Below are 68,013 nucleotides of genomic sequence, written 5' to 3'. Positions count from 1 at the left end.
TCTCGTCTTCAAGCTCAATAAGCTTTTTCTCAAAATGTTGCTTCAAGACAACGTTGTCGGGTCTTGCAAACGCTTTCATTTCCGCCTGAATGACAAAAAAAACATGTTAACCAATTTAATTCTCACATCCGGTACCTCTTTCAGTTCAAGTCGTTTATCAAGCTCTTCGAGTTCCTTGTCCAGACAGTCCTGCCGCATAGTATGCTCCAGCTCTTTTGCAGCAACTACATCCACGTCCACGTCTCCTTCTCCTTCTCCTTCTTCTTCCACGTCCCCTTCTCCTTCAGGCGAAAGATCGGTAGCGTTGCTAGACTTCACACTTAGCAATTCCAGCTCCAGTTCTTGAATCCTTTTCAAGTAGTTTTTGACCAGATCTTCGCTCTGCTGAGAACAATCGGTTAGAAAACAAACTGAGACTTTACAGACACAAACCTCGATATCGTTCTCTCCACACTCCGAAAGCGCCACGCCACTACGTAATTTTTGAAACTTGAGCTGCAACTTATCGCGTTCCACCTACACTTAAGTTTAGATTCAGAAAGTTCACTCAGTCCAACAGTAAAATACCTGTGCACTAACGACTTGCTCGGAAAGTAAAGCACAGCTTTCAGCCGACTGTTGCAGTTCACGCCGTAGTTCCAGGTTGTTGCTTTCTAGCCATGTCACTTTCTGCTTAAGAATCTGTGCTTCCGAGGATCAGAATTAACGAATTACAGGAAAATAATTACCTGAATTTCCTCAGGTATGGTTGCTGCTTGAGCGCATAAAAGTTCCGCTTGTAGTACTTCCAACTGCTGTCTCATTCTCTGCATCTCCGCAACTACTGGATCACGGTTCACCTGCACACCAAAGCATACCATCAACAACGGGCAGAAGAATTGATTAGCCAGCCTACCATTGGTTTGTTTTGAATGTTGCGTGCCCGATTAGCATATTTCAGGGTATTCAGTGTTTCTTCGGCATTCGAATCCGCAGGACTAACACAAGCTAATACAGAATGGATGTGAAGTCTCTGAAAACTGTATTGAGCAGACTTACCAATCATTGTTGTGCGACTATTACCACCTAAAGAATCCTGCATGCGAAATAATAAACAACCATAAACTCAGCCATCACTAAGGCTTACCTGCAAAAGGCGTGTCAATTTGCTATCCCTGTAAGGTACGTGGCCACCTTCTTTGCGTTTTTTGTCATCTCCTAAAGCACTAATCACATTTCCAAGAGCCAAAAGTCCTCGATTGATATGTACACCTGCATTGGTGCTATTTTAGTGGTAACAAGAATAACAGGCACTCACCTTCTTTGAAACGATTCCCATCTGCTTTAGTTCTCTTGGCGCGCTCAGAACCAGCAAGATCTACTAAGTGGAGCTTCGCACAGAGAAAGTCTTCTCCGGTGTCCTCCGGCAATGATGAAGTATCAGCATTCAGAAAGGAATCCCATTTTCGACGTTGTTCGACGTTGATAGTAAAGATTGCGTGAGAGCGACTGCGGTAAACTTTGTTAGCTACCACAGAAAGACGAAAATTCTTGTCAAACGCACCTTGATTGCGCATTCATGTTGGTGCTTCCTGTTGCTCGGCAAAGAGATCCCTGTTCTAAGCAGGCGGCCATCTCTGGTAAAGTACGTACTTCAGTTTCTGTTACGCCGGCAAGCATGATCCCTCCGCTCCCGGTCTCCCGAATCTGGATGGGAGGCTTTCCAGGCACAACTCTCAAGAGTCCGCCGTTGGCAGTATCAGTTTTCATTGTAGAAGGTGGATTTGGGTCAAGAAGATCATGGACCTCCTCCTTCAAGATCTGCATTCACTGCCAAACTTCAGAAAAGAAAGAAGAAATGAACCAACCATAAGAGCTTGCCCGGTTACCTCAATAAAAGAGACTCGGACTTGGAAGTCTGCCTTGTGCTTCAAAGCATTAATTTTGCTAAAGAGTGTATTCATGACTTGTGGGATAACACCCTCACTGCTACCGCCAACTGTGTAACCAGTACCCATAGTGTAAGTTTTGCCGGATCCTGTCTATAAATTGAGCTCCAAGTGAGTGCCAAACGAGAAGAAAACAAACTTCTTACCTGTCCATAAGCAAGGACAGTGGCATTGTAGCCTTGGAACAATCCCTCGACAAGAGGTCTCACGCATTGATCGAAAATAGACGATGGCGAGGAGCCACCGCCTCCATAGACATGATCAAACGTGAAAGAATGCGATCCCAGCTGCACCTGCGCACCACAGAAGCTCGTAATTGACCTAAATCCATACCCCGATCGATGTACCGGGAGAAGCGAAATCTCGCCGGCTCGCGAGAGGAATTTTGGGAGATTTTACCTGCGGCTCGCCGGGAACAACCGAAACGCATTCCTTGCATCCCTGAATCCGTTCCTGCGCGATGAGAGGCCTGATGTGAACGGCGACCTGGACAGCCTGCAATGCATCTTTCTCGACCTCCGAGACTCCGCCGCTCTCCATTCCGCGATATTTCAGCAGCGATGCATCAAATCGCGAGGGCGGCGCAGCGATCGCGAGCTCGGCGCCTAGAAAAACCTAGCTGCGGGTGTGGCGCATCCAAGAAAGCTTCCTTCCCTGGCGCCTAGCCTAGCGTCCTTCTCTACCGGCCGCTGCCGGTTTAGGGCAAACTTGTATTTTGAATTTTGGGGGCACGCCGGAAAGATGTGCCGACCGGCGAACGTGGCACGTCAGAAAACTCAACGGCTAGTAGGGCCAACGGCATATTCGCCAGAATGGTATATACGTTTATCCTCCCAGGGAAAACTTATGGGTTTTAACTCGGCCTTGGAGTGCCAGAGCTAATATATCCAGTTCTTCCACGAACCATAGCTCTTTGATATCAGCCTGGAATTGGAACAATAAATCTTTATCCTGGAAGTAATAGTGATTTGATCACCTCGAAGTTTTGCAGCGCTTTGTTCAGATCCATGACTAGTTGCTCCAGCAGCTCGGTGGTCATCCGATTATCTTTTTTCTGCATGGATAATAGCTTAGAAAACTCGAGCGATTGATCGATCGATCGATCTAACAAACCTCCACAGTTTCGTTTGCTGTCGGTGGTAAAATTCTCGCGAAGGAAGAATGGAGTATGAGCTGGTCATACTGCAAAACCGAGCTTAAAAGAGAGACCATAGAATGGATGAAGGGCTACAACTCTTACCAGTTGTTTCTTTGGTGCATTTGGGAGCTTGTTCTTCAAACGTTCCCGTATAACGAGTGGATCTGTCCCTTCCAAAACCTGGAAACTAAAGTAAGATTTAACGACTTTTCCAATCATGGACGTCAAACCTGCCAGCAGCCGATCAGAGCTCCTGTACAAGTCAATACAACACGCTCCAGTTGAATACGTAAAGGAGAGCACGATCTTGCAACTTGGTCCACAGCTTCCAGCTCCCTTGCGATCTAAACAATAAAAAAACACCAACACGTAAAGCACACATCTCGAAATGCTTACCTCGGACTTGGATGCCGGCACCGGCTCCAGATGATGCGAGGCGTGGTAAAGGCTAAAGTGATACATCTCGGGATTCTGGTACCAGATAGCTGCATCAATGAAACATCAATCACGGCATAGTAAACGATGAACGTGACTTGCCTGAAGAATGCGAGCCGAGTGTCTCTGTGATGATCTCCCTACAAACAAAGAAACGTATCAACTTCAGAGCCCGCAACTAGAACTCGTCACACGAACGATATCACTCGCGAGAATTTCTGCGGCAAGTAGAGCACCGCGGCTCGAACAGGTGGCTCTGCGAGCTTGAATTGCAACAAGTGTTTAGAATGGCATGGAATGAACTGAAGAAGGAAAAATGTAGGTACCTTGTGGATGGGATGAATCTTTCCATTGTCGAAAGAGAAGATATCACTGATCTGGAGAACAGAAAAATGTTCCAAGGAGTTCCCTTTTGAAACGAAAGACTCAAAACTTACCTTGAGAGATTGCGTGGTTTCTCCACCGGCAAGGAATGCCCGACCTTCGTCAGCCATTTTCTGATAGATTGTCGAGCGCTGCGAATTATAGGATGCTGACAGGAAGAATTTAGAGATCATACATTTTCCACCGAATCTAATCTAAACACTCACCCATGTGTAACTCGTGAGGCTGCCACCGGCGGAGCGCGAGCAATCCGACTACTAGGAGAAGGAATGCCAGCCCCAAAATCTTGCTAAACCTGAGACTCCTGCGTCCCTGGCGCATGCTCCGCTAGAGCCCTAAAAAGCAATCCAGTGAAGAAACGGGCCTTAAAGATAGGGCGAAATTTAGGGCTAAGCAGAGCATCATGGAGGAGCCATTGCTGAGGAGCAACCACGGACGCGCGGCGGAGGAGGTGGATTCCATTTCACGGTGAGCCGACCTGATCGATCGCATTGGGAATTCCAGCTGATTTAGTGTGATTGCCGTTGGTCGATTGGGATGGACCGATGATCAGGCAGCGCGGCATGGTCTCTTGCGGCGATGGCTGCGGCCTATCGGACCCGGAGGACCTGGCCAAGCGGCGCGCGACGACGAGGAAGCTGGTGATCGCGATTGGGCTCTGTATCGTCTTCATGATTCTGGAGGTAGGGGGAGGGATTATAGCCGGGAGCTTGGCGATCCTCACGGACGCGGCTCATCTCCTCTCGGATGTGGCCTCGTTCGCGATCTCGCTCTTCGCGATCTACGCCTCGGGCTGGGACGCGACCCCCAAGCAATCCTATGGCTTCCACCGGGTGGAGATCCTGGGGGCGCTGGTTTCAATTCACATCATCTGGCTCATCACTGGGATCCTCGTCTACGAGGCGGTCTCGCGCTTCTTCCACGACAGCCAGCCAGTGAATGGGGGGCTCATGTTCATCATCGCAACGCTTGGCTTGCTCGTCAACATTGGAATGATGCTGATCCTGGGAGATCATGGTGGACACGGCCATAGCCACGGTCACAGCCATAGCCACGGCCACGGCCACAGCCACAGTGGAGGAGGACACTCCCGCCAATCCCACTCTCACACTCACAGTGGAGGATGCACTACTGTCGGTGACAAGGACAAAGATCCTAATCACGCTGACAGCGATCACGACCACCAGCAGCACGATCACGAAGAACACGGCCGAGATCACGACCACCAGGAACAAGATCACGGCCACCAAGAGCACGGCCACCAGGGACAGGAACAGCACGATCACCATGGGAGAAAAAGTGATTCTTTTCTGATACGTGTCGACTCGGATCACGGCCCCAACCGTATCAAGCTCGACAAAGATCTGGACGAGCTCCGTGACCACGGTACGAGCAAGAACAGCAAGACCAGCAGCATCAACGTGAGGGGCGCTTACTTGCACGTCTTGGGCGATCTGATCCAGAGCATCGGAGTGATGATCGCGGGGGCGATCATCTGGTACAAGCCCGAGTGGAAGGTGGTGGATCTGGTGTGCACGCTGCTCTTCTCGGTACTGGTGCTGCTCACCACCGTCAACATGTGGACGGAGATCTCGGACGTGCTCATGGAGAGCACGCCGCGGGAGATCGACGCGACGAGGCTGGAGGAGGGGCTGCGGCGGATTGGCAGCGTCCAGGCGGTGCATGAGCTCCACATCTGGGCGATCACGCTCGGCAAAGTTCTGCTGGCGTGCCATGTCAAGATCGAGCGCGATGCGGACGCGGACGAGGTGCTGCGCAACGTGATCGAATACTGCGAGCGCGATTTTAAGATCACGCATGTTACCATCCAGATCGAGCGCGACTGATCATCGTCTTCTCATACCCAATTGATCCGATTGGATCATATATCATTGACGCTACTGCCACAAACACAAACACTGTCCTCTAGAAAATAACCATGGCCAGCGAATAATCGAGTTTTTAGCAACCTTATGACCATTTGCCATTAGGGTTTTGGGCTTTACTATTAGGGTTTTTGGGCTCTTCCCTAAAACCCTAGGGAGGAATGAGCGTTCTTCGTGGTGCTCGGCACTTGGCTCTCCGGACCGACGAGCAATGGAGGAGCGCGCTTCTCACAGGTTGGTCCTTGGCATTCCACACATCCTCCCAGGTAAATGCGGCAGAGGCAGCGGCGAAGAAGGCGGGAAAACCAGACAAAGCATCGCCAGCGAGTGACAAGGCCAAATCCGAGAAGCCAGAAGCAGCAGCAGCAGCGGCGGCGGCGGGCAAATCCGAGAAGCCGGAAGCAGCTGCCGCCGCAGCCCAAGAGCGCGTTCCATCCGAGAGAGTGATGAAGCTCGTCAACGAGCTCGTGGAGCTCTCGGTGGTCGACTTCGCGGATCTCACGGAGCAGCTCAAGAAGCGCCTCGGGCTTGATCACGCCAACATCTCGGTGCCGATGATGATGCCCGCGGGGATGGTGATGCCGGCGGGGATGATGGCTCCTGGCGGAGCTGGAAGTGGCGGCGCCGCTGCCGATGCGTCCGCCGCCGCCGCGGCACCCGAGAAGCCAGTGGAGAAGATGGTGTTTGATATCAAGCTGGAGAAGTATGAGGCCGCGGACAAGATCAAGGTGATCAAGGAGGTGAGATCGGTGACGGAGCTGGGGCTCAAGGAGGCCAAGGAGCTCGTGGAGAAGCTCCCGGCGATGGTGAAGAAGAGCGTCACGAAAGAGGAGGCCGAGAAGATCATTAACAAGTTGAAGGCTGTGGGAGGGACCGCCGTCATGGAGTGAAACTGATCGAAGGAATTGGAAGAAGAAACGGAGCTACTCGCAACTAACAAGTGATCTTGAGGTTGGTTCTTTCGATTTCGTTTCTAGTCTGTTCTTTGCATTCATTTTTGTTTAGATCCGTTTCAAGATGCTTGGATGAGATGACCAAGTTTTTGGATCAAAGTTTGTGGACGACATGGTTGTGTTGTTTAAATCCCCCAAGCTTCCAGTCATTCTGTGTTGTAAACAAACAACCAGCGGAGCTTCAAAGCTCCTTGAAAAACTCGAAGTGATGAGCAAACTATGTATAAGAACTTCGATTGAACTTGACAAGATCAGTGTTTGTGTTTTGTGATCTTTGTCCACTCCATCGTATCTGGATAGAACGGCATTGTGTTTAAAAGATCCCAAGCTTCTCTTAAATCCCCCGCTCTAGAAAGGATATCAATCGCTGTTGAGTAGTGCTGCTTGGTTGGTTCCAGCCCAAAGTCACTTCTCAGTGAAGCAAACCATCTCGAGAAATTGGCTAAGTTTCCTTCATGGCTACACAAGTTTAGCTTGCAGAGAAGCGTGACCTCGTCCGGCATTTCCATCAGGATCATCTTGTGAAACACTTCATTTCGAACCTCAGAGTCGATCTTCCAACACAAGCCGGCTAGAACCAAGTTCCAGCTTGTAACATCTCTCACTGGAAGGCGATCAAACAAACGAGCTGCCGTGATCACTTGACCCCTCCGGATATAAGCTGATACAACCGAGTTCCAGGTAACTTGGTCTCTTTGTTTCATGCGATGGAACTTCTGGACTCCCTCCACAAAATCTCCGTCTTGGAGACAAACTGAAAGATGAGCATTGCAGAAAACAAGATCATTGTGATCATGTAAATGCCAAGCAATCTTTTCATTTGCATTGTCGTCTAAAAAGACTACATCCGAAGCATTGCCAAAAATTTGCCTGGCTTCCTCAAAATGCCCAGATTGAGCATATGCGGAACCCATGCAAGTCCACAGCACAGGATTAAACTCGCGGGCCTCTTCAAAAACATACTTTGCTTCTTCCAGCCTCCCGGCGTGGGAAAATCCCAGAACCATGACAACCAGCGATTGGAAATCATGGTATTTCATTCCATCAAAAAATCTCTTCGCTTGCTCGATCTTTCCTCCAGACACATATGCATCCAGCATCACATTCTCACTGCAAAGATTTCTCTCCGGAAATCGATTGAAAAGACTCTCAGCATCGGCCAAACAGGGTGAGCAGCTTAGCATCGTCGTCAGCGAAACAATGTCGTGCTCTTTCATCCCATGAAATATCGCCTTTGCATCTTCCGTGTACCCGTTTCGGGCATAACACGCCAGCATGGCATTCCACGTCACAATGCCTCTCACGGGCATCGTGTCAAAGACCTGCTTAGCAAGCAAGACATGCCCCGTTTGGGCATATCCAGTCAGCATCGCCGTGCATGCGACGGCATTCCACAGTGGCAGGCTTTTAAAAATGGCTTGAGCCTTTCCAATATGGCCACATTTTGTGTATCCAGTTATCATAGTTGCGCCGGAGACGAGATTCCAAGCCTCCATTATCAAGAACACCTCTTGAACGCTTTCAAGATCTCCACTCTTTGCATAAGCTGAAAGAAGCACATTCCACGACACTAGATTCCACTCTGGCATTTGATCAAAAAATAGTTTTGCATGATCTAAACTACAAAATCGTGTGTACATTGTGAGCAGTGTCGAGTAACAGACGATGTTTCGCGATTGCATGAAATCAAACACATTCTTTGCCTTTCTTAAATCCCCGTTCTGGGCATATGCTGCAAGAAGAGAACTCCAAGCTACCAGGTTCCACTCTGGCATTGATTCAAACGTCAGTTTTGCCGCGCAGATCACGCTAAAGGTAGAATAGACATTGATAAGAGCAGACCAAGAAACTAGATCATGTTCAGGCATGGAATAGAACGTCTCAATGGCATTGTCTATATGCCCACATTGGGCATAAGCAGTCATCAAGATGGTCCAGGCCAGTGTGCTCTTGTGGGAGAGAGAATCAAACACCTTTTTTGCCTGGATGGGATCCCCAGCTTTCGCAAAGCCTGACAACAACAAGATTGGGCTCCTTCCGTGTAGTTCCAATCGATCTGGGCGATTTGGAAATGCGAAGAAATTCCCCCCTGATATCAAATTCATGCGTTTCCTGTGGATTCGAGCATGGATCCCGGGCGATCAAAGGATGAACGACAAAGGAATCGGAATCTTTCGTGTCCATTTACTCCGGCTCCACGCTTTGGGCTCCACTCTTTGGGGTTTGGGCGTTGGCGTATCTTCTCATGGAACACGGCACCCCCAATTTTAGCTCTTGTCTAGAGGACACCAAATGCCCGTGACGTGATACACGAACAGATCAATCAATCACTCGACCGCGAAAACGAAAACTCTGGCCTGGTTAGACAGTGAATGGAGAAAGGGAAACAAAATTCACACGCGGTTTTGAAACGTTTTTGGATCCAATCCAAGAATTATAGCGCGAGTTGACAAATTAAATGCCGCTACAGAGGCTGCTCCACCGAAAGATTCATCAATGTTCATACACATGGTCTTTTAAAGTGTGCTGCGGGCGGATCCAACGGTGCCGCTTGCGCCACGCGGAAGAACCGATTGCGCTGGTTTTAATCTAATTTAGGGCCTTTTTTTCTAGGGCTCCTGGATATTCTCCATTGCGCGCACTGGAGCTTGTGGCTATGGCGCTGCGCCTGGAGAACGTCGGGGGAGCGCCGCTTAGCGTCCACCACGCTGGCATCGGCGGATTATCAAAGCGTCGGGTGATGAAATCGCCGTCGGCGGAGGAATCGCCAGCTACAGCGATCCAAGAGAGGTCTGTGAAGAAGCCCTCTCCCGATCAAAATGCCTTCGATTCGGGGCATGCGGTGACAGAAGCAGCGCCAGTGCTATCGTCGCTCGGGAGTCCGCCGGTTGTGGAGCCCGACATGCCCTTCAATCCCTTCCTCAACGCAGTGCCGGGTATTTCCAATCCCTACGAGCTCTTCAAGGCGATCGTCATGCTCCCGGTCGCGATCTTGCGGATGATCGCATTCACAGTGATTCTCCTGCTGGGTCTTGTCCTCACCAAGATCGCGCTCATCGGCGCCAGGGACGTGCTCACCAGGCCCTTTCCTGCATGGAGGAGGTCTCTGCTGTGGCCAGTGAGGATTCTCGCGAGGGTGCTTCTCTTCGTGTGTGGATTCCACTGGATCACCATCAAAGGCAAGCCGGCTCCTCGCGAGAGAGCTCCGATTCTGGTCTCCAACCACGTCACGTTCGTGGACCCCGTTTTCATCTTCTACAAGCATTTGCCCGTGATCGTGACGGCGGAGGAGAATCTCAAGTACCCGGTCATGGGCGCGATCATCAGTGCCATGCAAGTCATCGCCATCAACCGGGGCTCGCCAGACTCGCGCAGGAACGCGGCCGGGGAGATCAAGCGGCGAGCTATGTGTAACGACTGGAGCACCGTGATGATCTTCCCAGAGGCGACCACCACTAATGGTAAGTCGCTGGTTTCTTTCAAGACTGGAGCGTTTACGCCCGGCTACCCGGTCCAACCGATGGTGGTACGCTATCCTCAAGTTCACATGGATCCATCGTGGGTAGCACAGGGCCCGTCTATATACTTCCTCATCTTCAAGCTTATGATCCAGTTCCACAACTACATGGTGGTGGAGTACCTCCCGGTGATCGAGCCGAGCTGGAAGGAGCAGTGCAACCCGAGGCTCTTCACGGAGAGAACCCGGATGACAATGGCCAGCATTCTCAACGTGATGGTGTCGGAGCACAGTTATGAGGACCTGAGCCTGGTGTCGGACGCACAGAAGGCCAAAGACTACTCCACCATTCCGGTGATCGAGTTTGGCAGGTTTGAGAGGCTCTACAGGCTGACGATGAAGGAGGCCAAGGCTTACTACGCCAAGTTCAAGCTCTTGGATCCGGCCGCGACCAACAGGGTGACTTACGAGACATTTGTCAAGGTGCTGGCGCTGCCCGATTGCCAGCCGGTCCAGCAAGTGTTCTCGCTGTTTGACGGCTTAGGGAGGGGCTACTTCAACTTCCGGCAGTATGTCAACGGGCTGGCATTCATATCAAGGTTTGAAAAGCTCCGTGAGACAATCGACGCGGCGTACGGGCTCTGCGACCAGGACAACGATGGCATCTTGAGCTTTGAGGACGTTTTCAGCAGCCTTAAGGACTTGATTCCGAGCATCAGTGGGAGGCAAATACAGGAGGTGTGGAAGAAGCTGAGCAAAGGAATGGAGCGGGTGAGCCGTGACGAATTTGTAGAGGCTCTCCAACGTGATCCCGAGTACCTGGCGGTGTTTCTCGCTGCAAGGACGGATCTACTTACTCCGAAGTCCGCCGCCGCCGCCTCCTCCTCCGCTGCCTCTACACTTCCTGATGGCTTCGTGAACGGGTCACTCCGCTCAAGCTGATTTGCCTCGATCATCAGTCGGGGGTGTACATACGTAGGTGGAAGGAGGACATACAACATACACGCGTCAGATTAACAAACGCAATCACGTAGCGAGGTACGTGGTTCCTAAGCGCGTCTAAGTATCGGTTTTTGTTGATTCTGTCCAGCGTAAAAATTTCTACATAGGTAGGGAGACGCGCGAATAAAAAGCGCGACTTCGCTGTAAGCTTCCTACTTGCTAGAAATCGAGACAAGTTCTTCCCTTGGTTACGTTAGATCCCATCGCTTACGCACGACGGGTCACTGTTGTAGCTGCTCATCGCTCGGGGTACGTTGCCTGCTTGAGCAGTGGTGGTAGCAGTAGTAGCAGTAGTAGTGGTAGCAGCAGTGGGGGTAGCAGTAGTGATCGCAGGGACGTCGCCGCAGGGCCGGTGATCATCCGAGGAGCTGCTAGCTTGCTTTTGCTGCTGGTGGAGTGGAATGGAGTTTAGCCACTCCATATGTTCTTGGTTCATCTGGAGGATCTCGGACGAGGAGAGGATTCGTATCGACTTGACGCAGCCGATGAATTCACTGCAGCGATGTCAACGTTAGCAACGCCTCAAGAGTGAAAGGAAGGAAGAACTTACTCCCAAGGATCATCGCCCAGTAGCAGCATGTCATTCTCGTTGTCGATGAAGACGAGCTGCCAGCCCGACTTGTGATCGTGCTCCAGGCCGAACATTCGCGTGAGCTCGTTGCGAAGCTCGTGGTAGTTTTTGAAGCGGGTGATGTCGAGCGATCTCCCGACCGATCCGACCTTGTGGACCTGCAAGCAAGTGTTACTCGATCGATCGTCCCATCGAAGAGTTTCAAGTGGAAGGAGGCAAACCTTGGTGAAAGTTCTCACTGGCGGGGGATAGACTTGTTGCGGCCAGCTTGGTTGGGGGACTCCATTCTCTTCGGCGGCATGGAGGAGAGCTATGTCGGGTTGAGCTCCGGAGAAATCCTTTGGCTTGGAGAAAGGCGGGGGAGCGTAAGATGGCGGGACTTGGCCATCTATGTTGACGCCAAAGAGGACGTGACTTCTGGGATCGTTGTCTTGATCCAGAGCTTGCTGCGATGACGACGGCGGTAGAAGCGATGCATCCACCGGAATGCTCGCGTCACCTTCTCGCAGGGATGGCATCCAGTTGGTCTGGTGATCCAAACTCGAGCAAGTCAACATCCCTGCTTGCTGCTGATGGTGTTGCTGCTTTGGGAGTGATGCTGGAGCCGAGCCCTGGAGCATCGAAGTATACGAGACGCCGTCCTCGATGATGAGGGGCGGGTATGAGTTGCTGTTTCGATTCACCTCTTGATCCGGAGGGGTCTTGAGAGCAGCTGGGATGTATGGAGCATGCATGCTGGCTGCTTCCGGGACGTTTGGAGGCAGGTGCATCATCTGCTGGGCCTGTTGCTGCTGCTGCTGGAGTAGCGGTGGTATCGACTGGTTGAATTGCATCGGCTGGAAGGCTTGCGGACTTTGCATGAGCTGCTTTGGAGTAGCATCAATGGTCCTCATTTCTTGGAGGATGGAGCTGTAGTAACCAGGTTGGATGACAGGAGGCGGTGGAGTTACTGCCGCGGAGCCCCCGGCTTTTTGCTGGAGTTGGAGCCAGTGATCCATCCCACTGAGCCCAGGAAAGTTCATATTTTGCATGCTAAACTTGCCTTCTTCTCCTCTGGCCCAGATCGAGGGAGCCTTCATCTGGAGCTCCTCCTCTGCGAGAGAGAGAGAGTGTTAAGCACACCGGAGAAAGCTCTCACTTACCAGTACCTCTCGGACGCTTGGACCTCAACAAAAACGAAGAGTTGCAGAGAAGAAAAGGTACTGTCAGTGGCTCAATCTCCCATGCTGACACTCTGCGTTGCTTCTGTCCAGCGGTAGATTCGTCCCAGCCGACCTGAGAGGACAAAGAAAAGTGAGAAGACTCATCTTGCTTCGGTAAAGCTCTCACCTTGAGAGATCTCCAGTGGGAGTTTGGCCATCTTACGGGATCCAAATCTCCTATACCAGTGATTGTTCCCATGTACCTATGGATCAAACGGGTAAATAGATCTATACTTCTGTTTATCTACTGTTGCTACCTCCTTGTGCTTGAGTCCTCGGTTTCCATCTCCATTCTAAATCGCATTCCTACAGTCAGTTGCGGAGGATGCAGTGCTTTCTGATACTTCGCCAGTGGAATGACAAACTCCGAGGGGCTCGCCCTGCGAAGAACGCCTCAGCCAGCTCCAAAACAGGAAGAGAATAAAGCTACCTCGGATTATAGAAGATCGTGAAGCGGCTGTTGGTGGATGCTGCGTGAGCAGCCGCGGCAAGAACACCGATGAGCATGCTGTCGCTCGACAAGAGAGATGTCGGGAGATTCGTTTGCTGCCGGTTTGCCCGTCGAATTCCCAGCATGTGTTGTCCCTGCTCGTCCCTGCAAGAAAATCTCAAGCTCTATAAAATGGAACGAGTTTTTTCTACCTCAAGAACAGCACCGTGTCGCCAGCTTGAAGCCGCTTAGCGCTGACGAAAACGCTCCACCCGGTCGTGAGCAAGTGCCTTCGAGGCTGGCCTGCGCGTAAAAGTTGGAACTTTGCAATTCTACGTGTGTGATAGGCACATACCTCGATAGATATGGCGGAAATGCCACTCGTTGTTGTGTAAGTCTCTGGCAACGAGCTCTTGAGCTGGAGGTGTCTTGGTAAAATCCTGGACAGGAAGAATCCCATTGATCAGATGATACGAGAAGCTTAAAACTTCTTACAAGAGGGGGGAAAACTTTCTCCGCTGCTCTGCGGGGAATGGAAAAACCACCGTGAGTGCTCGTATCACTCGCTGTTAACGTCTTGGAGAAAGAAACGATGGTTTGCTTCGTCTGGATTCCAAAGTCCGGCAAAAGAAACGGGTCCTTCAGCAGCTGCAAGACGAAAACCAAGAGTTTTCACGCAATTATCGGAAGAACTGGGTGCGATTACCGCAGTCTGTGAGAAGGGCTGCAGCGTCATCTGCGCGAAAACCTCGTCGTTTTCTTGATCGGCCTACACGGAAAAGTCTCACAAGTCAGTGTTTTTCTCAAGTCTGAATTCTCGTTGTCTGCCTTACATGGAGAGTGATGTTGTGAAGAATACAAAAGAGCTGAGGTGGGAGATTCGGATAGCTGGGAACTTCGAAATCAGCCTCCTTGTGCGTGGAAGCTATCACCTGGTACGAGAAAAGAAAAAGGTTTTTTTTTGTCTTTTGAGAGTTCCTACGTATGTTGATTGATACTCACTTGTTCGCTGTGACCTTGTGGGAAGTAGACAACTTGGCTACCAATCGCTGGTAAAGTGATGAGAGGTCCCGCGCATTCAAGCCACAATGCCTGGTTTATAGCCTTCTTGTCACCTCCTGTCAGAGAAGAAACATGAGACATAGGGCCTGAAACTTCGCTCCGGACAAGACAACAAAGTTGACTTTGATCGAGCTTCGATCACTCTCGTGGAAACCATGTCGCCTAAACTTCTATCCATCTCTCGGATCACTCACGAAAAAACGCTCTCCAAGTCCAAGGGCATTCGAAACAAGCAAAGAGAAAAGAGGGAAGCTTACCTTCCATCTCGGTGTTCATCCTCGTCCTAGTGCTAGCCGCCCCTCCTCAGATGCAAAGAGTCTTCCACCGACGCCATTGTCACACGCAAAAGCCCCCGTTCTTCCTTCACTCCTCTCCAGGGAAGAAACGAAACCACTGTTCACAAACCCCTGCTACAACCCCACAAGAGAAAAAAATTCCACTCCCAGCCTCCGGGAATGCCACAGACAGCGAGAACAGCAAACCCACCAGCAGCACTTGCGAGACAAAGAGTAAAACAAAGAACCCACAAACACTAGGACGAATGAGAGAGTGAGTGAGAACTCCCAATAGTTGCCTTGCCGATCCAAATGCCGGCACAAACACCACACAGCGATCTCCCAAATCCAAACAAGGCAGCGCGCAAGCAAAAAGGAGCAAACAAAAGCCCAGTTAGCAGCAGACCAGCGCAGTGTTACCCTACACAACAGCAGCCGCCACACAGGAGCAAAAAAGAGGGAGAAAACAAATAAATGCTGCCGGCCATTTGGATATGGGCACGTGGCATATTGCCTGACGTGGCAGTGACGGGGCCGGTGACGTGGGCATGGATTGGCTTAACTAACGGGCAGGGGGTTTTGGTTTGGCGGAGTGGATTTGGGGGCAAACGATGTCAGCGGGGGGACAAGGGGGACAGGCAGGCAGGGGGTGCTGTCGGCTCCTTGTCCCCCCGTGCTTCTCTCGATCCAACTAAAATAAAAATCATCGCTACTTGGAAATACTCTACTTGGACTGTCGGCTGCTCCTCACATTCATGAGAACGGATATTGCAAATCTTTCGAGATTTGAGGGATTGACTGAGGACGCGGCGTTTGATCGGGCAGGGCTCGATCTGATCCATGGCTTTTTTTTTTGGATCGATGCGCTTGCACGAGAAACCAGGAACATTTTGGGGGAACTACAAAAAAATGGATGGCGCCAGCGTGTGAATCGATCGATGCCGAGGAAAGGGAAGTAAGTCGTATCTTATTATTCCATCGATGGGATTTCCGGACAGGAAAACTGGCGTTCGATCTTCGAGGAGGTGAAGAGTTTCATGGTTTTTCACATGATCCGGCCCTGACAGGAAGCATAAAAAACGATCACGACACAAAACAACATCACAACATCACGATCACCCAGACGATGAGGCGGTTTAGAAGCGGCGTGCTGCTTCGATTCACCCCTGATCCGGAGGGGTCTTGAGAGGATGCTCGCTGCTTCCGGGACGTTTGGAAGCAAGTCGATAATCTGCTGGACCTGTTGTTGCTGCTGCTGGAGTAGCGGTGGCATCGACTGATTGAATTGCCTCGGCATCCCGAGCCCAGGAAAGTTCATATTTAAACTTGCCTTCTTCTTCTCTTTCATCTGCCTCTGCGAGATAGCACCAGTATTCCTAGTATTCCTCCTCTAGGAGCACCTCGAAGCGGCTGTTAGTCGACGCTGCGAGAGCAGCGGCGGCAAGAACACCGACGAGCGTGCTGTCGCTCGGAAATTCGTTTGCTGCCGGTTTGCACGTCGAATTCCCAGCATGTGTTGTCCATGCTCGTCCTGCAAGAAAATCTCAAGCTCCAGCCTGGAGGGCACTTGCTAACGACCGAATGGAGCGTCTTTGTCAGTTTTAAGCGGCTTCAAGCTGGCGACACTGTGCTGTTCTTGAGGTGAAAAATACTCTTTCCATTTTGTAGCCTGCGGGTAAAAGCTGGAACTTTGCATTTTGCTGTGTGACGGGCACATACCTCGATAGATATGGCGGAAACGCCACTCGATGTTGTGTAAGTCTCTGGCAACGAGCTCTTGAGCTGGAGGTGTCTGGGTAAAATCCTGGACACGAGAAATCTCGTTCATCAGATGAAACGAAGAAAAACAAAAGAAACTTTTCTTACAAGAGGGGGCGGGGGGGGGGAACTTTCTCCGCTGCTCTGCAAGGAATGGCAAAACCACCATGAGTGCTCGTATCACTCACTGTTAGTGTCCTGGAGAAAGAAACAATGGTTTGCTTCGTTTGGATTCCAAAGTCCGGCAAAAGAAACGGGTCCTGCAAGAAGAAAACCAAGAGTTTCATCGGAAGCGATTACCGCAGTCTGTGAGAAGGGCTGCAGCGTCATCTGCGCGAATACCTCGTCGTTTTCTTGATCGGCCTACACACAAGTCAGTTTTTTCTGAAGTTTGCGTTCTCGTTGTCTGCCTTACATGGAGGTGGGAGATTGGGATATCGAAATCAGCCTCCTTCTGCGTGGAAGCTACCACCTGGTACGAGAAAAAAAAAGGTTTTTTTCGTTTTCTGAGAGTTCCTACGTATGTTGACTTGTTCGGTGTAACCTTGTGGGAAGTAGACAACTTGGCTACCAATCGCTGGCAAAGTGATGAGAGGTCCCGGGCATTCAAGCCACAATGCCTGGTTTATAGCTTTCTTGTCACCTCCTGCCAGGGAAGAAACATGAGACATAGGGCCTGAAACTTCGCCCCGGACAATCGATCGCTCTCGCGGAAAGGATCACTCACGTAAAAACGCTCTCCAAGTCCACCAAAGGGGCACTGCGAGTGTCGAAGCTTACCTTCCATCTCGGCGTTCATCCTCGTCGTGCTGCTAGCCCCCCCCTCCTCAGATGCAAAGAGTCTTCCACGACCCCTTCTTCCCTTCTCTCCAGGGAAGAAACGAAACCACTGTTCACAAACCCCTGCTACAATCCCACAAGAGAATAAAATTCGACTCCCAGCCTCCGGGAATGCCAGCAGCGCTCACGAGACAAAGAGTAGACTGAGAGTTGCCTTACCGATCCAAATGCCGGCATCATACCAAATCTGGATTTTCAAGCTGAAATCACAATGTAAGCTATATTTGCCAAATTCTGTTTGCTCCCCAGCGACAGCCATTCGATGGCCGAGATTCAAGTCTCAACGTGGGTCTGGCCAATTTGATCTTCAAGCTTGGGGATGCCGATGTGCCACCGGGCTTGAGAGAAGCCGTGGATGCCACGCTCGAGTTGCGGAGGGTCATCTCCTCCTTCAGGTACAGTTGCTTGCGGTGTGTGGAGGGTGGAGCTCTGTTCAAGACAATCGAAGTGTGGTACGTGGAGAAATACGTACCTAGTTTCAACCTGGAGGAGTACCCCAAGGTACGCACTGTGTTTTTTCTTGCTGTAGAGTTTAACTTGCTGCTATAGAGCCGAACCCATATGCACGGTACAAAGTTCAACATCCAAAGGCCGTGGAGGGGTGGTGGTCCTCAAAGCTGGATTTCTTGCTTAATGACATCCCGCGCTGCAAGCCATCGGAGTTGAAACTGCTGACAAAAACCACTGTAAGTGCAAGGGATCTGGAGCAGCTCCTGGTAGATCTGAGTGACGGGGGAAGGCTTGCTTCTCTTATTACGTTATCTTACGCACGAGGATAACGTCTACATTGCCGTGTTAGACGCGCAGCTGTGGTTGAGCAACTCGGAGCTTCCTGTCGAACTTGTCGAGAGAAGTGGATCTTGTGAGCCTTCAGCATTCTCGATTCTTTTTGGTTGCTCATGTAATTTTCACAGACAAGGTGATCCGCAAGGGGGCCGCTCCAGCCATGCGGCAGCTGCATGGCCACCCTCCCTCCACCTTGCACGTCCTGCGGAGGCAGTGCAGCGGGCAACCACTTGGGCGTGCTCAGCCACTCGGAGATGAAGGTGCATTACGTGACGCCAATGGATCTTGAGCCAGAGAGCCGCAGCTGTTACATGGCGAGGATGTCGAGATTGGGGGAGTGCTTCGTGGGCTCGCACAAGAGTTCACCGGAAAAGGAGGCAGCAAGCCTGGCACGCATTGACGATGAGGACGAAGAGGAGGTCAAGGCAGACTTCCTCAAGTACAAGAAGCAGAGTGAAACATCTTTCATATTCAAGCTCCTGGCTCGCCGCATATACGACATCCATGTCTAGTCGGCCGGATGCAACCTTATTTCATGCTTGTGTGGTTTTTGTTGGAATCAAAAGAATAGTCCTCCAAAGATTGACCAGGAACTCTGCCAAAAAAATAAACAAAGACAAGCAATCAATGAAACTTACTTGCTTGGATCATCATGATATTAAGCTTGCCCAGCTCTTTCTGGAGAATATGGATCAAACAAAACCAGTGTATTGAGGAAGAAAAGCTGCACCAATGTTGTCCAAAGAAATATTCACTTGTTGTTAGAACAAGAAACAATGATAAACAGACTGAAGCACCTGCATTGATCTTCCTTCTGCCCTGGACAAGCACATACGATCGAACGCAACTCTTAGCAGCAAATCTGAGCAGCAAATGCCTTGCATCGGCATTTTCTAACATTCTACTGTGTCTAGTGCTGTTCACTCGGACGTAAGGCAGATATAGATGCTGTTTTTTCCACAAAGTTGGCGACCACTCTTTCTTTGTCTCAGCAGACAGAGCTGCCATCCCTCAGCAGTTGAAGTAGTCTCGGAGGCACCTTGTTCCCTTGAAGTCTACAGCAAGGAGCAGGAGGGAGTGGCGTGCCTATTCAAGCTTGGGGCTACAGTTGTGCTGCCGGGCTTGAGAGGAGCCGTGGATGCCATGCTCGATGCGGAGCATCTCAGTTGCTTGCAGTGTGTGGAGGGGCATGGAAACTACGTGGAATAAAAGTACGTGGAGGTGGCATATTTGTGGGTGCCTCCTACGGAGATGGCAGCGCCACCTCCGCCCCCTCCTCTTCCTCTTCGTCCTCCAGCACCGCCTTCCTTTGATCCAGTAGTGACTGTCTAAACTCACAGCTTCCGAATTCTCAATTTGGAAGAGGAAAATCAAGTATTACCTTGATGAACATGGACTGGGCGAATGATATTGAACCAGACCCTGCTGCTGGGCTGCATTGAATAGGAAGGCTTTAGGGAAATTTTTCCAAGCTTTGGATGCACACAACCTGCGCAATGTTTCCAGATGTACAAAAGAGATTTTCCTCCAGGAATTGATGGTTGAAGAGACTAGATCTCCGTGTCAAAAGATGAAGGGAGAGTCGAAAGGAGATATTCGCACTCTTCTTCTTCTTCCGTCTGTGCCTCAACAGCCATCAATTCGTCGAGGATCTCCTTAACGGCAGCAATGTAGGAGGTGGTCAGCCTCAGACATTGCCATCGTGAAGAGTTTGCGGTGGAGATAAACCCAATATGATGAAGTTTGTTGCTCATAGGTTGCTTTCAGTGTGCTCCAGATTTCACAAGCTTTTGTACATCTAGAATGCATCCAAAGCTTCGAAAAATTTCCCTAAAGCCTTCCTATTCAGTGCAGCCCACGTGATCAATTTGTGCAGCAGCAGGATGGTTCAATATCATTCGCCATGATTTGCCACGATCATCGAGGTAATATTTTCCTCTTCCAAATTGAGAATTCGGAAGCTGTGAGTTTAAGCGGAGCTAGCCAAATCTGCTATGACAGTACTACTGGAGGTGGTGCTGGAGGATGAAGAGGAAGAGGAGGAAGAGGAGGGGGCAGAGGTGGCACTGCCATCTCCGTAGGAAGCATTCCCTAGTTTGCAACTACAACCCTAACTACCTGAGCTAGCAATCTCCTCATCCTAATGCGCCTAACGATGTGTCTCGCTGCTGCTTGTTGTGTTTGACCATCGAATGAATCTTTATTCATGAGATTTTTGGTCAATGTACAACCAAAAATGATTGGGTCTGTCCGTACTTCGTACGGATTGACACCGTAACAATATTCGCTTTCTGGAAAGAGGGGATGGCATAGAAGGTTAGTGTCGACAGCAAGTCGAGGTCAATGCTGCTACCTGGGTGTTTGTTGTTTTGTGCAGGGAATTGCTTCTTTGTGTCAACAGTCCTCTTCTCACTCTCTCTAGGCCATGCCCTCAAGTCTCGTATGAGAGGATCGAGCAACGTGATGACGAGGAGCTCTTGGGAGCAGTGCTTGTGAGCTGTGACCTTGAAGGAGAAAACGTCGATGCCTCAACATCTCCTGGGCGTCTGCTCCTGAGAGTCTGCTTCAAAGCGCCCCAATCGATGGCACCATCTCCCCTTCATCTCAGTTCTTCATCAGCTATTTCCACCGCCATCTCTGCCAACAGCTATAAAATTCAAAAGTAATAACTGGCCATGCTTCTGTACCGAACCAAAAAATGACCATATTTTGGATCACCTGGCACTACAGTGAACAGGCCATGCTCTATTAGATGTGAATTCATACCGCAATTCTTCACCAAGGAAGAGAATGCGACCATACCTTACAAGACACCTCGAGCTTTGTTATTTTACTGGTGATTTTATTTAATGGCAATTACATTACTACTTTTAAGTACGGAAATAACGTAACGTTTGAGGTTGTTGTAGCCAAATCAGATCCCGATTTGCACATTTAAACTCGTTTGCACAGAAGGAAGAAGCTCCGACTAGAAAGAGATTAATGTGTCCTCTGAAATGTTCCATGCCTTCGACCAGCATCCGAAACTGGTGGAGGCAATTCCACATCGGGATCATCATCTGCAAAATGAGGCGTCAGAAGGCGAAGGCGTGTAAGTTAGCAAGAGACAGGTATGATACTTACCAGGAGCACGGCAGTTATCACACAACCACAACTCCCAAGTTTCCTCAGTAGCAGTGGTGCAGAGCCAGTGAAACCAGACGTTACAGTAAGTACAGCTTATCCACTTATCATCCTGCAGGTTTCAGCACACTTGCACTCTGGACAGACGTCCTCGGCCGGCTTCTTTGAGTAGTGATTGCTCTTGAGCACCCGAAGTGCGGAATCGATATCCTTGAGATGGCTGGACAGCTGACCAAAAGACATGAAGACTTGAGTAACATGAGGTCCTTAACCACCCAAGTGTCTGTCTCTGTAGGAGTGTACACCTCCGTAGTTTCGAGGTACATGCCAATGCAGGCAACTAGTTCCTTTCTCTAGTCAGTGAACCAGTTTTCCAAAACAGGCACTTACCGTATACTCTCCGCAAACGATGAATTGAGGCGGAGCAGTGTCCTTTATAAGCTCTTTGCGCAGCTTGCTTTGTATGAATGCACAGAAGACGACGACGCACACCTGAGCAAGCGACTCCACAAAAGATCGACCAGCAAATCTGATCTGATATCTTTGTCATCTAGCGAGTTGCCATCGTCGAATATAGAGGCTCTAAGGTAAACCTTTTGCAGCTTCTTTCCCTCTTTGAGAAATTGGAGCAGACTGTCCGGCCTGTCGTAGTCAACACATTTCAGCGCGTTGAGAGCCGCTTCATCACGAGCATAGGCTAGAATGAGCGCACGCCATAAATTGTAAGATGGACCTCCCATGAACACTCGGGTGTTGATATACGCACCGGTAGCTTTTCTTCACTCGCTGACATATAAGTAACCAGCTGGGGCTGCAACGCAGCCCAGTGGTCCCAGTCATGAACTGAATATCAAGATTCCGGTTCGTGCTATACAAGCTCGGACCCTTCTCCACAGCTTGGAAAAACTTCAGTATGTCCACCGTAGTCTTCCGTCCCATGTATGAAAATGAGGTCATGTCTTCTGTAAGAATGTCCGGCACCAGCACATGGTAGGTAAACTTATTAGTGTGGAGAAATGGCTTCAAAAGGCATCACTAAGAATTTCCTATAGTGTGTTTAATAAGTTGTCTTCTCTACATCCCCACAATTTGTATTTGATGATAACCAAATCATAAATCAATATGAGAAATACTTCATCCTCTATCCATGCTAGAGGGTATTTGTTCTTTTTAGTGTGCTTATTCTATCATCTTTCTTTTTCACAAACAACACTAATGCTTTATAAGGAGATTTAATTGGTCGAATATATTCCTAATCCTTAAGTTGAGACTTTAGCTCACCCAGCTCTTTTGCATTTAAATGATATGGCAGACTTACCATTACTAGTGCTCCATCTGATTTTGTGTTCGAAAACTCTTGCTGGTGGTCCAGCATAATGTCTTTAAACCTTTCTTAGATGGCTATTGGCATTCCTGATTGCTCCTCTTTCACATCAGGAGTTGTAACCAGGTACAAGAGCAAAGCTTTGGTTCCCTTAGTCAATTGTCGTCATGAGGAGATGATATTAGGCTTGTATCAAAAGCCTCTCTTTCCTGACATATAGATACTGTGCCTCAATCTGAGAATGTTCCCCAGCCAAGTTGTCAAGCACTATGAGATTTTTATGTTGTCCATGCAGTGCTATGACATATTGATGGAACCATTCCATTTGAAAGACTACATACACCCTTCCATTTCCAGTACTGTGAAATCCATCCTCACTTTTAGTTGCCCACACTGCATTATGACTTGAATGTGTGCTGAGAGTTGACCATTTGCCTTTAAAGCTTTGCTTCCCATACGAAGCTCTGTGTAACTACTTTCCGGAAATAGGGGGTTTTGATACAAGCATTTGTTGAAATGGACCTTTACTGCTGCAGCAAGTGCAACCTTATATGACTCAGCACATGATTTCACTAGGCACCCAGCTTTGAAGACCTTCTATCACTAGGAGCCCAAACTATTACCAGAAATTATTTTAAATATAGTTTTAAAATGTAAAACTATAAGATTTGTAAATACATAAATACATTTATTACCCTAGTTAGATAATACACTAATTATAGTACTATAGCATATGGATCATCCATTTGGGACTGAATCTAATCCATCCATTCTTGTATATAAGCAGGGGCTTAAACCCTAATTAGTATACTTATTCCTATATCCTGAACATTCACATTGGTAGAGGTGAGAGACATTGCAATTTATGCATGAAAAGCAAAGATTTTTGGTAGTGCTTTGCTTTAGTGTTTGGGATTGTGCTTTTTTATTCTTATTTCTTCATTCTCTTTAGGATCTAGATTTATATTAGCTTTTTGCAAGATTTAGAATTCTAGCTATCATTGTGCTTAGATCAGGGATGGTCCAAAGTTGAGTTGAGCTCATGAGTTGAGCTTAATTCAGCGCAAGTCAATGTTAGTCAACATAATCAACCATAAGTCTTATAAGGAAATATTAAGTCAGAAAAATGTTATTCTTTGGTGAACTTGAAATTTATCAATTTAAATATCAATGGTTCAGAGAAATTTCTATTTTTTTAATTTTTCTAATGCAATTTATACAATAAAATACTGTTTCTAGAATTAGAAGTTCATTTGAACCCATAGAATTTTTTGGGCTTTATTGGTCCCAAATAAAATGGGAATATTAAAGTTCAAATAAACCTAAAATTTCTATTGTACATTTCAACATTTTAACATTTCAAAAATTGACCAGAAATATATAAATAATTTGAAACACTGATTCACTTGTTCATTCTTTAGGGTTTACAGAGATGGGAAGCAAGGAAGACAAAAAATCTGTAAGTAATTCTAGCATATTTGATCTAGACTGCAAGAATATTTAACTGGATGAGGCTAGCTTGTGGGAGTTACTATGACACATGCAACCTACAACTAGCCTCATGAGGTATGAAAATATTATTACATACTTTTCAATAATATCTCTCTTACATTTTGTTTTATTTAGAATAAAGTTTTGGATGTGTGAATCTCGAGAGGGGAAACTCCAATTAAAAATTGAACTCAATCCTTGAACTAAAACAGACTTGTCCCTATGAGTTTATCTATGGGAGTTTATTTCCAGATCAAATCGTTAGTGAGCAAAAGCACCCCTTCATTTTCAAAATGTTTACCATAGGCCCCGCCTCTGGTGTGGATCTTGTTTCCCAAATGCATATGTCTGGATCAAGTGACCTTGCTAATGCATGGGTACATTTTGACCATATGGAGCGGGTGGTGGGTTAGACAATCATGGGAGCTCAAGTGTATGATCCAAGGTAGTTTTATTATCTTAAAATGGTTTTAAGCATTGCCCTTTTCACAGGCTATATTGTAATTTGACAATTGCAACAACAGAGTTTAAAGTACAAGACCAGATGGCTTAGAAAATATTTTGGAAGTCCCTCTCCGACATTATATTGAAGCAGATTGGTAAGCTTGCCAACTTTCGTGGTTTTATGGCAGATGGGGCTGGGGCTAATTGGAATGGTGTCTGGACAGTCTTTGGGAATAATCAACCCCTAGAAGGTCGTAAGAGGACTTGTGAATTCCATTGGGCTTAGAGCCTAAACTAACACTACCACCTTATCAAGTTAGATTTCCAATTAGCATTTAAAGAGTTATGTAAACAATGGCAGGTTGCACCTTCTGAAGAAGAGCATGAGGCAAAAGCAAATGAGATCCGAATGTGGTGGCATGAAGATGGCCATATTGACCTAAGTTGTCTACCACAACTTGAGTCGTGGTTGGGGTGGTGGGAAGTTAGAATGTTTTAATGGAGACATCACTCTTTTCAGGTTGGTTTTTATTTTTTATTTTTATTTTATTACTTTTTAATATTGCATTTTCCATTAGGATCAACCACTTGAGGATATTGCATACACCCTAACTATGAATTTCTTAGAGAGTAAATATTGGAGCTAGTGTTCCTCTGAGGCAAGGAAAGGGAAGATGAATCTATATAAAACATGTCTATCAGATTTGATACGCACTGTAGAGCAAATTTCAAAAGCCTTGGCATTTAAGGAAGGAAGATACTTGGGAATAGGACCTTTGGTTGAGATGTTACACAATCGGATGAAGAAGAAAGTGACTCCACCAACACGAATAGTGGCAACTACAGTGGAGGAAGTGGTCCGCGGCACATCTATGGAGTACACTCCTTAGGCTTTTGTTGGTGATATGAAGACCGTCTGCTCAAAGCGTCGCTTTTCCTTTGCTGGTGAAGATGTTGGCATGGATCTTAGAGCAAAAAGCTCTTACAAGTATGATGTTGAGTATCATTCTGCTCCAAGACATCGCCCCCGAACCAAGCCACCTCAAGTGGCTGATAAAGAAAGTGCATCACAGGAAGTTAAAATTGCTTATTGTAACGTGAAGCCGAAGCAATGAGCAATCCGTCGAGTGCCAGAAAAATCAAATGTAAGGTGTGTGGCGATGCTTCCAAGAGGCAAGTGTTGGGCTTGGATCCGTGTGTAAGGGACTAAATTTTCCATTCTACTTTAGTCACTTAGCCACACCTCCGACCACTTGGAGGAGTCTCATTCACAACCTCCATCAGTCCAATTTAGGACTTGGGACTTGCTAGCCCCAAGAATGGCATCCATTCCACTCAACACTTGCACCTGGTCCAAGTGCTCCACGTGTCCGGTCCCAAGACCGACACCTAAAGATACCACTAACATCTCGGCCCGTTACGCTAAGGCTATGCCCATTCACCTTTGCTGCACTAGTGGTCCAATACCACTTGCATCACCATCCCGTCTCTCCAAGACTGGGCCATCTGTCCACGAGTGGTCATCCTAGATCCACTCCTTAGCATCCTTAGGATGCCCACAGACCTGGGGAATCGCCTTCCCCAAAGTCCCTTTGTCAGTTCCTACCAAGTCCCTTTCTGCCCCTGGCCGTGTTTGCCAACACTGCCACTGGATCGAGGCCCACAGGCCCGACCACTAAGTCCCACGGTCCTCTGGGACTTCCTCACCACATGACTGTGTCCTTGGTCACTACCCCAGAGGACCACTCCTCTTCCTTTCCACAGTCTGGGCCTTTGGGACAACATTTTGGAACACCGTGGCCTTATGCGAGCCACCTGGGTACTCTCCCCACCTTTCGCCTTTAGGTGCTCTAGCCATGGGCTTAGAGCGAGGTTCCGTTGAGCCACGCCTGGTATCCAAGTAGGTAGTGCCACCCACACTTGGACTGGGAGCATCGGCCAGTCGATCTCCCGGGGGAACTAGAGCCGGCTCTTGAACACTTCACCAAGCTACCCCGCTTGTCGGTCCATATTCACTCTAGTCTTGGACTTCCCAGTGGTCAGTTCATCACCCAACATTGGGTCTGGCCTTCCTGGGCCACACTGGCCTTTCCTGGCCAAACTGGCTCCACTGCAGCCCTCCCCCTTACTATACTTTTGGAGCTCACCAAACCCCCCAGGGTCTGGGAGACGAACGCTTTGGGCTTTCACCCTCTCAGACTCGAACTCGGACTCGGACTCGGACTCGGACTCGGACTCAGACTCGGGCTCGGGCTTGGTCTCAGCCTTGGCCTCGGTCTTGGTCTCGGTCCTGGTCCCGGTCTCGGTCTCGGTCTCGGTCCCGGTCTCGGTCTCGACCTCGGACTCCATCTCGGGTCCTTCTCGGACTCCATTTCAGACTCCATCTTGGACTCCATCTCAGACTCCGTCTCAGACTCCATCTCGGACTCCATCTCAGGTCCATCTCGGACTCCGTCTCGGTCCACCTCAGACTCCATCTCGGACTCCATCTCGGGTCCATCTCGGACTCCATCTCAGGTCCATCTCGGACTCCGTCTCGGTCCACCTCGGACTCCACCTCGGACTCCATCTCGGGTCCATCTCGGACTCCATCTCGGGTCCATCTTGGACTCCGTCTTTGTCCACCTCGGACTCCACTTCGGGTCCATCTCGAGCTCCATATCGGACTCCATCTCGGACTCCACTTCGGACTCCATATCGGACTCCACTTCGGGTCCATCTCGGACTCCAACTAGGGTCCATCTCGGACTCCATCTCGGACACTTCCACGTGTCATGTGTTCTTCCTTTTTGGGTCCCCTTTTGGAGCCTTGCTTATTGCTCGCTTTGTGCTCGCTCCTTGAGCACTTTGTTGGGAGTTCCACTCCCGCTCTCAACCTTTCAAGTCAGAGCTTTTAGTCCAAACGTGTTACGCTCGTTTGGCTTTCACTTCGGCCACTACCACGTGGCACCCTTTCCAGCTCCACTTTGGGGCCTAGGGATTTTGTGTCTCACAACTCCACCACCCATAGACGAAGTTCGATGTCCTCATCGAACGGTAAACCCTTTTATAAAGTAACATCCGCAGGTATTACCATTCCCATCCTTGGCACCCGGCCAATATTTGTCTATGGTTTAACCCCGAAGGCTCACCATGCCTTGTCCCTCCTCTAAGGAGGATAGTCTCTCCAACTTAGAGACTGATTGGACCACTTGTGGTGGTTCTTTCCGTTTATTGGTTTAGTTTTTGCTAAACCCGTTAGAGACACCCTCTCTAACTCAATTCCACTACTCATTCTTGAGTAGTCACAGATTCCATTGATCTACCTTTGCACTTTGGAATGTTTGCTTTTGACTTCTTGAAGTCACTTTCCTAGGTGTCTCCGACACCTTGCCTTGCACATTTTGTGCAACTCCACTTCCCCTCCTAGGAAGTTCTTTACTTGAGGGCACCCTCATCCTCTTTTCTATTTTTGTGCCAGGGCTGTCCACGACCCTATCCTTTGGCTACTTTGCCGCTCCTCACTTGGAGCTTTTACTTCGCCAAATTGGAGCACTTGGGAATCTATCCTTGGAAGTCCACTTCCTTTTCCGCAATCCGCTAGCATCAAACACATTTGTGTTCCTTGGCTAACTTTGCCATTTGGATTGCTTCCCATGATTCCCATGGCTCTTTTCTTGGCCACTAGTCTTTTGCTCATATCCTTGATTGTTGCACCTAACAACATCGGATCATTACCTCCATTGTCGAGGTATCCTCTTGATTCCATAGCAAAGACTTTACTTTGCCCAGACTAGGGTGTTCACCCCTAGTAAGTCTCCCCAACTGTTCTAGGCTCTCTTCCTAGCCCAACTTTGTGACCCACCCATGGGCCTGTCTCTGGAGACTATTTTCTTGAACTCATAATACCATTGTATTATAGTAGTTCATTTCCCTTAGGTGTCCTTCCCACTTAGTCACCTTGACCAAACATCACCTTTATCAATAGTTCAAATCAACATTTTGAACTAGGAATCATATTCCTTAACCCAAACAAAGACCTTGTCCTTGTTTAGCCATAAGATCACCTAGTGATCTCATCTTGACCCCTTAATAGGTCTACCAATAGGAATTAGGTCTTCCAGACATTACTAAGTTGTTGACTATGACCCCGGGGGCATCCCCCACACTTGGCGGTGCGCCCAAGCCAGCCCTTCCGGCCAAGGATCCATAGCAACCGAGACTGGGTGTCCCCATCTCATTCACCACGTCCTTGGTGCCCTTTTGCACCAAAGTGTTCAAGTTAGATATGCTGAGCTTTCACTCTAAACAATCTAACCGTGCATCACGACTCCGAGACATCCCTCGCTTGGCGGTGTGCCCAAACCAGTCTCCACACTGAGAGTCCATGACCACCGAAAAATGAGTGTCCTCATATTCCAAACCATCACCACGCCCTAGTGAGTTGGGACTCGAACCCAAGCACTAGAGGGTCGGGACTCGAACCCAACCTCCGTATATGCATCTACAGACAGCATCACCCTAAATGCCTGGTGTGACTCCCCACGTCGGTGCACCAACTCATACTCAAAGCGCGCTACAGATCACAGCTTAGGAACCTAGTTCCTCCACACTGCCAAGTCCTCTCACTTGACAAGTCTGTGATCATGCATGGACTCCTCCACACTTGGCCCCATGCCCCACCCCTTTTTGAAGTTATCAACTTCAACTAGGGTATTTGTTCCCCTGACTTGCCAATCTCGCTTTGGCAAGCCCTCCAACCACTGTAACATGGTTCCTGCACAAGCGTGAAAGCCCTTGATCATCGACTTTCATTCAAAGCCCTCTCTTTGAACACTCGGGAACTACTTCCCTAACCTTGATAGCCTTGCCTCATGGCAAGCTTCAAGACCACGCTTCTGCTGCGCCACTCTGATTTCGCGTGTTCCTTGAATCATTTACGCTTGGCCTTTCTAGGTACTAAGCTACCTAGAATCATCTTTGGGAACCTTGAAGGAACTCTGTCCCTTAGCTTGCTAAGGCCTCCCTTTTTGCAAGCTTTCCAATTACCATATAGTCTAATATGGACAATTCCATATTTTAGACTTTCCATGGCATCATGGTTGCTAGCGGCAACACCCTCGTGCCCCCACTTGATTCTCCACTCCCAGCTGGCATAACCAACCTTGGTTATGCCCTTCGATTCCTATGGTTCGGTTCTACCCCCTTACTTCTTGCCTTTGGCTTCACACCTTTCCTTTGGTCATTCTCCTCCAGACCAGGAGGATAGCTTTGCACTTTCTATCATGCCTTAGCAAGTATTCTTAGGGATGAACCTACTCGATAGCCTAGGGAGTGGTTCCTCAATCCAGGTATGCTCACCCTATAATCCCACACACCGAGATTACGTTGTTGCTTATGGGCCTTTACATGCCCATCGCCAGCCTTGCCAAAATTCCATTTTTGGCTTTGTCCAATTCGAGTAGACAGTCTTCTTCTGTCTCCGCCACCTTGGACATTTGGATAGCACCTTCTATCCATCATTTGCTAGGGACTTAGTCCCTTGGGCCTTATCTATTGCCCTCGCGACATCAAACACCACCTCCTGGTGTTCTAGAGTGTTCGGGTGTCCCAATGACGGCTTCCTTGACAATGAGTATTTCCTTTCATGACATTGACTTACTATATCGCAACATAAGCAATTTATCCCCCGTAAGGGTATATCTAACTTCTTTATACCATTAAGAAGTCTTGGGTAGCTACCTTCTACCCGTTTAACCAATTATCTTGCCCCTCTTGTTTAGTTGCCCCATAGCTATCAAGTCCTACAACTCATTGCTTGGTGCTTCCACACCTCCATCATTATCTGGGTCACCACACTCCAACCGCATGCCTTCCAGCTTAGGCCTTGCCATTCCCACTTCCGTTGGGATTCCCTTGGCAAGGGGTTCTTATGAACCCACCATCATAACCTCAAGGTATCACACCTTGGCACATTTGGTGTCTCCACACCATTAGCCCAACGAGCCTATCCTTATGACACTACTTATTAGTGTTTAGGTCTTTGCCAAGACCAATATAGTTGTGCCTTATGCTAACTATCCGTTAGCACTGCACCATAGTGTTTGCACCCAATTATGGGCCAAAGTTGCTTTCTTCAAGGAACATCCTTCCCACAACTTTAGTATGGCACATTCTGCCATCAATGAGATACCCATTGCTCTCACACTTGGATCTTATGATCCTCCCCATACCTCATGGGGCACCATACACCTCAGTCCAAATGCTTCTGCCAATCCTTTAGGACCATTCCCTGACTCCACTTGAGTCATCCAGCATTTTGGACTTTGCTAATCCCCCGACCTATAACGTCTTACTTTCGAGGTGCCAGCTCACTGGAATATAACTTTCTTGTATTCAGGTCCTGTTCACAAGGACCATCTTTTCAAGTGTTACTCCGATACTTGATTTGTTCTCTTGGGCAGCCCTTTGCCCCTTAGGACCACTTGTCCATGTGATGAGAACACCAACTCATCTTTTGAGTACACCCCCAACTCCTTGGGTTGTTCCAGCATTTATTAGGGGTAGCCCCGGCTACCATTCCAAGGACTTGTGTCCCTTTCCGTACTTGACCTCCCATGTGTAAGCTCCTGAGTTTGGACTTCCTGGGAGGTCACCCAACCCAGTACTATTCAAACCCAAGGACGCTTAACCCCAAATATCCCAAGACCCTTAACCGATTGGAAAAGGGGGTGCACTCTTGTTCATGGGCCCTTTCCCTCTATATTTGAACCCCATGGATCGTCTCTCAAGTCGTTCCCTTTGGTTGCTTACAATCCACCACGCTTCCCTGCAAGTTCACGCCCTCGTGAACGGAAGCTGAGAGCCGCAGCTCTCCCGAGAGCCCCGCTCTCTTGACACCCTACCCCTCGGGTCTAGCCCAGCGGGAGCAAACTGGACCAGCCAGATGTCAATCAACATGTGGTGTGATTCCCCTAGCCAACCAACAGAGTCGGACCTGAGACCGCTCCAATACCAAATGTAAGCTCCTGAGTTTGGACTTCCTGGGAGGTCACCCAACCCAGTACTATTCAAACCCAAGGACGTTTAACCCCAAATATCCCAAGACCCTTAACCAATTGGAAAAAGGGGTGCACTCTTGTTCATGGGCCCTTTCCCTCTATATTTGAACCCCATGGATCGTCTCTCAAGTCGTTCCCTTTGGTTGCTTACACCATGGTCATCAATTCCGGTCTCAAAGTTATGAGCACCAGCCTCAACTATATGAGGGTAATCTTGTGACTCCTTTATTGTTTTGGAGTCTACATCTTTTCCGTGATCCCAACTATAGTTGTTTACCACAATTACATTAGCCCGTTTGCTACGTCAAACACTCATCTGGATCACATCCTCAGCTCTCTGAGGAAACCTTATACTGTTCCCAAGATCCCAAAGTCATTCCATTATTGGCCCTTTTCTATCCACCACATCGTGCCTAAGTTCACGCATGAACTTGAGTGGAGAGTCATGTCCTCTCGACATGCTACTCCTCAAGGATAGGCCCCCACTTAGGACCTTCCGATGCCAGCATCAATGGTGATATACTTGAGCACCAATAAAAGTCGGACTAAGGAACAGCTCCGATACCAAGTTGTAAGGGACTAAATTTTCCATTCTACTTTAGTCACTTAGCCACACCTCCGACCACTTGGAGGAGTCTCATTCACAACCTCCATCAGTCCAATTCAGGACTTGGGACTTGCTAGCCCCAAGAATGGCATCCATTCCACTCAACACTTGCACCTAGTCCAAGTGCTCCACGTGTCCGGTCCCAAGACCGACACCCAAAGATACCACTAACATCTCGGCCCGTTACGCTAAGGCCATGCCCATTCACCTTTGCTGCACTAGTGGTCCAATACCACTTGCATCACCATCCCGTCTCTCCAAGACTGGGCCATCTGTCCACGAGTGGTCATCCTAGATCCACTCCTTAGCATCCTTAGGATGCCCACAGACCTGGGGAATTGCCTTCCCCAAAGTCCCTTTGTCAGTTCCTACCAAGTCCCTTTCTGCCCCTGGCCGTATTTGCCAACACTGCCACTGGATCGAGGCCCACAGGCCCGACCACTAAGTCCCACGGTCCTCTGGGACTTCCTCACCACATGACTGTGTCCTTGGTCACTACCCTAGAGGACCACTCCTCTTCCTTTCCACAGTCTGGGCCTTTGGGACAACATTTTGGAACACCGTGGCCTTATGCGAGCCACCTGGGTACTCTCCCCACCTTTCGCCTTTAGGTGCTCTAGCCATGGGCTTAGAGCGAGGTTCCGTTGAGCCACGCCTGGTATCCAAGTAGGTAGTGCCACCCACACTTGGACTGGGAGCATCGGCCAGTCGATCTCCCGGGGGAACTAGAGCCGGCTCTTGAACACTTCACCAAGCTACCCCGCTTGTCGGTCCGTATTCACTCTAGTCTTGGACTTCCCAGTGGTCAATTCATCACCCAACACTGGGTCTGGCCTTCCTGGGCCACACTGGCCTTTCCTGGCCAAACTGGCTTCACTACAGTCCTCCCCTTTACTATACTTTTGGAGCTCACTAAACCCCCCAGGGTCTGGGAGACGAACACTTTGGGCTTTCACCCTCTCAGACTCGAACTCGGACTCGGACTCGGACTCGGACTCAGACTCGGGCTCGGGCTCGGTCTCAGCCTTGGCCTCGGTCTTGGTCTCGGTCCCGGTCCCGGTCTCGGTCTCGGTCTCGGTCTCGGTCCCGGTCTCGGTCTCGACCTCGGACTCCATCTCGGGTCCTTCTCGGACTCCATCTCGGACTCCGTCTAGGTCCATCTCGGACTCCATCTCGGACTCCATCTTGGACTCCATCTCGGACTCCGTCTCGGTCCATCTCGGACTCCATCTCGGGTCCATCTCGGACTCCATCTCGGTCCACCTCGGACTCCACCTCGGACTCCATCTCGGACTCCATCTCGGGTCCATCTCGGACTCCGTCTCGGTCCACCTCGGACTCCACCTCGGACTCCATCTCGGGTCCATCTCGGACTCCGTCTTTGTCCACCTCAGACTCCACTTCGGGTCCATCTCGAGCTCCATATCGGACTCCATATCGGACTCCACTTCGGGTCCATCTCGGACTCCAACTAGGGTCCATCTCGGACTCCATCTCGGACACTTCCACGTGTCATGTGTTCTTCCTTTTTGGGTCCCCTTTTGGAGCCTTGCTTATTGCTCGCTTTGTGCTCGCTCCTTGAGCACTTTGTTGGGAGTTCCACTCCCGCTCTCGACCTTTCAAGTCGGAGTTTTTAGTCCAAACGTGTTACGCTCGTTTGGCTTTCACTTCGGCCACTACCACGTGGCACCCTTTCCAGCTCCACTTTGGGGCCTAGGGATTTTGTGTCTCACACCGTGGTGACAAGTCTGCTTCTGTTCCAGCCCCATGTTTCCATGGGGAACGAAAGCAAGCAGGATTTTCAAGATGGTGTTGGCTATATTGCTACAACACTGATATCAATCATATAAAGCGGCTTGAAGACACTATAGTGACTAAACCTGATGCAGTACTTAAAGAATGGCCGGTTGCTAATGGGGTTGCACTCACCTCGGATGAGATTAAAAACCTTGAGAAATTTAATTTCAATCTTGAAAGGAGAGTTGGAGACATGAGTGATAAAACCAAGATTGTTCCTACAGAGATGCATAAGAGGCCAGCAAGAAAAAGGTAAAGCAGATAAATTTATTGGTACCGTCTCCAAGTAGAAGCAAGGTAAAATAAACTTGGCTCAAACACTTGAGTGTGAGATTCTCTTCACGAAATACATCACTGCGTTTGCAAAGGAGTACATAGTCAAAACAAAAGGTGGAGAGTACACAATTGCCATTCAAGACTTTCCTTCTTGCACATGTCTAGACTTTATGAAGGGCGAGGAACATGGGAAGGCATATGCTCCTTGCAAGCATATGTACTACATCTTCATCAACATCTTGCACCAGGATCCTAAAGTGGATATTCATATACACCAAGCAAGCCTTACTATTGCTTGTGTGTCTCTGTCACAATTGGTGTGTCTCCAAACAACTTAATCTGTCTTGTCAGTGCCGCTATAGCTGCCATAATTAAAAAATATATTTTATTATTTCACTTTTCATTTCATATACTTGCCAGTGTTCTTTTTGCAATACTGCCTATAGTATTTGTGAGTCTCCATTTTTGTCTTTACCATCTCAAAAAATATTTTATGGTAATCTTTCTGGTGCGTGATGTTGCAATATGTTGTGAGAGCATATGTACCATTATAGTTTTTTTTTTCCTTTCAAATGGTTATATGGCATTATATAAAATCTTAATTCAAATTTAATAATTTTAAAATTCTGACAAACCTGACATTTACTAGCTAGAAAACACAAAGTACAAATTTAAAGAAGTAACAATAATATTCTTTTTGCAAACATTTTATTTTATATTCTAACAAATGTCCCTATCATTGCATGTAGTAAATATTTAAATTATTAGAACAAGAAGTATCCTTTAGAACATTTTTATCTATATAATATATAGAGAGTTATGAAATTATTAGGTTCGCCATAACCTTAAAATTTTAAAGTTTATAATATTTGTACTAAATTACAATTGAAAATTGAGCTCAACTCTTCAACTCGTGAGCTCAAGTATGGTCCACACTCCTTAGATCTACTTTTTCTTCTGATTTTCATTGCATTATCTTCTTCTACTATACCACACCATCATCGATTAAAGAGTATGTCACTTAAGGCTGCTAATACTACTCCATTGGATTAAACTTTTGGTGCTGTGGGGTGTGATCATATTGGTGTTATGTCTATCCTTGGTGTGTTTCCATCTCCAACTTTTGTGAAACGTGATTACATAGCTTGTTCTGTTCTTGGTGTTTTGCCATCTTCTGTTGATGTGGAGTGTGCTCATGATATTGATTAGGAAGCTATAGATGATGCAGTCCAATTCTTGGAGAATGTTCAAGGATCAAGTTTATGGGATAAATATTTTTAAAAATTAATGTAATTTATTTATCTATTATTTGTAGGTTAAGATGACATGTACGAGCTTGAGTGGATTTTAGAGTGTGATGATGATTTGGAGATGATGTAGAGATTTCACGAGGTAAGTGTCAATATTTCAATTTGCCATCTAATCCTTTTTCTTTCCTTTCTACTCTTTCCTAACCTTTTCTTATTCTCGGCTTAAGCCACATTCTCATGTTCTTAGTATTTCTTCCTCATCTGTAGTGTTTTCTTCTCTTAGCACGTTGATCATTTATGACTCTCATGATTCTCATTTTCAGTCCAGTGTTGAGTTGAGTGTTTTTTGTCCTCCTCATACTAATATAGATATTGAGTGTATCCATGAAGTTGAGAATTTTGCTTTTGTTTCGTTGGCAAAGCCTTTGATCAATTCTAGTGTTGAATATTCTTTTGTTCTAAGGGTTGAGTTACTTTGGTCAGAGTTTCAAAGTCCCCACTTGTGAGTGCCACTAAGAGCCTTTACTTTACTGTTGCTACTAAGGAGTTTATATATTCCCTTAAGAGTATGAATGTTGTTATTGATTTTCCCATCTCAAGTGTTGAGTTGTGTGTTAAGGAGGTTAAATGGTGTGAATCTTTTATTTATATTGTGGTGGCTGAAGTATTTTATAATAAGAAGTTCCCTATTGTGCAAGTTTCAAGCACATGTTCTTCTGATTTCCCCATTTCTGCATTGTCAGTTGCTACAAATTCCTCTTCTAATGCTTTTTTATCCACTTTTTTTTCTTCCATAATTATTTTGGGATGGATGGGAGTCCGCCCCTAATGATGGAGTGAGGATGAGCAAATACGGTAGTGGAGCAAAGACAAATGACATAGATTGTGGAGTGAGGACGAATGACATAAATTGTGGAGTGAGGACAAGTATAATGAGTCTGAATGGAACATCCGGCCCCGACGTAGCGAGGCCAAATGAATGTGATAGTGGAGTGAGGCCGAACATAGATGGTGGAATGAAGACGAGTGCAGCAAGTCCGAATACAGCTAGTGCTTCAAAACTCTTTTTCTTTCGAGGAGGGGATAAAGAGAATGTGGAGGACGAATGAAGTGAGTTTGACCTCCCTAGTTCAAAGTTATGGTTAGATAGTTGGTTTGAACATTTGGGAGCTGCATACAAAGTTGCAACTGATTTATCAAGATTCCATAGTTGGCTAATGCTTATACCATGGCTTTGGATTTTATTTTAGTCATGGTTATCAGCAACTTTATTGATGATTTTGTGGGAGCTTTAGATTCTTGTAGTAGTTTATAATCGCCCAATAGAAGCTCTAGATGTTCCACTTGACTTATTATCACCTTTTTATCTTCTGGAGGGGAGGATGGTGTAAGGTTTATAAATATATATATGTATATACATATATTACCCAAGTTAGGTAATACACTAATTATAGTACTATAGCATATGGACTGTTCATTTGGGACTGAATTTGATCCATCCATTCTTGTATATAAGCAAGGGCTTAAACCCCAATTAATATACCTATTCTTATATTCTGAGCACTCAAAAAACTAATAAATTTTCTATTGCTATAGTTTATAACATCAGTTTTAAATAGGAGTTTTTAAATTTCTTACAGATGCTAGTTTTTCAAGATAGTTTGTGTGTTCCCACAGAAACTATTCATTGTTAAGTTACTGATTTAAGAGGGAGTCCAAGATGGCAAATTCTCTACCTCATCCTTTTACATGCTTTGCTTTTCTTGACACAGTAGTCAATAGTAATAAGATGATTGTAAGCAAGTCATAGTTATATATTAGTCTACTAGAGGCATCTAGGATATGATCCAAAGATCAACTTTGTCACCTTATCTGACTTGGGACTGAATGAAACCATTATCTATCTATTAGTCATGATCGGTTTGGATTACTAAATATGTGTTGTCATCATATTTCCTGCAAATCCAACTAGAGCATATGTTGTTGACACCTTGGCATAGCACACACAACACATCAATCAGTATTGTGGGTAGGACTAGGGATGTTGAGATTGCATGATTACCACTTCAAGCTTCTTTCTGTGCCTAGCTAAGAGAGGAAGAGGAGCTTGGTAAGAGCATTTGATGGTGAGGAAACTTTGGCTTGTTTCCAATATGGGACAATCTTTTTGATGAGTGAGTAAGAAGAGAAGGGCAAGAAGAATTCATCCCTATATGTTCACATATATGAATAGAAAAGTAATGAAAATATTCTATAGTATCTTTTATTTATTCTTAACTTTATAAAAGACCTTGATATAAAGTCATGCATGTTGGTTTGCTGACTTTCTTTATGTCAAACCAAGTGACTTTGATTTTGTATCTAGATCATAGTTTCAAAACCTTGGTCCTAGTCTTTATTACTTATCTGGGAATGTGATAATCATTATCATTATTGATAAAAATGCTCCTATTATGTCCAAAATAATAGTTTAGTGTATGTCACAAATATGACTGTAGGTATCAAAAGTTATCTATCAGCTAATCCTTTCAGATATTCTTTCTTTATTGCCATGAAGGTAGGAGATCGGCATTGCTGGACCTTTTTTCAATCTCCACTCAAGCTAATTGAGAAACTGATCTTCGCATGTGCACTTGATCAAATGAGTATAAGGATGGAATTCATAAATGCTATTAGTCAAGCATATTTAACCTGGTTAGAGAAACTCATTCATTACTTTGCACTTGCTAGTGTTAGGAACCCTCAATATTGGATAGATGATAGTTTACTGTGTCCGCCAAAATACTCTTGCTATCATGCCCCTTGTATTAGTTTTGTTTAGTTCCATTGGCTATTTATGGAAAATATCTAGATTTGCTAATTTAGTATATCAATAGAATGTAGAGATTGTTCTGAATATAATGGTGTTCATTTTATATTAAAATTCCATTCCATATTTAGTAAGTTTTCATTATTCTCAAAGACTAACTTTTGGTACTAAAGGTGACTAAGGGTGAAAGCCTAAAGCATATTAGTTGGTGGAGTACCTATATCCTTACGTTATACCACTGGTATACTAAAATAGCACCAAACTCTATTTGGCTCCGTTTTGCATATTAATTATAGCATTAGGGTGCTAAAACCTCTAAAATTGTTTCAATGTCACTCCATACTTTTGTCCCTTCACTCCTTAAGTTGTATATTTGGGAATCGTTCTATACTTCACTTCCTTCAATCCTTAACTCTATACTTAAGATTTTGACTTTGTTCCTTCATTTAGTGGCCTAAGGCCCTTAAACTCAAGTTTTACTCCATTGTCCTCGGACATGTGGCATGTGGCACATGGCATGTGACATATGGTATATAAAGGGTTTAAGTTCTAATTCGTGGTTATCCTATAGTAAATCACTCTAGAATAAAGGGTGAAAACCATTTGTGCTACATTTGGTATCAAAGGATGAGTCTTAGTGAGTACTATCTACTAAGATTAGGCAACTAGTGTCGTTACATATGCAAAGATGAAAACAATAATCTGAGTGGGTACACATTTTGGTGCAAAAACTTCACATTCATTCCTTGGGTATAGATTTTAGTTACCTCTAGTACCATATTATGTGAGCTTATGCTTGGACTCATAAAATGGATTGAGATGTTTTGTTTGCACAAGTTTGCGCTTGGGATTAATATTAGCGTATCGATGGTTTATAAGTTGTTCCATAAACTTCCCTTGGGTTTGCTATGAGTGGCAAATAGGCTGATCTATAGCTATTTAACACAACATTAGTAAATCCTTCCTAGGCAAGATTATAAGTGGATCAATCAAGAAGCTTGTGTTTGCACTGCCTACAATCCAATCCAAGAAAAGTTTATAAAATAGTGTAGTAATGATTACTTGAAAAAATAGATTAATCCTTACAGTGAAATTTAGTCAAGTTCAAAAAAAGAGTTATCAAGGACAAAGTATCAAATATGTAAATCATTTTCTCTTCTTTGAGAAATGATTTGTAACAAAGTGTAACTCATTGCTCATATTTATATCATACAATCAAGAGTCCCTATCTTAATGCATGTTAGAAATAATGGACTTACAAGTGATGAGTTATGGGATGGATAGTGGTGAAATGCTAAACCATTTTATCTAGGCTTGCTATTAAAGACTTGGGTTATAATGCTCAATTCTTTTCTGGGGAATCTTGCTATTGTTCCTTGAGTAGTTTGGTGTAGGATTAGTTTTGAGTTTGGCCAAAAAGAGTGTCACATAAGCTTGTCTATGTTGTGAACAAAGTTAGTGATGTTCAGTGTTGTAAATCTCTATTGGTGGGGTGTGGCATTTATGCTGCATTTTATCAAATAAAGTTGGTATTTAATACTCACATAAACATTTAAAGTAATAATTTGGACTTACTCGTGGTATTACTCAATTGATAATCAAATCATTATGATTTCCATATCATATTTATATGATCATGAGCAATATGTTATAAAGTTGCTTAGATAGATAATGAATAACTCCAAAGTGGTTGATATGAAATTAGTCTACTTGCAAATAATAACATTGAAGTAGATTTGACTTAGTTCTTAATGGTGGTCCATTATGCTAAGCTTGAGTTGGTACTTTGGTCCTTGAGAATTTACCCATTAAGTGTTAAAAAGGGTTATAGCATTTATTTGTTATGGCTTGTCGATTTATCTATTAGCACTTGAAGTAGATTGTTGGATGGAAAACATGTGAAGTTGAAATATTAACTTTATTAGCACTTGTGCTAGTGGGGGTGGCATTGTTATATTATGTGATGAGGAATTTTTCTTAAAGTTTGATTTTCCATGTCATTTTTCTTGTTAGTGTTTTAGCTTTATATTGGATTTTGAAGGTGATTAAAGAAGAGTGTTAATGCAATATGGATATCTAAAGATATAGTTTTCATAATTGAGTTTTGGATATTCATTTTGCATTTTGTGGATGTTGATGTTGCATGCTAAAAATATGGGCAAAATATTGGGTTATGAAAAATTTATGTTGAGGTGAACCTATGTGAAGTTGTTGGTATGAAGAAATTGGTTAAGTCTTGAGAATTTATATTCCTAGACTGAGGAAAATTTTCTATAAATTTTCTTAGATTTTTCCAATAGCTAATCTATTGATCATTTTGCCCAAAAATTATTTCATTTTGTAAGTCAATACAAATTAGTGAAAGGGTTAGAGTTAATTTTGGTTAGCTTAGACCATAGTAGGTAGTTTGTATAATGTGGCCTAAAAGGAGTGTTAGCTTTTTGGGGATAAGGCAATTAAATTGGATAGAATCTGGAATTAGTGTAAGAAAATGGCCATTGCAATTTTCTAGAAAGATGACCCTTGTGTTTTTCTTTTATAGTATTATGCTTGGTGGTAAGTTGCATCTTGCATTTTGTTAAAACTCTATATAAAAGTAGTGAGCTCTTACTAATCTTGACTTGGTTTTGGTGGCTCTTCATCTTGGTTGAGGATAGTGATATCCAACTTAATTGTTTAAGGTTGAGGTGTTAGTACCCATACTATAGCTTTATCTATGAGGAGGTTGTGTATTATATGAATACATCTAATAATTTTCACTTTAATTTCAACTGAATGTTGATCAAGTATAGCTAGCCTCTTCAAGGCATGCTCATAGTTGTTGGCTAGATATATTAGTGAGCTTATTGTTATACGATTGGATTTGAGTAGTCATTTAGTATGTGTTTATCCATGTTCTTATATCTTGTACTTGGGGTGTTATCTTTTTGTTAGGCAAGTATATGATTCAATAATGTGAGTTTAGTGTTTAGGTTTTGTGAGGCAAGTTGAAAAATAATTGTTGATTGATTTGTGACTAGTGATTGCTTGTAAACTTCATCAAAGAGTTTTGACACTTGTTTTACTCGATGAAGATTTATCAACAATGGGCTTCTTTACCAGATGGTGTTATAGAGGATTATGTCATTAAACTTATATAGTTTCCCCATATTAGCGTATCAACTCTACATTTGATGATATCATTTAGCTGCATTTAGTCCATACTATAGGATTACATTGAGTCTTGGACGTGATAAATCACTCTTTGATGATATGTTATTTGTAACTGAGATTTATTAAAGCTTTAGTTTCGGATACTAAATAAGGTAACTTTGACTTTGGTTAGTTTGGTTACTAAAAAGTTTTGAGTGGTGATTCACTCTTACTTTCTACTAACTTTGTTTTAATGTTAATGGTATTAAAATAACGCCTTGTTGGTGACATTGTTGATATTAAGATTGGAATGACACCATGCTCCACTTCCTTCACTCTTTGGCTCTATTAGGAGTTTGGCTCTGTTTATTCACTGACCCAAGACCTTAAAACTTGAGTTGCACTCCACTGTCCTTGGACATGTGGCATGTGGCATATGGAGGGTTTATGTTCCACTTCGTGGTTATTCTATGATAAATCATTATAGGATAAAGTGTAAAAACCATATGCACTACAATATAATAGAAATGAAGAAATGAATAATATGCCAAAAAACACTAATAAACTTACTTGATAAAACTTTCTATGGTATTTATAATTTATATATTAATTCATATAAAAAACTCTACTTGCTTATATATGTTGCAATCCTCCCATATAAGAAGAGTAAAGTATGTTTTTGTCGTGAATCCCCACTAGGAATTTATGGGAGTTCGTGAATAATAATAGAAATCAAAATCTTTCAAAAGACTCAAAAGTAATATCATATAAAAAATCAAGTCTATATATATATCCAAAACTAAAAGATAATTTTGCACAAGAGAATGCCTATATATTTATGACATGCTCTGCCACTATAATAGGGTCTATATTTCCCTACATTCTATTTCACTAAAAAGTTGGCACAAGGGTAGAAAGAATATATATATAGTCAAGTAGGTTTTTATCAAAATGATAAATAATTTAGCATATTGTAGTGCACCTTATTTCTCTCCCTTTAAACCAACTAAAAAAGGGGCAATTTCTTGATGAGAAAGCTATAAGCAACCAAAGGGAATGACTTAAGAGACGATTCATAGGGGTTCAAATATAGAGTGAAAGGGCTCATGAATAAGAGTGCACCCTTTTTTCTAATTGGTTAAGGGTCTTAGGATATTTAGGGTTAAATGTCCTTGGGTTTGAATAGTATTGGGTTGGGTGACCTCCTGGGAAGTCCAAACTCATGAGTTTACAAAAGCCTTTTATTAAAATTCTTATCAAAATGATTGATATTTCTTATAGTTCTAAGAAAATGACAAAGGGGAGGCATAATTTAAAATTTTCAAGTAGGTTTTTGCATCTAGCAATCATTAACGATGATTGACTATCATCTAGGATAGTTGATTGTTCTTGTCAAAGATTTTCACTGGAGTTATTCACATGTCACGGTCTTGTGTTAATCCAACGAAACATTGTCTGTAGGGACATAGAGAGAAAAGCTAGAGGCCCCAACCCTCATGAGTAAAGAAAGTAAGGTTTAGATAAACTATTATAAAAAGGCAGTTAACCCAAAGTTATATTCGTGACACTCTCCCCTCTTTAGGGAAGATCAACATCCTCATTGATGCATACTTTAGTCTAGACCACCGGCAAGGAAACAACTCTAGAAATGGCTATTTTATCCTCATTCATCCCCTAAGGTTTTAAAGATCCACAGTGAAAGTATATCTAAATCTCATCTCATGATCATGTATGTTACACTCACCTTCCTCTCTGGAGATATCAATGTCCTCTTTGACTATTTATTAACAACCCCTACTGAGCTAAGAGGAACTAATACCTTTATTTCCACACTAAATTTACTAATCCTTTTATTCCATTCCATGCAAGGCAACTAATCATCCACCTATACCACACTCTCATGGTGGATACTTTTGTCTATACAAAGGAAAGATATATGCATGGTGGCCTAATATATATGATTTCAAATTTAGGGGTAGGAATATAAATAGCCATTAATCAATACCACATACCATATGTAATGCACCCTATCTCTCTCCTCTTAAACTAATTGGAAAAGGGGCAATTGCTAAATGAGAAAGCCCTTAATGGCTATTTTATCCCCACTTATCCCCTAAAGTTCTAAAGATCTGTGGTGATAGTATATCTAAATCTCATCCTATAATCACATATATTACATATATGTATAAATGATAATTTAAAATTCTAGAAGTTCTCCTATTCATAAGCTATGATTATGAATATACTAGAGTACTTGCTATTGACACCTTGGTATAGCACACACAACACATTAATTAGTATTGTGGGTAGGACTAGGGATGTTGAGATTGCATGATTACCACTTCAAGCTTCTTTCTGTGCCTGATTGAGAGAGGAAGTGGAGCTCGACAAGAGCATTTGCTGGTGAGGAAACTTTGGCTTGTTTTTAATATGGGACAATCTTTTTGATGAGTGAGTAAGAAGAGAAGGGCAAGAAGAATTCATCCCTATATGTTCATACATATGAATACAAAAGTAATGAAAAATATTCTATAGTATCTTTTATTTATTCTTAATTTTATAAAAGACCTTGACATAAAGTCACACATGTTGGTTTGCTGACTTTCTTTACTTCAAACCAAGTGACTTTGATCTTGTATCTAGATCATAGTTTCAAAACCTTGGTCCTAGTTTTTATTACCTATCTAGGAATGTGATAACCATTATCACTATTGATAAAAATGCTCTTAGTATGTCCAAAATAATAGTTTAGAGTAAAAAAAATGAAGAAATGAACAATATGGTAAAAGGCACTAATAAATCTACTTTATAAAACTTTCTATGGTATTTGTAATTTATATATTAATTCATATGAAAAATTCTATTTCACAATCCTCCCATATAAGAAGAGCAAGGTATATCCTTGTGGTGAATCCCTACTAGGTGTGTATTTGTGAATCCCCACTAGGTGCTTATGGGAGTTTATGGGAGTTGTTTAAAATTCTAGAAGTTTATCTATTCATAAGCTATGATTATGAAGTCTCATTTTCAAGACTAATATTTCAATAATTTAGAGTATTGGAATGACTAGTAATAAATAAAAATAAAAATAAAAAATAAACTTCATTCTCAAAACTAAAACTTAGTATATAAACTACTAAGAAAAATTATAGTCATTATTATATTTTTTTGTCCATAAGCTTCTTGGAAAGTTGGAATCTTCAATATAGGAATGGCTTAAAAGAAAATCATTCCCCATCTTAAAAATTATAATTATCCCCACCCCAAATATCCCTTTTTCGGTCCTTATTAAGTCCTTTTCTATCCACAACAATGCTCACCAATACCACCACTACGTTAGGGCCTAAAGGCACGATCACTAAATCCCATTGGCTTTGCAACTTCCTCACTATAACACAAGAGGATTGCTTTTCTTCTTTTTCACAATCCAAGGCTTTGGGACGACATTTTGAAACATTATAGCTCTATGTGAGTGTAATGCACCCCCCCTTAAGCTAATTGGAAAAGGCATAATTACTTGATGAAAAAGCTTTTAATGGCTATTTTATCCCTATTTATCCCCCAAGGTTCTAAGGATTTATGGTGATAGTATATCTAAATTTCATCCCATAATCATATGTGCTACACTCACCCCCACTTCAGAGATGTCAAAGTCTTTATTAACTACTGATTAACAACTATTATTAAGTCAAGAGGAACTAACACTTCTATTTCCGCATTAAATTTACCAATCATTTCATTGTGTAAACTAGTTATTGTCTTTATTAATTACTAACTAACAACCATTATTGAACCAAAGGGAACTAACACTTTTATTTTTGCACTGAATTTACTAATTCTTCCATTATGTAGATTAGTTATTCTATGTGAGACAACTAATCATCCACTTGTACTGTAGTCTTGAGTGGATACCTTCATCCATAGGTGCTCTATAAAACAAAGGACATACTCATGGATGCTTAATACATACGATTTCAAATTTAGGGGTAAGAATATACTTTACTCAAGGGTATATATTTTAAGTAGCCATTAATCAATGGCAATCGAACCCATATCATTTATTTTGATACCACATGTAACATGGGAATCATGGGACAGAACCCAAATGGCAAAGTTAGGCTAGGAACACTAATGTGTTGGATTCTAACGGATTGTGGGAAGGCAATGTGTTTCCAAAGATAGATTCCTAATTGCTCTGATTTGGTGAAGGTGGAAATTCCAAGGGAGGGAGCAGTAGCCAAATGATAGGGCTGTGGAAAGCCCTAGCATAAATTATAATAACTAGAACGTAGTGCCAAAGGTAGTACAAAATAGAAAAGAGGATGATGGTGCCCTTGAGTAAAGAACTTCCTAAGATGGGGAAGTGGAGTTGCACAAAATGTGTAATACAAGGTGTTAGAGATACCCACGAAATTGACTCCGAGAAGTCAAAATTAAAAGTTCCAAAATGCAAAGGTTATATCAATGGGAACTAAAATTACTCAAGAATGAGTAGTGAAATTGAGATAGAAAAGGTATCTCTAACAGGTTTAATGAGAACTAAACCAATACAAAGAGAGAACCACCACAAATGGTCAAATGAGTCTTTTAAGTTGGAAAGCTTATGCTCTTTAGAGGATGGACAAGGCATGGTGAGCCTTCGGTGTCAAACCATTAGGCTAGGTGCCAAGGATGGAAAGGGTAATACATGTTAATATTACTTTATAAAATAGTTTATCTTTTGATGAGGACATTAAACTTCGTCTATAGGTGGTGGAGTTGTGAAATACAAATCCCTAAGCCCCAAAGTGGAGCCAAAAGGGCACCACATAGTGGTGGCCAAAGCAAAAGCTAAACAAGCATAATATGTTTGGACTAAAAGCTCCGACTTGAAAGGTCAAGAGTGGGAGTGGAACTCCCAACAAAGTGCTTGAGGAACAAGTATGAAGCGAACAATAAGTAAGTCTCTAGAAAAGGGACACAAGAGGACCAACACATGATACATGAAAGTGTCCAAGAAGGAGTTTGAAATAGAGTCCGAGAAGGAGTCCAAGGTGGACCCAAGATGGACCCGAGATAGAGTCCAAAATGGAGTCTAAAATGGACCCGAGATGGAGTCCAAGATGGACTCAAGATGGAGTCCAGAATGGATTCAAGATGGAGTCCAAAATGGAGTCTGGGATGGGTCTGAGATGGAGTCTGGGATGGACCCAAGATGGAGTTTGAGACCGAGACCGAGTCCGAGTCTGAGACCGAGTCCAAGTCTGCATTCGAGTTTGAGTCTGAGTCCCAGCCCGACTCTAAGTCCAAATACTAATACAGGCTGTTGGGTGAAAGCCCAAAGCAATCGTCCTCCAAAGGGGGGCTGCAGGGGGTTCTAAAAGTATAGTAGGGAGAGTGTGGGGGTTAAGCCCTAGTGGAGCCAATTTAGTTAGGAAAGGCCAATGTGACCTAAGAAGGCTATGCCCATGTCTTGGGTGATGATATCTCTATTGAAGAGTTCAAAGTTAAAGTGAATACAAACAGACAAGCGGGGTAGCTTGGTGAAGTGTTCAAGAGCTGGAACTAGCTCCCCTGGGAGATCAAATGGTCGATGATCCCAGTCCAAGCGTGGGTTACTTGGATACTTGGCATGGCTCAACAAAATCTCGCTCTAGCCCCATGGCTAGAGCACCCAAAGGTGGAAGGTGGGGAGAGTAAGTTCGCGTAAGGCTACGGTGTTTCGAAATGTTATCCCGAAGTCTCAAACTATGGAAAGAAAGAGGAGAAGTCCTCTGGTGTAGTGACTAAGGATATAGCCACATGTTGAGGAAGTTCTAAAGAACAGTGGGACTTAGTGTTTGGGCCTGTAGGCCTTGACTCAATGGCAGTGTTGGTAAACATGGCCATGAACAAAAAGGGACTTAGTGAGGACTAAAAAAGGGATATTGGAGAAGGTTGTTCCCCATATTGGGATGGTTATTTGCCGTCTCTTCGGTATGCATATGTCACAGGGGTGCAGAGCTTTATTAGTGCTTCACTATATAAACTCCTATATGGTCATGATCCAATATTATTAACAGAGCTGGGTTTACCTTTGCAATTGCCACTAATTACTAATGTTAGGTCGTGGAATCAGTATTTGATGAGCATTCTTCCACTTGTCTAAGTAGAGTCTATTGAACATTTAAACTGCATACAAGTGGGACAACAATGGCGCTACAACTCCCATCATCATTCACCTGTGGAGTACAAAGTGGATGACTTAGTGTTAGTTTATTTTCCCCATCTTATGGTACGTGGTTTATGTAAGGGGCTCCTTGCTCAGTGGAAAAGACCATATCGGGTGTTGTGGCAAGTTGAACCACAAGTTTATGAGGTTCGGCATGACATCCAGCAGGCCGATCCTCCAGAAATTATACATATGCAACAGTTGAAATGCTTCATACAAAAGGATCAAGAACAACTGATACCACCTACAGACCTGCTAATGCCTCCTCCTGACGTTCCTCCAGATCCCAGCCCATCTATGAGAGAACCCTGATGGTCTTCCATTATTCTAAGAGGAGGGGATGATATGAGGTCTAAGTATATGGCTACGATGCCGTATATTAATATTAGCATAGTGGGATTTTAGTAGCCATCAGATTGGTTTCTATCCAGACTATTCGCTCCTGTATATAAGCTAGGGTTTTTGGGCTAATTGTTGTACACATTTTCTGTATTCCCTTTCCATATTTCATGCACTCACAGTGAGAGTTTTAAATTTGGATTTAATATATTATACTTCACAATGAACTATTTGAATAATTTTATATCAAAAAAATGAAAATACTATTAAAATATTAAAATAATAGAAAATAAAAAATGATTTTATGTTATGGAATATCAATCAAGTTGCATGGCACTTCGAAATCTGACTTGGCTAAGGAAGTTATGAAATTTGGACCATGTGCATCAAACTTTTTTGGCATACCAAATTTTGGTTTTAAATCAATTGGTGTTGATAATTTAGTAGAGCTGCAAATTAAGTATAGTATTGGATTGCTCTTAATGCTTGGTATGACTTCTATAGAGTATTCTGATTTAACTAGAGCTGAAAAAACAAATTTGAGAAAATCATTGATTTCAAAATGTTTAAACTGTTAAAAAATTGCTATTGAGAGGAAGGGAGATGATTAAACTATTAATAAAATAATAAAAAATGGAAAAGAAAAGTTAAACTTATGTTAAACACTCTAATACAAAATTATCAAAACTCTATTTATATAAAGGCTTTGATCCAACCTCTAGCTAATATAGAAATATAATTTTAGTATAAATTCATGACTTAATCTAGAAACTTAATTTTAGTATAGATTCATAATAATCCCTTTTATGTGTATAGTAGGTCTTGAGTTTAAATTTCAATTTATGTCATTGCCAATAGTGATGATATACTTTCTTAGTAAATATAAAGATATCATAATATATTTATAAACTATAAATATAATATTAATCTAAATAACTAGCAACCAGTAGATGAATAAATATCTTTGAATGTCCCAGGGTATTCTAGCTAAAAATCATGCAAAAAATTCCATTTTAAAAATTTTCTAATTAAAATAAATTTAATTTCTATTTACTAAGATTGATAACTGTATAAATTGGTATTTTATTTCTAGATATAAAAATGTATTGTGAAACTAGATATTATACCTTTAAACAGAAGATCATAACCTCAATCAAAAGTATTTTGAAAAGTCAATAAAAGACACCTTCCATCTTAGGAAGTTTCCATCAACACGGCATTTTAGTCAATATGTTCACGGGTGGCTTCAAGAGTATAAAACCAACCCAAATTCATTCAAGTTCTCATAAACTTTAGCAGCCATGGCTTTTGCAGCAATCATCATATCTTTTATACTTTGCATTGGATCTCCCTCCCCCACACTAGCAAACCCATCTAGCATCATAACCGAGTCTGTGTTTAGGCAGTTCTTCCCATCCAATGTTGCCAATCCTTTCTACACCTATAGTGATTTCATTGCTGCAGCAAATGGCTTTCCTGCTTTTGGAAGCACAGGGAGTCTTGATGTTCAAAGGAGGGAACTGGCTGCGTACTTTGCAAATGTGAAGCAGGAGACTGGAAGTAATTTTACATAGCAAAATCCATTTCTCACTAATGTCTTGAAGTTTTTCTACTTGATTGTAGCACTGCAATTCATTCGAGAGATCAACCAAAACAACGTCTATTGTGACACTAGAGGTGGAGTTTCATGTCCGGCAGGCGATATGGCTTATTATGGAAGAGGTCCTCTGCAGCTCACTTGGTAAGTTAGAAATGAAAAACGTATGCAGTACAAATCCAAAATTTCATCTGCAGGAATTACAACTATGATGCCGCGGGAAGGGCTTTCAATATGAACCTTCTCCAGAACCCAGACCAAGTTGCTCAGAATGGCTTACTTGCATGGAGGGCATCAGTGTGGTTTTGGATGCAAAACTCGAATTGCCACACCGCAATAACACAGAATCAAGGATTTGGAGCTACAATTCGAGCCATCAATGGAGCGGTAGAGTGTGGCAGGGGCAGTGAGACACAACCAGCACAAAACCGTATCAATTATTACAGGGACTTCTGCTCACAGTTGGGTGTTTCACCAGGTGAAAACCTTGGTTGTGCTTAAGCTAAAAATCCATAATATTTCGAAATAAGTAAGAAACTTCTTAGGGAGTTCATGGCAAGTCAATATGTTCACGGGTGGCACTAACGACTTTGGTATAAAACCAGCGTAATTGATCCAAGTTCTCATAAACTTAGCAGCCATAGGTCTTGTGTTTAGTTATAACAGCCATTAATTATAGTATTGAAAGTTAAACTAACCTAAACATTCATAACCTCCTATAGTCATGCCGCCAGAAGAACATCTCGAGGAGCAGCAGTTGTTCATGGACTCGTACATTTACGAGAGGGAGGTTTAGAGCTCCCATTCCTTTCTTGGATTGTGCTTGCTGGTTGATGGCTTTGTTTGAACGACGCAGTGGCGATGCCTGCGCACTGCATCGACTCGGAGCTGGAAATGGTCGAGAGCAGGTTCTTGAGTTTCCCGAAGGCTCGACCGTTGGCGAGTTCAAGGCCCGGATGCACGACCGAGAAGTGTGGAAGTCATGGCCCATAAAGTAAACCTGTGCCGAGTTGCTGGTGGCTACTGCTCTCTCTGGCGCACTCGCTGAGCACGCTAAATACTTCCTGGTCGGGCTGTTCTTGATCACTGTCCGGAGACTGGACGCAGCCTGTTATGATGGAATTGAAGTCATAAATGTAAGCCTGGTATCTGCTCTGCCGCGGGTTTGCAACTTCTTCTCGTCTCTATCACTCTCCCTGTCTAAAAGCATCTTGGAAAGGTAACTCATGCAAACCAGGAGCTTGAAGCGGACGTGGTTCGATTCTTGGTTGGTGTTGCAAAAGGGCCTTCTGTAGAAGCTTCTCGTTGTCATGTCTTGACCTCAGAAATTCAAAGCCTGAAGGAAAGAATTCACATACAAGTCAAAGAAGTGTTCTAAATACCTCTGCGCGTGCGTCTCGCCGAAGTATAGAAAAAGATTCAATCTAAAGAAGTTAATGTCCACAAGTGACACCACATGTGAGACCTTGCAAAGTTCCACTGGAAAATTAGCGTCCGAGAGAATAAGAAACCAGGCCACCTATTGCTCGGACAAGCGACCCCTGGACCCTTGACTTCGGCCAGCTGCTCCTTCCACAGCAGAAGATCGGGCATTCCAGCCGTCCACTTACTGTGGTCTTCTGCAAGAAGCTTACAAATCGCTGACAATAGACTCTAATTATTTGACCTTCAAGCGAGTACTTTTCCCAGTTAACCCAGCTATCTGATGTCCCATGGTGCTCTTCCCATATACATCAAGCTCGAATAACCAGGTTCTGAGATCATCGCTGAAAGGCACGCTGAGCTTAAACCGCCACCAGCGCATTTGGCCATGGGACACTCGACTCGCCAGAAGAAACGATGCAGCACAGTACAGATTTTTCCACCTGTGCAGCCGAATATCGTGCTAAGAAAATGGATTGATCAATTCGAGTTTAGTCCTCATCCCAGTCTCGAGAGGAGACGTTGGATTATTTTCCGCTCTCGTCCTTATCTTTTTCGTGAGCGTGTATGCTGGACACTGTTCTTCTTTTTCTTCCCACTTTGCAGGCACCATTGATCAGAATCAAAACAGAGCAAAATCCACACAGTGAGTCACAAGCTAAGCTCAGGCCTCCTTTTATAATTCCTGGGGAACATCGCAACACTCCTGCAGGAAAAAGATCACAGAAACAATAGAGGCTTGATCACTCACCTGATCCGAGCCGGCGGAAAGTCCTTGAGTGACACATGGCGCTACCATTTCCCTATTTAGGACGAATCAAAAACTCTCACGGCTGTGACTTGTGGTTCAGCTTGTTGAGCCTCACAGCTGTCAAATGGACAGCGTTTGTATGAATGGCCCTCCCAAATCAATCCTTACAACGTTTTCAAGGAACAGTTCTTGGTCCACTTCTTCTTGGTTCTTTCCTCGGAAGATAAATAGAATGTAACATCTGATCAAGTCTGGTTAACGTGTTCTCTGTTCCAGTAAAATGACCAAGTCAGATTTGGAGTACTATATAAACTCCAGCGACCTCCACATTTCTCCTCACTCAATTCTTCATCAATTAAGTAGCATCACAACACAAAATCTATGTGAAGATACAACATGTCTTACAAGTTAGCCATTTGTCTAGTTGCCATTTGTGCCATTGCTTTCGTCCATGGATCAGATGAAGATGCCCTCCAGGATTTCTGTGTCTGCAACGGAAACAGCAGCACCATCGTCAATGGATTCACTTGCAAGCCTGCTGCAGCAACTCTAGCCAGTGATTTCATGTTCCAGGGACTCAGGAACCCCGGGAACACCAACAACAAGCTCGGATCCATAGTCACCAATGCAAATGTTGGCGTATTCCCGGGAATCAACACTCTTGGAGTCTCTTTTGCAAGGATTGATTATGCTCCATATGGTGTCAATCCCCCTCATGTCCACCCCCGAGGAACCGAGCTCCTCTTCCTCCAGCAAGGAACTCTCTATGTTGGATTCGTGAGCACCACCAACAATACACTCTTCGCTCAAACTTTGCATCCAGGGGATCTCTTTGTGTTTCCGCGTGGTCTCATTCACTTCCAGCTCAACGTTGGGAAGACACCGGCTGTTGCTCTTGCGGGATTCAACTCCCAGAATCCTAGTGTCACCCAGGTAGCCAAAGCCGTGTTTGCATCAAATCCTCCCATTTATGACGCTGTCATCGAGAGGGCATTCCAGATCAATCCCAAGCTCATTCAGCAGCTCAGGGACCTCATCAACCAAACTTAGTTAGTTTGTTCTTGTATATAAATTTCAATAATACCTAATAAATTTTTTCTTAGTTTATTGAACACTTTATATCTCTCCCCTTAAACTAACTAGAAAATGGTTAATTGTTTAATAAAAGAGCCTTTAGTAGCTATTTAATCCTTATTTATTCTTTAAAGTTCTAAGGATCCACAGTGATAGTATATTTAAATCTCATTCTATGATCATATATATTACAATGAGCCTCCATAAGTACTCCCCTCACCTTATGCTTTTGGGTGCCCTAGCCAAGTGGCTAAAACAAAGTCTAATGAGCTATACCAGGTATCCAAGTACATAATGCCACTTACACTTGGATTAGGAGAATTGACCATTAGATCTCTTAGGGGAGTTAGAGTTAACTTTTAAACACTTCACTAAGTTACTTTACTTGTCTGTCTGTGTTCACTCTAACTTTGGACTCTTTAATAGTTATATTATCACCCATCATGTGGGTATAACCTTCCTAGATTACACTAGCCTTTCTTGGCCAAATTGGTTCCACTAGAGTCCAACCCCTACATTCTCTTTACTATACTTTTAGAATCTTTCAAGACCCCGCCCTCCCCTTGGGGGATGATCACTTTGGGCTTTCACCTTTTGACTTGTATTAGTAATTAGATTTAGATTTGGATTTGGATTTAATTTTTGTCTTAGTCTCAATTTTAGCCTTGATATTAGACCCGGTCTTGGTCTCCATCTTGTATTCCTTCTTGGACTCCATCTTAGATTTCATCTCAAACTCCTTCTCAAACTTTATCTCAAACTCTATATCGGACTCTATTTCGAATTTTATCTTAGACTTGGTTTTGACACTTCCAAGTGTTATGACACTTACCATGTGTCACGACACTTACCATATGTTAGTCCTTTTTGTGTCCTTTTCTAAAGACTCATTCATCAATTGCTTCTTACTTATTCTTCAAGCACTTCATTTGGAGTTCCACTCCTATTCTTAACTTCCCAAGTCAGAGCTTTTGGTCTTAATGTGTTACACTTGTTAAACTTCCATTTCGATCACTACCATATAATATAGTTTCAACTCTACTTTGGGACTTAAGGATTTGTGTCTTACAACTCCACCACCCATAGATGAAGTTTAATATCCTCATTGAACAATAAATCTTTTTATAAAGTAACCCCATTATGGATTACCATTTTCATCTTTGACACTAAGCTAATATTTATCAAAGGTTTGCCACCAAAGGCTCACCATGCCTTTCCCATCCTCTAAGGAGTATGGTTTCTTCATCTTAGAGATTTATAAGATCACTTGTGGTGGTTCTCTTCTTCCTTTTGTTTAGCTTTCACTAAACCCGTTAGAAACACCTTCTCTATCTCAATTTTACTATTCATTCCGAAGTAGTCTCAACCTCTATTAATATAACTATCATACTTTGGAACTTTGATATTGATTTCATAAGTCAATTTTCTCAGTATCTCCAACACCTTGTATTACACATATTGCCCAAACTCTACTTTCATATCCTAGGAAATCCTTTACTTAAGGGCACCATCATCCTCTCTTTTATTTTGTGCCACTATAGGTATTAATTTTCATTCATCCATAATTTGTGTTACGGCTATCTATGTTATTTAGCTACTTTGTTGTTCCATCTCTTAGAACTTTCATCTTCACCACATTAAAGCATTTGAAAAAATCCATCCTTAATAATATATTTCTTTTCTCACAATCCATTAGTATCCACTATATGGGTGTTCCTCAAATAATTTATCATTTGGATTCCTTCCAATAATTTTTATAACCCATTCTTGGTCATTACTCTTTTGCTCTTATCCTTTGATTATTACATTAAGTAATATAGGATCATTACCTCCATCCTTAAGGTATTTTTTTGGTTCCATAGTAAAGGCTTTGTTTTGCCAAATGTAGAGGGTGTTTATCCTTAATAAATATCTTTATCATTTTCTACTAGAGGCTTTATCTATAGCGCAACCTTGTGACTTTTCTATAGGTATTTCCTTAAAGACTAATTTATTAAATTTATAATACCATTGTAATATCATAATTCATTTCACCTATGTGTCTTTCCCATTTAGTCACTTTGACCAAGTCACACTATTACTAATAGTTCAAATCAACACTCTAAACTAAAAACTTTATTCTTTGACCTAATAAGGAGTTTGTTTTTCTTTAGCTATAGGATTACTTAATGATCTCACATTGATACCTTACGTGTTTACCAATAGGCATTAAGTTTGCCAGACCTTTAAGTTGTTAACCATAATTCTAGAGGCATCCCTTATATTTGGCAATGCACCTAAGCTAACCCTTCTGGCCAAGGGTCCATAGCAATAGAGATTGAGTGTCTCTATCTTATTCACCACATCCTTAATGCCATTTGCATGAGAGTGTTTAAATTAGATATGCCAAACTTTCATACTAAGCAATTTAATTATGTATCATAATTCTGGAGCATCCTGTAGTGCATGTGGTTTTCACCCTTTATCCTAATGTAATTTACCATAGAATAATTATGAAGTAGAATCTAAACCCTCCATATGCCATATGTAACATGCCATATGCCACATGCCACATATATAAAGACAGTGGAGTAGAACTTGAGTTTTAAAGCCTTTAGCCATTGAACGAAGGAACAAAGCCAAACTCCCAAGCTTGTAGTTAAGGAGTGAAGGAGCTGGAGCATGGAACAACTCCCAAGTGTTCAGCCCAATGAGTGAAGGGATATGAGCACAAAGTGACTTGGAACAATCCCAGAGTTTCTAGCATCCTAATGCCATGACCAGTATGCAAAACGGAGCCAAATGGAGTTTAGCATAATTTTAGTATACTGGTGGCTTAATGCAAGGATATGGATACTCCACTAGCTAGCATGGTGTGGAATTTAAGCTTAGACCCAAACGGATGGAGAATAAGGATAAACATACAAATAGGAGTTTGACTATGCCTCAGGTGTGTCGGCCATACCCAACCTACCCACTATCCCTACTATATATTTAGAACCCTACCCCCCCCACCCTTGAGGAACACAAGCTTTCGGCTTTCACCTTTAATCCTAGGAATTAGCCTTTTGTGAGACACAAAATCCCTAGGCCCCAAAGTGGAGCCGGAAGGACGCCACATGGTAGTGGCCGAAGCGAGAGCCAAACGAGCGTAACACGTTTGGACCACAAGCTCCGACGTGAAAAGTCAAGAGCGGGAGTGGAACTCCCAACGAAGTGCTCGAGGAATGAGCACGAAGCGAGCAAAAGGCAAGGCTCCAAAAAGGGACCCAAAAGGACCAACACATGACATGTGGGAGTGTCCGAGATGGACCGAGTTGGAGTCCGAAGTGGAGTCCGAGATGGACCCGAGTTGGAGTCCGAAGTGGAGTCCGAGATGGACCCGAGATGGAGTCCGAGATGGAGTCCAAAGTGGAGTCCGAGGTGGACCCGAGATGGACCCGAGTTGGAGTCCGAAGTGGAGTCCGAGATGGACCCGAGATGGAGTCCGAGATGGAGTCCGAAGTCGAGACCGAGACCGGGACCGAGACCGGGACCGAGACCGAGACCGAGACCAAGATCGGGACCGAGACCGAGACCGAGGCCGAGGCCGAGACCGAGCCCGAGCCCGAGTCCAAGTCCGAATCCGAGTCCGAGTCCGAGTCCGAGTCCGAGTCCGAGTCCGAGTCCGAAGCCTGAGAGGGTGAAAGCCCAAAGCGTTCGTCTCCCAGACCCTGGGGGGTTTGGTGAGCTCCAAAAGTATAGTAAGGGGGAGGACTACAGTGGAGCCAGTTTGGCCAGGAAAGGCCAGTTTGGCCAGGAAAGGCCAGTTTGGCCCAGGAAGGCCGGACCCAGTGTTGGGTGATGAGCTGCCCACTGGGAAGTCCAAGACTAGAGTGAACACGGACCGACAAGCGGGGTAGCTTGGTGAAGTGTTCAAGAGCCGGCTCTAGTTCCCCCGGGAGATCGACTGGCCGATGCTCCCAGTCCAAGTGTGGGTGGCACTACCTACTTGGATACCTGGTGTGGCTCAACAGAACCCGCTCTAAGCCCATAGCTAGAGCACCCAAGGGCAGAAGGCGAGGAGAGTACCCAGGTGGCTCGCGTAAGGCCACAGTGTTCCGAAATGTTGTCCCAAAGGCCCAGACTGTGGAAAGGAAGAGGAGCAGTCCTCTGGGGTAGTGACCAAGGACACAGTCCCATAGTGAGGAAGTCCTAGAGGATAGTGGGACTTAGTGGTCGGGCTGGTGGGCCTCGATCCAGTGGCAGTGTTGGCGAACACAGCCAAGGACAGAAAGGGACTTGGTGGGGACCGGAACAGAGATATTGGGGAAGGCTATTCCCCATGTCTGTAGGCATCCTAAGGATGTTAAGGAGTGGATCTAGGATGATCACTCATGGATGGATGACCCAGTCTTTGAGAGACGGGATTGGAATGTAGGTGGTGTTGGACCACCAGTGTGACCGAGGTAAATGGGCATGGCCTTAGCGTAACGGGCCGATATGTTGGTGGTACCTTGGGGTGTCGATCATGGGATCGGACACGTGGAGCACTGGGACTAAGTGCTAAGGTTGAGTGGCATGGATGCCATTCTCGGGGCTAGCAAGCCCCAAGTCCTGAGTTGGGCTTATGGAGGTTGTGAATGAGACTCCTCCAAGTGGTCGGAGGTGTGGTTAAGTGACTAAAGTAGAATGGAAAAATTAGTCACTTACAACTTGGTATCGGAGCTGTTCCTTAGTCCGACTTTTATTGGTGCTCAAGTATATCACCACTAGTGTTGGCATCGGAAGGTCCGAGGAGTGGGCCTATCCTTGAGGAGTAGCAAGTCGGGAAGACATAGCTCTCCATTACAGTTCATGTGTGAACTTGTAAACGAGGTGGTGGATAGAAAAGGGCCAATAATGGAACGACTTTGGGATCTTGGGAACAGTATATGGTTTTCCTCAAAGAGTTGAGGATGTGATCCAGATGAGCGTTTGACTTAGCAAACTGGCTAATGTAGTTGTGGTAAACAACTACAGTTGGGATCACGGGAAAGATAAAGACTCCAAAGCAATAAAGGAGTCACAAGATTTTCCTCATATAGTTGAGGTTGGTGCTCATGAATGTGAGACCAGAAGTAATGACCGTGGGAGGTCAAATACGGAAGAGGACTCAAGTCCTTGAAAAGGTAGCCGGGGCAACCTCTAATAAATGCTGGAATAACCCCAGGAGTTGGGGGTGTATTAAGTGGATGAGTTGGTGTTCTCATCACATGGACAAGTAGTCCTAAGGGGCAAAGGTTGCCCCCAGAGAACAAAATCAAGTGTCAGAGTAACACTTGTGAAAATAGTCCTTTTGAGTAGGACAGGAATGCAAGAAGTGTATTCCAGTGAGTTTGTGCCTCACAAGTGGGACCTTACGGGTCTGTGGATTAACCAAGTCCAAAATTGCTGGATGACTCAAGTAGAGTCAACGGATGGTCCTAAAAGGACTGATAGAAGCATTTGGACTGAGGTGTGTTGTACCCCACAAAGGATGGGGGGGGATCATAGGATCCAAGGATGAGAACAGAGGGTATCTCATCGATGGCAAAATATGCCATGCTAAAGTTATGGGAAAGGTGTTCCCAGAAGAAAACAACTTTGACATAAATTTGTGTGTGACCTCTATGGTGCAGTGCTAACGGATGGTTGGCATGAGAAAGAGCAGTGTTGGTCTTGGCAAAGACTTAGACACGAAGGGGAAATGTCATAGAGGTAGGCTCGTGGAGCCGATGGTGTGGAGACACCAAATGTGCCAAGGTGTGATACCTTGAGGCTATGTTGGTGGGTTCATGAGAACCCCTTGCTAAAGGAATCCCAATGGAAATGGGAATAGCATAGCCTAAGCCGCAAAGCATGCAGTTGGAGTGTGGTGACCCAGATAATGATAGAGGTGTGAAAGCACCAAGCAATGAGTTGTAGGACTTGACAACTATGAGGCAACTAAGCAAGAGGTGCAAAATAACTGGTTAAACGGGTAGATGGTAGCTACCCAAGACTTCTTAATAGCATAGGGAAGTTGGATATACCTTTACGGGGGATAAGTTGCTTGTGTTGCGATATAGTAAGTCAATGTCATAAAAGGAAATACTCATTGTCAAGAAAGCCATCATTGGGACACCCGAACACTCTAGAACACCAGAAGCTGGTGTTTGATGTCGCGAGGGCAATGGATAAAGCCCAAGGGACTAAGTCCCTAGCGAATGATGGATAGAAGGTGCTATCCAAATGTCCAAGGTTGCGGAGACAGGAGAGGACTGTCTACCCGAGTTGGACAAAACCAAAAATGGAATTTTGGCAAGGCTAGTGATGGGCATGTAAAGGCCCATAAGCAACAATGTAATCCCAGTGTGTGGGATTATAAGGTGAGCATACCCGGATTGAAGAACCACTCCCTAGGCTATTGGGTAGGTTCATCCCTAAGAATACTTGCTAAAGCATGATAGAAAGTGCGAAGCTATCCTCCTGGTCTGGAGGAGAATGACCAAAGGAAAGGTGTGAAGCCAAAAAGCAAGAAGTAAGGGGATAGAACCGAACCGTAGGAATCAAAGGGCATAACCAAGGTTGGTTATGCCAGCTGGAAGTGGAGAATCAAGTGGGGGCTCGAGGGTGTTGCCGCTAGCAACCGTGATGCCATGGAGAGTCTAAAATATGGAATTGTCCATGTTAGACTATGTGGCATTTGGAAGGCTTGCTAAAAGGGAGGCCTTAGCAAGCTAAGGGACAGAGTTCCTTCAAGGTTCCCAAAGACGATTCTAGGTAGCTTAGTACCTAGAAAGGCCAAGTGTAAATGGTTCATGGAACGCGCGAAATCAGAGTGGCGCAGCAGAAGCGTGGTCTTGAAGCTTGCCATGAGGCAAGGCTATCAAGGTTAGGGAAGTAGTTCCCAAGTGTTCAAAGAGAAGGCTTTGAACGAAAGTCGATGGTCAAGGACTTTCACGCTTATGCAGGAACCATGTTACAGTGGTCGGAGGACTTGCCAAGCGAGATTGGCATGTCGGGGGAACCAATACCCTAGTTGAAGGTGATAACTTCAAAAAGGGTGGGCCATGGGGCCGAGCATGGAGGAGTCCATGCATGATCACAGACTTGTCAAGTGAGAGGACTTGGCAATGTGGAGGAACTAGGTTCCTAAGCTATGATCTATAGCGCGCTTTGAGTATAAGTTGGTGCACCGGCGTGGGGAGTCACGCCAGGCATCTTGTGTGATGCCATCCGTAGATGCATATACGGAGGTTGGGTTCGAGTCCCAACCCTCTAGTGCTTGGGTTCGAGTCCCAAATCACTAGGGCGTGGTGATGGTTTGGAATATGAGGACACTCATATTTCGGTGGTCATGGACTCTCAGTGGGGAGATTGGTTTGGGCACACCGCCAAGCGAGGGATGCCTCGGAGTCGTGATGCACAGTTAGATTGCTTAGTGTGAAAGCTCAGCATATCTAACTTGAACACTTTGGTGCAAGTGGCACCAAGGTCGTGGTGAGTGAGATGGGGACACCTAATCTCAGTTGCTATGAACCCTTGGCCGTAAGGGCTAGCTTGGGTGCACCGCCAAGTGTGGGGGATGCCCCCAGGGTTATAGTCAACAACTTGGAGGTCTAGAAAACCAAGTACCTCTTGGCAACTCTGTTAAGGTGCCAAGGTGAGATCACTAGGTGATCTTATGGCCAGATAAGGACAAGGTCCTTGGTTGGCTAAGGAATGAAGTTCCTGGTTCAAAATGTTGAAATTGAATTGTTTAAGGTGGTGTGGCTTGGTCGTGATAACCAAGTGGGAAGAGCACCTAAGGGAAATAAACTATGTCCGTGCGATGGCATAGTGAGTCCGAGGAAAGTAGTCTCTATAAAAGACCCATGGGAGGGTCACGAAGTTGGGCCGTAGATAGAGCCCATAGCAGAAGATGCTAAAGAGACGTACTAGGGGTGAACATCCTCCGGACTTGGCAAAGAAGAGTCTTTGCTATGGAACCGAAACAATACCTCAAGGAGGGAGGTAGAGATTCGATGTTGCTTGGTGCAACAATCAACGGATAGGAGCAAAAGATGAGTGGCCAAGATAGGGCCGTGGAATCCCTTGGAAGGAATCCAAGTGACAAAGTTAGGCGAGGAACACTATTGTGTTGGACGCTAACAAGTTGCGGGAAAGGAAGTGTGTTTCCAAGGAGGGATTCTGAAATGCTCCGATTTGGCGAAAGTGGAAGCTCCAAGGGAGGGAGCGGTAAGGTAGCCAAATGATAGGGCCATGAACAGCCTTAGCACAAAGTATGATAACTAGAACTTTAGCACGAAATAGAAAAGAGGATGATGGTGCCCTCGAGTAGAGAACTTCCTAGGATGGGAAGTGGAGTTGCACAAAAGGTGCAAGGCAAGGTGTCGGAGACACCTAGGAAATTGACTCCAAGAAGTCAAAATTCAAAGTTCCAAAGTGCAAAGGTTATACCGATGGAAATTGAGACTATTCGAGAAGGAGTAGTGGGATTGACTTAGAGAAGGGTCTCTAAGAGGTTTAGCGAGAACTAAACCAATAAAAGGAGAGAACCATTACATGTGGTCCAATCAGTTTCTAAGTTGGAGAGACTACGCTCCTTAAAGGATGAACAAGGCATGGTGAGCCTTTGGTGTCAAACCATAGACAAAGATTGGCTAGGTGCCAAGGATGGAAATGGTAACACGTGTGGGTGTTATTTTATGAAAGGGTTTACTGTTCGATGAGGACATCGAACTTCGTCTATGGGTGGTGGAGTTGTGAGACACAAAATCCCTAGGCCCCAAAGTGGAGCCGGAAGGACGCCACATGGTAGTGGCCGAAGCGAGAGCCAAACGAGCATAACACGTTTGGACCAAAAGCTCCGACATGAAAAGTCAAGAGCGGGAGTGGAACTCCCAACGAAGTGCTCGAGGAATGAGCACGAAGCGAGCAAAAGGCGAGGCTCCAAAAAGGGACCCAAAAGGACCAACACATGACATGTGGGAGTGTCCGAGATGGACCCGAGTTGGAGTCTGAAGTGGAGTCCGAGATGGACCCGAGTTGGAGTCCGAAGTGGAGTCCGAGATGGACCCGAGATGGAGTCCGAGATGGAGTCCGAAGTGGAGTCCGAGGTGGACCCGAGATGGACCCGAGTTGGAGTCCAAAGTGGAGTCCGAGATGGACCCGAGATGGAGTCCGAGATGGAGTCCGAGGTGGACCCGAAATGGACCCGAAATGGAATCCGAGATGGAGTCCGAGATGGACCCGAGATGGAGTCCGAGATGGAGTCCGAGATGGAGTCCAAGGTGGACCCGAGATGGACCCGAAATGGAGTCCGAGATGGAGTCCGAGATGGACCCGAGATGGAGTCCGAGATGGAGTCCGAGATGGACCCGAGATGGACCCGAGATGGAGTCCGAGATGGAGTCCGAAGTCGAGACCGAGACCGGGACCGAGACCGGGACCGAGACCGAGACCGAGACCGAGATCGGGACTGAGATCGAGACCGAGACCGAGCCCGAGTCCGAGTCCGAATCCGAGTCCGAGTCCGAGTCCGAGTCCGAGTCCGAGTCCGGAGCCTGAGAGGGTGAAAGCCCAAAGCGTTCGTCTCCCAGACCCTAGGGGGTTTGGTGAGCTCCAAAAGTATAGTAAGGGGGAGGACTGCAGTGGAGCCAGTTTGGCCAGGAAAGGCCAGTTTGGTCCAGGAAGGCCGAACCTAGTGTTGGGTGATGAGCTGCCCACTGGGAAGTCCAAGACTAGAGTGAACACAGACCGACAAGCGGGGTAGCTTGGTGAAGTGTTCAAGAGCCGGCTCTAGTTCCCCCGGGAGATCGACTGGCCGATGCTCCCAGTCCAAGTGTGGGTGGCACTACCTACTTGGATACCTGGTGTGGCTCAACGGAACCCGCTCTAAGCCCATGGCTAGAGCACCCAAGGGCAGAAGGCGAGGAGAGTACCCAGGTGGCTCACGTAAGGCCACGGTGTTCCGAAATGTTGTCCCAAAGGCCCAGACTGTGGAAAGGAAGAGGAGCAGTCCTCTGGGGTAGTGACCAAGGACACAGTCCCATAGTGAGGAAGTCCTAGAGGATAGTGGGACTTAGTGGTCGGGCTGGTGGGCCTCGATCCAGTGGCAGTGTTGGCGAACACAGCCAAGGACAGAAAGGGACTTGGTGGGGACCGGAACAGAGATATTGGGAAAGGCTATTCCCCATGTCTGTAGGCATCCTAAGGATGTTAAGGAGTGGATATGGGATGATCATTCATGGATGGATGACCCAGTCTTTGAGAGACGGGATTGGAATGTAGGTGGTGTTGGACCACCAGTGTGACCAAGGTAAATGGGCATGGCCTTAGCGTAACGGGCCGATATGTCGGTGGTACCTTGGGGTGTCGATCATGGGATCGGACACATGGAGCACTGGGACCAAGTGCTAAGGTTGAGTGGCATGGATGCCATTCTCGGGGCTAGCAAGCCCCAAGTCCTGAGTTGGGCTTATGGAGGTTGTGAATGAGACTCCTCCAAGTGGTCGGAGGTGTGGTTAAGTGACTAAAGTAGAATGGAAAAATTAGTCGCTTACACCTTTATGACAAGTTTAAAACTTATTAAATATGAAATAATGTTAGATTGTGAATTTGGACATGGGACCAACACCATTGTGTTCAAGGCAATCTCTACATTCCATAGATATGCCAAATTAGCAAATCTAGACACTTTTATAAATAACTAATAGAATCGAACATGATCAACACAAGGGACATGATAGCGAGATTGTCTTGGACATAATAAGGTATCACCTAATGAATATTGAAGGACCAAGCTCAATATCACAAGGGTTTTCAACATTAGCAAGTGCAAGCCAGCATATAAGTTTCTCATGCTGGGCTGAGTACGCTCAGCAAGAAACACATAGGGAGTTTTTACCTTATGTTTATTCAACATAAGTATATATATAATAACTAGTTTCTCAACTAACTTGGGTGGAGATTGATAAAGGGTCTACCAATATCGACCTCCTGCCGTCATGGCAGTAAAGAAATAATATCTGAAAGGATTCACTAATAAGTAATTTTAGATACCTGCAATCATATTTGTGACACTCTTCCCTCTTAGGGAAGATCGACATCCTCATCGATGCATACTCTAGTCTAGAACACTACCAAAGAAACAACTCTAGAAAAAGTTTATGGTGTTCATACTTTGTAAGAAATGCACCAACTTAAATGAGTTAGGGTAACCTCTATGTCTAACACAAATGTGCTACAACATAGACACTTTTTAGCCATCATTGACAATGAAATTATCAATGGAGTTAGCCACCCAGTGTCACCCAGCTTATAAAAGATGATATACCCCTGTCTGCAGGTGATATAGAGAGAGAAGCTAAAGGCCTCAACCTTCATGAGCACACAAACCAAACCCATTGGTCATGTTTTGATAAACTACTATAAATAAATAGTTAGAGTTGTTTACATAGTCACACCCTTTAAATGAAATAAGGAACATTGACGGAAAGGCAGGTGATGTGACTAATCTATAGTAGCTACCCCATGACTAAAGATTTCACCATGCATATGAAGTTTTAAAGCCAATTTACCTATATATGAGACACAAATCCCTAAGCCCCAAAGTGGAGTTGAAAGGGTGTTATATGGTAGTGGTTAAAGTGAAAGTCAAATGAGCATAACATGTTTGGACTAAAAACTTCAACTTGAAAGGTCGAGAGCGGGAGTGGAACTCCCAATGAAGTGCTCGAGGAACAAGCATGAAGTGAGCAATAAATGAGTCTCTAGAAAAGGGACACAAGAGGACCAACACATAACACGTGGAAGTGTCCGAGATGGAGTCCAAGATAGAGTTCGAGAAGGAGTCCGAGATAAGGTTTAAGATGGAGTCCGAGATGGACCCAAAATGAAGTTCAAGATGGACCTAAGATAGAGTCTGAGATGGACCCGAGATGGAGTCCGAGATAGACCCGAGATGGAGTTTGAGATGGAATAGAGACTAAAGCCAAGACTGAGACCGAGTTCGAGTCCAAGGCCGAGACCGAGACCAAGTCTGAGACCGAGTTCGAGTCAGAGTCCGAATACTAATATAGGCTGTTGGGTGAAAGCCCAAAGCGATCGTCCCCCCAGGGGGGGGGGGGCAGGAGCTGTACTATAGGGGGTTCCAAAAGTATAGTAGGGAGAGTGTGGGGGTTAGACACTAGTGGAGCCAGTTTGGCTTAGGAAGGCTATACCCATTTATTGGGTAATAAAATAACCACTAGGAAGTCAAAGGTTAGAGTGAATACGAACTGACAAGCGGGGTAGCTTAATGAAGTGTTCAAGAGCCGACTCTAGTTCCCTCGGGAAATCGAATGGTCGATGCTTTCACTTCAAGCATAAGTGGCACTACCTACTTTGATACCCGGCGTGGCTCAATGAAACCTCGCTCTAAGCCCATGGCTAGAGTACCCAAAGGCAGAAGGTGGGGAGAGTACCTAGGAGGCTAGCATAAGGCTACAGTGTTCCAAAATGTTGTCCCAAAGTCCTAGACAATAGAAAGAAAAAAGAGTGGTCCTTTGGTGTAATGACCAAAGATACGGTCATGTGGTGAGGAAGTCCCAGAGGATAGTGGGACTTAGTGGTTAAGCCTGTAAACCTTGTCCCAGTGGTAGTGTTAGCAAACACGGCTATGGATAGAAAAAGGACTTGGTGGGGATTATAAAAGGGATATTGGGGAAGGTTATTCCCCATGTTTGTGGGCATCTTAAGGATACTAAGGAGTGGATCTAGGATAGTCACTCATGGATGGATGCCCCAATCTTTGAGAGATGAGACTGCGATGTAGGTGGTGTTGAACCACCGGTGTGACTAAGGTGAATTGTCTTAGCGTAACGGGTTGGTATGTCAATGGTACCTTGGGGTGTTGGTTATGGGATCGGACACGTGGAACACTTAGACCAAATGCAAAGGTGGAGTGGCATGGATGCCATTCTTGGGGCTAGCAGACCCCAAGTCTTGAATTTGACTTATGGATGTTGTGAATGAGACTTCTCCAAGTAGTCGGAGGTGTCTAAAGTAGAATGGAAAAATTAATTGCTTACACTATACTGGCTTAAATAGAAAGATCAAGAGATGGAAAATATCAAAGTTAGAGACAATGATATCTTAGAAACTTAATTATCAGTGAATAGATCTTAAATTAGAACATAAAAGTATTCTAAGTAAGTTATCATTCAATAAATCATTATTACCAAGATCATCATAATTGGAAAACATAGGATTCACCATCCAAAAAAATTTAATTACCAGTGTATCATCAAGAAAACTCAACGATAAAACATAACTATCAAAAATTGCAAATAACATGCTAAAAAACTTATGAAAGACAACTAAAAGAACACAAAATATCATTGATAAAAAGCAAAATACTCACAAATGTAGCAACCAAAATAAATAACTTCTAATCTATAAAAACCAAATATAGTAACAATTAATAGAAAAAAATGAATGTTGTAAGACTAACAAACATAGTCTTTATGCCAATTATCATACTAGCCAATTTGAGTAAATCCTAGTTAATAATATGAAGGAACTCAAATTGTTTAAACAAGTGTCAACAATATACTAGCAATGTCTCAAACCGAAGAGATCAATCCAAAGAAAATTACAAAAAATATATGGTATTATGGAAAGCCAAAAGTTATTAAAGAGAACAACTAATTATTATAAAAGACCATTAATCATCCTATCAATAGAGATATATATAATCACCATCAAAAAAAGAATCCACCATCTTGAAGTATGGCAAAGTAATCTATATCAATAATAATCAAGTAAAACCTTTCACAATGATAATAAATTATCCTAGATGATAGTCACTATTGATTGCTAAATGCAAATACTAACTTCAACATCGAAGTTAATAAGCCAAAATACCTTCCCCAACAATTTTTAACAAATAGAATAATAAGTATAAGACTCAAAGAACCAAAAACTTGAAGAAGCTTATATCTAAATCTTGTTTAACAATAATCACGAATTTCATATGAACTATCTTCAATACTAAAAAAGAAATCATGGTACAACCCATAATATCCTTCTCAACACATTCATAAGTTAAACTTCATAATGCAAAAGTAGTCTAAAAACCAAGCACTATAAAGCTATGTTTAACGAATGACTACCAAATAGATTCTTCATGAATCCATCTATGTATAATAAGACATAACTCACTTTATAATAAGTGTAAAAGAAATTATTAATGATCGATATATCTTAACTCAAATCCAATAAAGAACCAATATCTTCAATATTAATCACCAACTTTTCCTCTCGTGAAGTTAACATAGTTGATGATTGAATCACTTTTCAAGGAAAAGCTCAAAGCTCAACTCCTACTAAAAAATCTTATCTAAAACACAACTAACTCAACTTGCTACTCAACTTATTTGAATGGCAATATAATTGCTAACTAGCAATTGCACAAATGTCAATAACACAAGCTACAACTAAATCATCAATACTATTTACATCAAGACTAATGAAACTCAATATTAATTTTATAGGGAGATATCTCATTCCACTCCAATCTCAATGTCAATAATGTCAATAACAAAGCATCACTTCCATTCTATCAACACTAGAACAAAGCTAGAAGAAAGAAAGAGTGAATCACCACTCAAAGCTCTTTAGCAACTAAACTAACCAAAGTAGAAAATACATTAGTTAGTATCTGAGACTAAACCTTTAATAAAACTCAATTATAGATAATACATCATCAAGGAATGATTCACCACATCCAAGACTCAATATAATCTAACACCACAGACTAAACTCAACTAAATGATATTGATAGAGGTAGAGTCGATATGCTAACATGGAAAAATCATGTAAGTTTAACAACACAATCCTCCATAACATTATCTAGTAAAACAAGTCTATTATTGCTAAATCATCATTGAGCGAAATAAGTATTCAAAATCTTCTATGAAGTCTACAAGCAATCAATAGTTGTAAAGCAACTAATAATCACTCTTTAACTTACATTCACAAGACCCAAACACTAAATTCATATCATCGAATCATATACTTGTCCAACATAAAGGTAATGTCCTAGGTATAAAATATAAAAACATAAACAAGCACAAATTAAATGACCATTCGAATTTAATCGAACCGCAATAAGCTCATTTTTAATCAATTAAGGATTTTGGGATATTTGAAGTTAAATGTTCTTAGGTTTGAATAGTACTAAACTGAGTGACCTTTCAAAAAGTCCAAATTCATGAGTTTATATTTAATATCAAA

General features: G+C 44.3%; 9 protein-coding genes and 2 long non-coding RNA genes across 16 annotated transcripts in view; 6 read left to right on the top strand and 5 right to left on the bottom strand.

Annotated features, from left to right (window-relative positions):
* LOC9639848 (kinesin-like protein KIN-4A) overlaps nt 1–2,556 on the bottom strand; it is a 4,727-nt gene extending 2,171 nt beyond the window's left edge. Inside the window, exons 1-13 of the mRNA XM_024660109.1 lie at nt 2,328–2,556; nt 2,075–2,221; nt 1,869–2,021; nt 1,544–1,800; nt 1,298–1,488; nt 1,127–1,251; nt 1,039–1,075; nt 896–987; nt 729–839; nt 568–681; nt 433–516; nt 136–381; nt 1–85 (exon numbers count right to left, since the gene is read on the bottom strand). The exon at nt 1–85 is cut by the window's left edge and continues 14 nt beyond it. Of these exons, the coding sequence (XP_024515877.1) occupies nt 1–85; nt 136–381; nt 433–516; nt 568–681; nt 729–839; nt 896–987; nt 1,039–1,075; nt 1,127–1,251; nt 1,298–1,488; nt 1,544–1,800; nt 1,869–2,021; nt 2,075–2,221; nt 2,328–2,468 (1,783 nt within the window). The 5' untranslated portion in view covers nt 2,469–2,556. The remainder of the gene's footprint in view (nt 86–135; nt 382–432; nt 517–567; nt 682–728; nt 840–895; nt 988–1,038; nt 1,076–1,126; nt 1,252–1,297; nt 1,489–1,543; nt 1,801–1,868; nt 2,022–2,074; nt 2,222–2,327) is intronic.
* A 68-nt stretch (nt 2,557–2,624) lies between these two features.
* LOC9639931 lies at nt 2,625–4,251 on the bottom strand. Its single transcript, XM_024660122.1, has 11 exons — nt 4,092–4,251; nt 3,939–4,033; nt 3,828–3,878; nt 3,700–3,764; nt 3,604–3,641; nt 3,463–3,551; nt 3,297–3,410; nt 3,169–3,246; nt 3,042–3,110; nt 2,905–2,982; nt 2,625–2,852 (listed from the first exon to the last, which is right to left on the bottom strand). Exons 1-11 carry the CDS (start codon nt 4,204–4,206, stop codon nt 2,754–2,756), a joined length of 891 nt encoding a protein of 296 aa, XP_024515890.1. The 5' UTR covers nt 4,207–4,251; the 3' UTR covers nt 2,625–2,753.
* Nucleotides 4,233–5,859, top strand: LOC9639930 (metal tolerance protein A1). The gene is made up of 2 exons (XM_024660119.1): nt 4,233–4,353; nt 4,439–5,859. The coding sequence occupies exons 1-2, from the start codon at nt 4,289–4,291 to the stop codon at nt 5,730–5,732; spliced, it is 1,359 nt and encodes a 452-aa protein (XP_024515887.1). The 5' UTR covers nt 4,233–4,288; the 3' UTR covers nt 5,733–5,859.
* Nucleotides 5,860–5,905: 46 nt separating this feature from the next.
* LOC9639847 (50S ribosomal protein L7/L12) lies at nt 5,906–6,978 on the top strand. Its single transcript, XM_002986210.3, has one exon. The coding sequence runs from the start codon at nt 5,933–5,935 to the stop codon at nt 6,659–6,661; it is 729 nt and encodes a 242-aa protein (XP_002986256.2). The 5' UTR covers nt 5,906–5,932; the 3' UTR covers nt 6,662–6,978.
* LOC112340909 (pentatricopeptide repeat-containing protein At4g02750-like) lies at nt 6,976–9,040 on the bottom strand. The gene is made up of 2 exons (XM_024660092.1): nt 8,698–9,040; nt 6,976–8,492 (listed from the first exon to the last, which is right to left on the bottom strand). The coding sequence occupies exons 1-2, from the start codon at nt 8,906–8,908 to the stop codon at nt 6,976–6,978; spliced, it is 1,728 nt and encodes a 575-aa protein (XP_024515860.1). The 5' UTR covers nt 8,909–9,040.
* A 317-nt stretch (nt 9,041–9,357) lies between these two features.
* LOC9639846 (lysophospholipid acyltransferase LPEAT2) lies at nt 9,358–11,374 on the top strand. The gene has a single exon (XM_002986209.2). The coding sequence runs from the start codon at nt 9,381–9,383 to the stop codon at nt 11,121–11,123; it is 1,743 nt and encodes a 580-aa protein (XP_002986255.2). The 5' UTR covers nt 9,358–9,380; the 3' UTR covers nt 11,124–11,374.
* On the bottom strand, nt 11,232–15,155 carry LOC9639845 (auxin response factor 16). Of its 3 annotated transcripts, XM_024660112.1 has the most exons (14): nt 14,706–15,155; nt 14,389–14,504; nt 14,220–14,318; nt 14,093–14,155; nt 13,882–14,034; nt 13,742–13,826; nt 13,599–13,689; nt 13,387–13,551; nt 13,214–13,336; nt 13,084–13,159; nt 12,897–13,029; nt 11,976–12,847; nt 11,734–11,912; nt 11,232–11,677 (listed from the first exon to the last, which is right to left on the bottom strand). In XM_024660112.1, exons 1-14 carry the CDS (start codon nt 14,722–14,724, stop codon nt 11,377–11,379), a joined length of 2,475 nt encoding a protein of 824 aa, XP_024515880.1. In that variant the 5' UTR covers nt 14,725–15,155; the 3' UTR covers nt 11,232–11,376. The 3 variants fall into 3 exon arrangements, with proteins under 3 accessions (XP_024515880.1, XP_002986171.1, XP_024515881.1); XM_002986125.2 differs by lacking the exon at nt 14,706–15,155 and having other exon boundaries at nt 14,389–14,529; XM_024660113.1 differs by lacking the exon at nt 14,706–15,155 and having other exon boundaries at nt 12,903–13,029; nt 14,389–14,529.
* Nucleotides 12,395–13,603, top strand: LOC112340918. The gene is made up of 3 exons (XR_002990345.1): nt 12,395–12,953; nt 13,008–13,174; nt 13,269–13,603. It is a non-coding gene; the product is annotated as an uncharacterized LOC112340918 (long non-coding RNA).
* Nucleotides 15,156–15,670: 515 nt separating the features above from the next.
* LOC9639844 lies at nt 15,671–17,504 on the bottom strand. Of its 4 annotated transcripts, XR_002990344.1 has the most exons (7): nt 17,209–17,504; nt 17,026–17,127; nt 16,897–16,953; nt 16,824–16,844; nt 16,590–16,741; nt 16,443–16,527; nt 15,671–16,392 (listed from the first exon to the last, which is right to left on the bottom strand). It is a non-coding gene; the product is annotated as an uncharacterized LOC9639844 (long non-coding RNA). The 4 variants fall into 4 exon arrangements; XR_002990342.1 differs by having other exon boundaries at nt 16,897–17,127; XR_002990341.1 differs by having other exon boundaries at nt 16,590–16,844; nt 16,897–17,127.
* Nucleotides 17,505–49,230: 31,726 nt separating this feature from the next.
* LOC9639843 (chitinase 6) lies at nt 49,231–50,090 on the top strand. Its single transcript, XM_002986208.2, has 3 exons — nt 49,231–49,489; nt 49,553–49,670; nt 49,724–50,090. The coding sequence occupies exons 1-3, from the start codon at nt 49,231–49,233 to the stop codon at nt 50,025–50,027; spliced, it is 681 nt and encodes a 226-aa protein (XP_002986254.2). The 3' UTR covers nt 50,028–50,090.
* Nucleotides 50,091–52,095: 2,005 nt separating this feature from the next.
* LOC112340908 (germin-like protein subfamily 1 member 18) lies at nt 52,096–52,749 on the top strand. The gene has a single exon (XM_024660091.1). It carries the CDS (start codon nt 52,096–52,098, stop codon nt 52,747–52,749), a length of 654 nt encoding a protein of 217 aa, XP_024515859.1.
* The last annotated feature ends 15,264 nt before the right edge of the window (nt 52,750–68,013 follow it).

Source organism: Selaginella moellendorffii, unplaced genomic scaffold (genome assembly GCF_000143415.4).
Source record: "Selaginella moellendorffii unplaced genomic scaffold, v1.0 SELMOscaffold_72, whole genome shotgun sequence".
NCBI lineage: Eukaryota > Viridiplantae > Streptophyta > Lycopodiopsida > Selaginellales > Selaginellaceae > Selaginella > Selaginella moellendorffii.
Note: the sequence above shows the minus strand (reverse complement) of the source record. Positions and strands in the feature narration are given on the sequence as shown.

What these genes read in the sequence shown, in the direction of transcription:
- LOC9639931 (XM_024660122.1), bottom strand. Translation starts at nt 4,206, where the DNA reads ATGCGCCAGGGACGCAGGAGTCTCAGGTTTAGCAAGATTTTGGGGCTG. An exon ending in GCCTCACGAGTTACACATGG is followed by an intron (nt 4,034 to 4,091) that starts GTGAGTGTTTAG and finishes TCTTCCTGTCAG; the next exon opens with CATCCTATAATTCGCAGCGC. An exon ending in AAACCACGCAATCTCTCAAG is followed by an intron (nt 3,879 to 3,938) that starts GTAAGTTTTGAG and finishes TCTGTTCTCCAG; the next exon opens with ATCAGTGATATCTTCTCTTT.
- LOC9639930 (XM_024660119.1), top strand. Translation starts at nt 4,289, where the DNA reads ATGGAGGAGCCATTGCTGAGGAGCAACCACGGACGCGCGGCGGAGGAG. An exon ending in GAGGTGGATTCCATTTCACG is followed by an intron (nt 4,354 to 4,438) that starts GTGAGCCGACCT and finishes ACCGATGATCAG; the next exon opens with GCAGCGCGGCATGGTCTCTT.
- LOC9639847 (XM_002986210.3), top strand. Translation starts at nt 5,933, where the DNA reads ATGAGCGTTCTTCGTGGTGCTCGGCACTTGGCTCTCCGGACCGACGAG.
- LOC112340909 (XM_024660092.1), bottom strand. Translation starts at nt 8,908, where the DNA reads ATGGACACGAAAGATTCCGATTCCTTTGTCGTTCATCCTTTGATCGCC. An exon ending in ATCCCATCCAGGCAAAAAAG is followed by an intron (nt 8,493 to 8,697) that starts GTGTTTGATTCT and finishes AATCAATGCCAG; the next exon opens with AGTGGAACCTGGTAGCTTGG.
- LOC9639846 (XM_002986209.2), top strand. Translation starts at nt 9,381, where the DNA reads ATGGCGCTGCGCCTGGAGAACGTCGGGGGAGCGCCGCTTAGCGTCCAC.
- LOC9639845 (XM_002986125.2), bottom strand. Translation starts at nt 14,529, where the DNA reads ATGTCTCATGTTTCTTCTCTGACAGGAGGTGACAAGAAGGCTATAAAC. An exon ending in TTTCCGCCATATCTATCGAG is followed by an intron (nt 13,690 to 13,741) that starts GTATGTGCCTAT and finishes TTTTACGCGCAG; the next exon opens with GCCAGCCTCGAAGGCACTTG. An exon ending in CCCACTGGAGATCTCTCAAG is followed by an intron (nt 13,030 to 13,083) that starts GTGAGAGCTTTA and finishes TTGTCCTCTCAG; the next exon opens with GTCGGCTGGGACGAATCTAC.
- LOC9639843 (XM_002986208.2), top strand. Translation starts at nt 49,231, where the DNA reads ATGGCTTTTGCAGCAATCATCATATCTTTTATACTTTGCATTGGATCT. An exon ending in TGTGAAGCAGGAGACTGGAA is followed by an intron (nt 49,490 to 49,552) that starts GTAATTTTACAT and finishes ACTTGATTGTAG; the next exon opens with CACTGCAATTCATTCGAGAG. An exon ending in GGTCCTCTGCAGCTCACTTG is followed by an intron (nt 49,671 to 49,723) that starts GTAAGTTAGAAA and finishes TTTCATCTGCAG; the next exon opens with GAATTACAACTATGATGCCG.
- LOC112340908 (XM_024660091.1), top strand. Translation starts at nt 52,096, where the DNA reads ATGTCTTACAAGTTAGCCATTTGTCTAGTTGCCATTTGTGCCATTGCT.